The sequence below is a fragment of the Hibiscus syriacus genome, unplaced genomic scaffold (assembly GCF_006381635.1).
Source record: "Hibiscus syriacus cultivar Baekdansim isolate YM2019G1 unplaced genomic scaffold, ASM638163v2 tig00111128_pilon, whole genome shotgun sequence".
Lineage (NCBI taxonomy): Eukaryota > Viridiplantae > Streptophyta > Magnoliopsida > Malvales > Malvaceae > Hibiscus > Hibiscus syriacus.
In genome coordinates this window covers 717,687-789,775 of record NW_024062989.1, presented here as the reverse complement: position 1 = coordinate 789,775, position 72,089 = coordinate 717,687, and the positions used below count along the sequence as shown (strand labels likewise).

At 32.9% G+C, this 72,089-nt stretch overlaps 3 protein-coding genes across 4 annotated transcripts; 1 reads left to right on the top strand and 2 right to left on the bottom strand.

The window, feature by feature from the left end:
- Positions 1-47,653: 47,653 nt before the first annotated feature.
- Positions 47,654-49,843, top strand: LOC120154367 (trihelix transcription factor GT-2-like). The gene is made up of 2 exons (XM_039166143.1): positions 47,654-47,921; positions 48,390-49,843. Exons 1-2 carry the CDS (start codon positions 47,689-47,691, stop codon positions 49,729-49,731), a joined length of 1,575 nt encoding a protein of 524 aa, XP_039022074.1. The 5' UTR covers positions 47,654-47,688; the 3' UTR covers positions 49,732-49,843.
- A 6,713-nt stretch (positions 49,844-56,556) lies between these two features.
- LOC120154366 (trihelix transcription factor GT-2-like) lies at positions 56,557-58,978 on the bottom strand. Of its 2 annotated transcripts, XM_039166142.1 has the most exons (3): positions 58,479-58,972; positions 57,437-58,114; positions 56,557-57,394 (listed from the first exon to the last, which is right to left on the bottom strand). In XM_039166142.1, exons 1-3 carry the CDS (start codon positions 58,820-58,822, stop codon positions 56,782-56,784), a joined length of 1,635 nt encoding a protein of 544 aa, XP_039022073.1. In that variant the 5' UTR covers positions 58,823-58,972; the 3' UTR covers positions 56,557-56,781. The 2 variants fall into 2 exon arrangements, with proteins under 2 accessions (XP_039022073.1, XP_039022072.1); XM_039166141.1 differs by having other exon boundaries at positions 56,557-58,114; positions 58,479-58,978.
- A 5,516-nt stretch (positions 58,979-64,494) lies between these two features.
- Positions 64,495-65,586, bottom strand: LOC120154338 (transcription termination factor 4, mitochondrial-like). The gene is made up of 2 exons (XM_039166119.1): positions 65,259-65,586; positions 64,495-64,622 (listed from the first exon to the last, which is right to left on the bottom strand). Exons 1-2 carry the CDS (start codon positions 65,584-65,586, stop codon positions 64,495-64,497), a joined length of 456 nt encoding a protein of 151 aa, XP_039022050.1.
- Positions 65,587-72,089: the final 6,503 nt, after the last annotated feature.

Sequence of the window (72,089 nt, the reverse complement as noted above, 5' to 3'; positions counted from 1 at the left end):
AGTCATTCTCTCGTTGCGATTTTCATTTATCTCGTTGCGACTCTTCTGCAAATTGAAACTTGAATGGATTGCATTACTTCAACCAAAAGACAGAACAAAGACAAAGACAAATACTAACTTGAAAATCGCAACGAGAGAATAGCAACGCGAAATGAAAATCGCAACGACAGAATCGTAACGCGAAATGAAATCTAAGTGAAATGGTTAATCTATTATTGAAATGACCAGTAAACTTATCATCAGTTTCAATATGAAAAACCTACAATAATGCAAACATTTCAAAATAAAAATAATTAAAAAAACTAACCCTCGGAGGTTGATTTTCCATTTCTGAATATTGTGAGGGATTTCTGACCGTGAATGGTTGTGAGGGATTTCGCCGGAGATGGGGACGGAAATCTTCGGAGATGGGGACGGATTTCTTCGCCGTAGAGAGTGAGAGATGGAGATGGGACTGAGTTGTGATTTTAGGTTTTAGGTTATGAGTTGCGATTACGGGATTTTGTCTTAATATTCTTTTTGTAATTTGAAAATAAAATACGCGTAGCGATTATAATGGCGCTTTAAATATCGCGTTGCGATTTACGGATACGCGTTGCGATTTTATGTATTATCGTTGCGATTTACGGATACGCGTTGCGATATACGGATACGCATTGCGATTTACCCATACGCGTTGCGATTTACGGATACACGTTGCGATTTACGGATACGCGTTGCGATTTATGTGTTCGCGTTGCGATTTTCATATTCGCGTTGCGATTTTGGAAAATCGCAATGCGAATTTGTACTATCGCATCGCGATTTTCAAGAATCGCGTTGCGATTTTGGAAACTGATTTGCGATTCTGGAAACTGATTTGCGATTCTGGGGATCGCGTTGCGATATTTATTTCGCGTTGCGATTTTGTTGGTCATTTTGGCAAATCCAAAAAAAGTTGGTTAAAATCGTATATTATAACTTTTTTTTGGTCACTGAGGCGATTTTCTCTTTTTTTTTTTTGGGGTAAATATAATGTTCTATTAAAATTTATAAAATATCATTTAACTATTCATTATATTATAAATTTATTCTTTTTATTTTGAGTTAAAAGTTAATAGGTTGATTATTATATCTTAAACATCCAGTTATATAATAAATATTTAAGTGATTATTTTATAATTTTTAATACTCGAAGAACTTAAGAAAGCAACACTCTATAATTATATGATTATTTTATAACTTTTAATAGTTAAAGATTTAATAAAATAATACTTTATAGTCAAAGGATCATTTATATATTTTATCCTAATTTTTAAGGTAAATTACACTCTTGAATATTTAATTAGGATAAAATTTTAATTTGAGGATTGTTTTTTTTATTTCATCAAGTAGATCATTTAAGTATGATTAATAATCTAATAATTTTTGTGTTACAAAAAAAGCTAACAATTTTTTTTTATTATTTCAAAAAAAACTAATTATTTTTCCTGTCATTTCAATTGTTTAGTTACACGTGGATTATCATTTTGACATCATTCAATATCATGTTAAGATAATAATAATTATAGACAATTTTCATTAATTATAATTTTAATTATAATTTTAAGTTTAAAAAGTTCAATTGAATGTGTTTTTAGTAGATAATTTAATTGATTTTTTAAATTAAGATGTATATACTTTTAAAGTCAAATATAAAACAATATAATTTAAACTTTCTCATGGGCTTAAGTACTCTAAATCATTAATCAACATAATTATCCGAACTAGAGTATATTGTAATTATGTTGGAAGTGAAAATTATTATTATTTTTTAAATTTCAACAATAGTTATCAGTATAGAAATAATATATAAATTATTTTGAATACAGGTTCAATCTTTATATGGATGGCATCGAATTATATAAAAATATAAAACACTATTAATTATTATTCAAAAGAAAATTAATATTATTTTTTAATTAAATTAATTTTCTATTAACATGTGACCCGCGAACTAAGTTAAAAATTGTATAATAAAAGATTATATATATAAAAAAAAAGTTATTAAATTTGAGACCTTTATTCTTTTGGCAAGTGGCTGCTGTCGAAATCAAGCGATGAAAGTATGGGCAGACCCTGAAAGAGACTGAACCTACCAGCCTATATAAATATTTTTTGATAAAAACACAACAAAGTCACTAAACTATATCTATATGATTCTTTCAACCATCAAACTTTCAAAAGTTATAAAAAAATCAGTATATTTATCAACCTATTACATAATAAATTTAATGATTATTTTATAATGTTTCAAAAAAGCAATGACATTTGGTGTACTTTATCTTATAGTTTTTCATTTAAAACATAAAACTACTATTTTGGTTAATGTTGATTAGAATGGATAATTAATAAAAAAAATTAGAAGGGATAAGATTTTTCAAATTAATAAGTTGGAATATAAAAGAGCCACATGTACGTCTTCATTATTTGGAAATGGAAGACGGCAAGTTCCTTTCTGTCTTCTTCAGTTTAAAAAAGTTCGGTATTTATGATAAAAATGTTTAATTGTTTGGTGATTTGAATGCGATAGTTCAGCTTGATTTTATCTGTTAATTAAAATAATCAAAATATTTGGATATTGTTTGGTGCAAGGATTATGCCTTTAATTGTTTGCCTCAAAATTACAGTACACCCAACTCTCTTCTACCGTCTATCTTCTGCTTACAATTACTTCTTTCTAGGATGGATACGAAAGCATAATTGTATGTTAATAAATAAATTCATAAAATTTTAAGATAAAAATAGTTGATAAATAAATTAAAATTATATGACAATTTATCTTTAAATAAAACAAATGCTCCACCAACCCTAGATCCATCCCTTCCTACAACTTAACCACAAATCTCACACCGTGAATCAAGCGGAAATGTTTAAGTGATGACACTCTAATTTAAAGCCAAGTAACAATATAGAAGGGACATAAATAAAAATGTTATAAAAAATATAAATTTTTTTGTTAAACGCAAATTAAAAAATTAATTTTTTCATAATATTTTTTGGTTACATAATTTATTTATAACATTTTCAGTTGGTAACAAAAAATATTATGTTTTTTTTATTACTTTTGATTGTGCGCCCATCCTTTGTTGCCATACAACAAGACTTCCTCGCATCAAGCATATCCCTCCAGGGATATAGCTGCATTAATTACCATAAAGACTAGTTACATGACTCCCATCATAGCTAACACACTAGCTAGAAACAGTTTAAATCAATGAAAAACTAAGAAGAAAACAGTTTAAGGCGTGGATTGATATTTTAGTGCTTTTCCGTCGCACTAGTTGCGAAACCCGCTAGCTTTAGCTCGCTCTCATTGCCGTGGGGTCCTCGTGACAGGCGTGTGTGGCAGTGAAAGGGTCGAACACTCGTCGGGGAAGACTCGAATGGCGAGGGTCACGGTTGAACGACGTCGTTTGGCCATGGAGAGCCTCTGTCGCATGATGTCTTTCTCTGTCGCAGTCGTCGTCGGCAGTTTAAGGCTACAACAAGGCCGACCATGTCACTACCGACCCATGGGTACCACTGTCGGTGCACCCTTGACGTCGATACCCCTATTTTCGTTTTGACAAAATCACGAAGTTAAACCAAATCACTATCGTGTTTCGATTGAATCGGAAATATTTTTTAATCGTCTTTAACTATTATTTAGTGATCTGAAATATCAAAATCGGGGACTTATTTAGTCGTTGAAAATTTTACAAAGGAAGTCAAGCCGAGAATCGATTTACTGCCTCTGCCACCGTTACTCCCGAATTACGAACCAATCTGCGTAGTTCGTGTCCATTGTTAGTTGTAATTAACGAGTTTAATCTGTTAATCTTGTAATTGGTTTAGAATAAGTTATTTATTTAAATTCTTTGTCATATGCATTGATTAGGACCGACCTCTTGCTCGAGCTGACCGTGGGAGATGTGATTATCATCGTTAGTTTTGTTGAGGTGTGTTTCTATTCAGTAAACATAAGTTGTACATAGTTGTTGTTGACATGAAATACTGAATTATGAATTTGATTGCTATGTGGTATTGGTTGAATTTAATGTCATTTGAATTTGTCTGTGATAATGTTGGTATGTTGAATTCAGATTATATGTTATGCATTCAAAAATTATGTAACATCTTTACATTCAGACCAGATTAGAATTTATGTATGTATCTCATATTGCCTTGTCATATTGAGTTTGGATTTATAGGGTAAGTTCAGTATTTTCATCCGACGGGGTGAAACTCGCTTCAGATTCAGTGGCCTCTATCTTTGTGGCGGATCCCACTTCTGATGGTGTTAGTAGTTAGAGTGGTTCTGGGGAACTTACTCTTCGAATGTTGTAAGGTGATTGGGTGTATACTCATTACATACCTTATCAGACTTGTATATTTTGTTGAATCGGATTGTATGATGACGTGTGTTATATTAATTGTGATTGATGCTCTATAGAAACACACTAAGCTTATTACCTTACACCCCCTTAGATTCCCCTTTCAGATTCTCGAATTAGGACAATTGATACTTGGAGTTCGACATTATTTCATTTTTTTATTTTAGTAACTTCTCAGTATGACATTTATTCGATTTTCGGACATTATCTCTTATTATTTTATTTGGATAATGAATAATATGTTAAATACTTTAGATATTGGATTTAAACATTATTTGAACTTTGGGACTTGAATTTTGGATTTTATAAATGCTCGTATTATGTTTTAATATTTGTAAATTTATTTTGGTTGCTTTAAGTATTTAATTACAATAAATTCGAGGGTAATTTTAAATGTATTTTAAGTGATGTTTAGGGTTCGAATTAGGAAAACAAGATGGTGGGCTTCTTGGATCCGACTTTTTCCCTTTTGGTCGGGTAAAAGCGATCACATTTAGTGGTATCAGAGTCAGGTTAAACCCTTGGACTGTGAAACTCGACCCAAAGAACTTCCTAATTGAAAAAGGATTTTTGATAAATATAAAATATTTTATATTTAAAAATTGGATTTTCTAAAATAAATGTAGTGTCTACTTTTATTTTCTTATACTTCGTGGACTCCAAGTACCAACTCAAATTTTAGATGTTGACTTTTGTAGATAATATTCATGGCACTGCGTAGGAGTTCTCATTTAGTCGGTCGTACTACTCAGGCGGAGATTGGTCTTTCACCTTATGTGGGTCAAACTCAGAATCTGAATCAAGTTGATGAGAACGAGATTGGTGAGCAACCTACGAATCAGACGAAATCACCAGGCTGAGAATGAAAACTCACCATCAGTCCAGACTCAAAGTGAGAGATAATGAGAAACTGAGGACAGTGAGACTGTAGAGTTGAATAATATTGCAGTGAATTTAGAATTACTCTGTTACCTCCGCCAGACTGAGAGTGTCAAGAAGCCCATATCGACTGAGTTTTTAGCAACTGGGATAACTGAATTCGTGGGTAAAACCGGGACTGACCTTGCTAGTCTGCTAGTTAATTGGATGAGAATTATAAGCCAATTAAACAAAAAAAACGCAATAGCACAACATGTCATGATAAAAAACCCTCAAATCTCCTAGCTCTAGTTTGTAATTCGTGGTTTTAACCAAACTAATTTTCCTTAAGAGCACCAACCACACAACAGTCGTGTCCGTATGAAGAAAGAGATGCTCATCAAATGAACCCAGAGAGAAAGAAAAGAAAAGAAAGATGCTCTCGAGGCCATTGCTGAGAGGAAACGACTAAAGTGAAGATCAGAAATAACTGATCCATTTTCTAGCAGCTCTGGACAAAAACTTTAAAACAAAAAGAAGAGAGCGTAGTTTTCATGTTGGGAAATAAACGAGAACGAGTAGTTTCCCTATAACCATATTAGTGAGAATGTGAAATAAAAGCGGAAAAATAATACCCGAAATTTATAACGGAGTTCAGCCAATTATGACTACGTCTCCGGACTGCTGTAGATCTTTTACTAAAGAGAAAAAATTTACAGGTGTTTACAAAACACTCATTACTCACAAGAAAACTCTCTGAACTCTTTAGTATTGGGAGAAAAAAATGATTTGGGGTGATTTTGAAGCTAAATGGGTTAGGGTATTTATAGTTGAAGCTTAGGAACTAATCTTGTAAATACCCTAAAGTACAATGACAAAATTTATGATTTTACCATTTCCAAATTATCAACAATTTCTCCTGTAAACTTGCACCACCGAAAATCTGCTGAAATCCCACCGAAAATTGCTTTGACAAATACAATGTGCGATGCCTCTTTGTTTGATAAAAGCCATATGAAAATATGACTTTCAAGAATCTCCCAGTTGAAGACTAATTTTAATCTGTCTTCACACTTCGATTAATGCAACAGTATTTTTGTTCTTGTTATTCTAGCATGCCAACTGAAGCTGAACACAACTTCAGTTTGTCTGTAGTCACCGCCCTGTAAACCCACTTGTTATTGGGTAGTTTCTCTGTGGTTGCCTTGTCCCTCAATGTCTTGGCTCCCTTCGACTCTTGTCCACTAATCTTTAAAGGATTGTTCCTCACTTGAACATCCTCGGCAATCCCCTTCTTCGACCCTTCTCTTAAGATGGTCTCTGAAGCCATGTTCTCTACACGAACATGCTCGGCAAACTCTTTGGACATGAACAACTCCTCCTGCACTTGGCTTCTACTCGCCTTGGCAGAAATGAACCTTATTGAGCCAACTCTCAACGTATCTTCGATCTTGGGTTCATCATCTTCTCTGGACAACTTGATCTTGGACTCATCCATCACCTTGGATGCTCGGCTCCCCTAGGGTAATTTTGCAACACTTCTGGCATCTTAAGTCTGCGCCCATTCGTTTGCTCAACTCTTACCCTCGGCTTAGCATCTTTGACACTCGAACTTGTGCCAAGACTGCACACATCTTCCCCAGACTCACCATCTGATTCATCATTGAGTGGATTTTCTCTGCCACTCGAGGAACAATATTCCTCATCCTCTGACTTGCCTTCATCACTGAATTCCTTGCCGCCATCCTCGACTTTTGACTTTGCTTTGGAAGTCTTATTCTTCTTGACTCAAATTCTTTGATGGACTCAGCGGTTGTCAAGGCTTTAGACAACTCCTTGACTTCCCTTCGCTTCAACACTCTCTTCGCTCATGGCTTTAATCCGAACATGAAGGTGAAGAACCCATCTTCTTCAGTCAAACTTGGGACTTTGAGCATTAGTCTTCTGAATCGGCTCACATACTCCTTAAGTGTCCCTTTATGCCTTAGACTCCTCAACTTAGACCACGCCTCCATCCTGGCATACTATGAGCAGACTTGCTCACTCTGCACCCTCGACTTGACGAATTTATCTCTTGCTATCGCACCGGGTCCCTTCTTGTGCTCGACTGCTTTGACACCTACAGTTTCATCACGTTTTGATCCTGGGCTGACTACTTGAGAACTTGTAGTCGCACTATGCCTGCCCCTTGAATCGGCTACTTGATTCAGCTACTTTGGAATATGTAGCCTCACCAAGTCTTGCTCCTGAGTTGATTGCTTGGACACTCGCAATCATATCAGACTTTTTTCTGGGTTCGGTTGTTTTAACACCAACAACCTTGCCTCAACTCGTTCCTTGCTTGGCCGCATTGATCCCATCAATCGGACCAAGTCTTTTCCTTGGCTTGGTAGCTTTAACACTTGCAACCACACCAATTCCTACGACTTCTCCTTCTCCCTGTAACATCCTCAATACCGGGTTAGTGACCAAAGTGTGAAATTTTAAGAATTTAGTGACCAAATTAAATAAATTGAAAAGTTCAGGAATTAATTGAAATATTTTATATAGGATAGTTTAGTAAATGAAGAAAGAGTCAAATGGAAAATGGGTCTTTGAACAAAGAACTAATTAAATAATTATAATGGGTATTTTATAAACCAATGTGAATCATAATTTGGGAAATCAAGTTTCCATATTACTCTTCTCATCTTCTTCTCTTCTCCAACATAAAGCACCCAAGCTAAGGTAAGTTTGATTTCTTTTGGTTAATCTTTAAAATTGAAGTATGGTTTTGGTTAAGTAAGACTTAGGAAACATGATGGAAGGAAAAAAGGACTTAGAAACTCAAAGAGTTTTGAGTTATGTAGGATTAAAGATAAGAAGTGTCTAAGTGAAAATCTGAATATGAAGGTTTAAATGAATTTGAGGATGGAATTTGACTTGTCATATGTGTGAATAAGAAGTTATAAATGTTAAATCAAAGTTTGGATAACATGGAAAATGTGGTAAGATTCTTAGTTTTAAGAATTTGGATGAACTATGGGAGATTATATGGTGTTGGAATGCTAGGAATTAGTTATAATGGTTATAGATGAGTTTAATAGCATAATAAGGATTTTATACATGAAAATTTGGGTGAAGTATTGATGAATTTTGGGTGAAAAAGCATGTTTTGAGCAGAGTGTATCGGTACCCTATGTATGTGTACCGATACCCTCTTGAACGAAAATTCCAGAATGTAATAAGGGTATCGATACCTTAGGGAAGGTATCGATACCCCCTAAAGGAAAAATTGAATATTGATTCATTAAATTCGTTTAAGCTATTAGTATCAAGTTATAAGGTTTAGGCTTTTGATAATTGTATTGGAAATTATGTTTATGTAGATATCGAGCCTAAACAAGTTCCGAAACAAGTAACAAGTAAGATCGATCGAGGGAAATGCAAAAAGATATAGGTGAGTGCATATGCATATCATGATTATAGTGGTATATTCTACTTTAGACTTGTGATAAGTCTAGAGTCAATACAATAATACATGAGTACATTCCATGCTATAATACATGACATGAATTCATATTATATGCATTATATGACATTAATATGCAGGAAAAGTTATATGAGCTATGTGATAAAGGTATGGAAATAATATGTCTACGCGATATAAATTATATGAATTGTGAAAGCCCATGTTATGTAGATGAGAACTATAGGTATAGTTGGCATGCCAAGAGTAGAGGGTTTACGCGGTCCTTCGGGATAATTCTACGTGGTCCTTCGGGATATATATGTATTCTTTGGAACGTGTATGAGGTCTTTTGAGACACCTACTTGATCCTTGGTATATGTATATGATTCTTAAGGAATTTCTATGTGGTCTTTAAGGACAAATCTTATATGGCACTACGGTGCATTTCTACGCAGTCCTTCGGGATAAATTCTACGTGGCACTTCGGTGCGAATTTATATGAGCTGTGGTGACAGCATAGTGCACAACCTCACAGTACTCATATACCGCAGGTTCTCAGCATTGTATCATGGGCTATTGAACTTATTGATATGAATTCATGATGGATAATTTAATAAGATCATAGGTAAGATACATGGATTGAATATATGATTTCATTATATTGCATTTCGTTATGACATTTTCATTATATTTCATTGTTATTATTATTATTATGCCTCATTAAGTCTATGACTTAGCGTGTAAGTGTTTCACATGTAGGTATCGAAAAGCAGAAAGATCCAATATAAGCTCAGCATAACAACATATCTCCACTTGAAGATCAGATCAGAAGTAAATTAAAAAGTATGTATTATTATGTGATAAATAGGTTGGCATGTAAACAAAGTCTTTAAATTAAGTATGTGTGCTATGTTTAAGTTTTGGAATGTTTTAAACGTATTTATGTAAATAATAACTGTATAGTGATGAACGGTTTAAATTTTAATAGTTTATGTATGTTTTACGGAAGTACTGTAGCAATACTATAACAGGGTATCGGTACCCTGTAACAGGGTATCGATACCCCTCTAGCATTATGGAAAATTTTAGCATTTGATATTGTTCACGGTACTGTTCATACTGTATAATACTATTCATAAATACATTTTTGCCTTAAAATTTTATAACGAACATAATTTAATGTTATATTATTGTATTTTCTTAATATAAGTTCAAATGTTTTGATATTTTGCAAGAATATTGTTTTAAAAATTCATGTGACATCTCAGACTCGTATCCGGGTCGGGTACGGGTTGGAGGTGATACACTCCCATCCTCTTCATGATGGTTGTAAGGCGATGCTTCTCAGGACATCCTTTAATCAAATGAGGACCATCACAGAAGTAGTACTTAAGCTTTTCCTTGCTCACCTTCTTCTTCGCCCCGGACTTAGCCTTGCTATTCTTTCCCGATAGCATTCCTTGGTTACGTACAGTCGATGGCTCTTCTTGGCCATTCGAAGACTTTCTCTACCATCTCCCTACTGCACCATTTTCCCGGTCTCCCCCACTATTGTTATTATCCCTGGGCATGAGCCTGGACGACACATTGCTACTTGGCTTGACTCCTGCAAGCTCAGTCAGCTTTACGGCTACAGTTATGGCCTCGAAAGTCTCTGAGCATCTCTTTGCTCTCCCCCGAGCATCGTTCCTGATCTAAGTCCTTCCAAGAAGGTCTTGAGCGCATCCCATTCACTCATTGCTCCCTTGCATATGAGCAGCTCCCTCTTGAACTCATCCACTTCGTTTCTCAAAGTCATCGCTCCCACTCGAATCTGGCTTCTTTTGGATCGTTTCTGACAATTCTTGCGAACCACCTTGTATTAGAACACCTTCATCGACAAACTCGTATCGCCGATCAAATTTTACTATTCACGAAATTCACTATTCATATGAATAGTAACCTCGCATAAAAACTAACAAAATTCACAACCAAAAGCTCTTGATACCAGTTGTTGAGAAATAAACGAGTAATTTCTCTATAACCAGATTACTGAGAATGCGAAATAAAACGGAAAAATAATACCGAGATTATAATGGAGTTCAGCAAATTATGCCTACGTCTCCGGACTGCTGCAGATCTTTTACCAAAAGATAAATTACAGGTGTTTACAAAACACTCACTACTCACTACTCACAAGATTTCAATCATATGAAAATTGGAATTTAAAGTGGGCAGATCTTACACACGATGGCGAATCAAAAGCCGGAAAGAATAAAGAGAGTACTCACCATGAAACATAAATCCCCCGCTTGGAACGCAATATTGATCGTAGACAGAGACTGGACAACTCAAGAGGTATCTCGAATCCAGTTATAATACTATCAAAATTCTTATATTAAATCAGATTATTTGATATTTTTTAAAAAGAAACTTTTATCATTGACAACAGTCTCAATTCTGAATTCAAGGTTAAATTTCAAAGTAGATTATTTTTTGCTAACACGGCTACAATTTTATCGATCTATGTTAAATTTTAAAATACGTAACAGTACAAGGTTGAAAAACATAATTAGACCAATATATTTTATTTATATTTTACGACATAACGTAAAGACCTTGCTAATTTTTTAAGGACTACAACCTCATTATACAGTTTAAATGTTCAAAGTTGCAATGCCATAGAAATCTGGACACTTTCCCAAAAAAGTACATTCTTGAATTCGAAACCCACAGACAGCATTTACAAATTTAAAGTAATAACTGATAATTTAATCAATAACATAAATGGGTGAACAGCAACGCCATGGAAGACTTATGATGTTTTCTATTAGCTTTACAGCACTCCTGTGAAATCTGGACCCATCAACAATGCCATTAATCTGAGCAGAGTTTCTTATCATCGGTTACTGCAAGGTATATTTTCAGCATTGAGAGAAAAAAGTAGACAAAATTAAACAAAACTACACTACATAATAGTTTCTTCTCATCATTACACACAAGATATGCCAATATAGCAAAAAGGGTGAGAGTATGCATTGAGAATTGGTGATCATGCATTAATTTAAACAGAAAACAGCTCTATTCTTAGTCCAGGAAATCTCATCTTCAAATACTTCATACATTGAGACAACCTGAAATCCCCTCAGAGGTCAGAATTCAACAATACAATGTGATTCATCAATGAAATGCTATTTAATTGTATTCTAAAGGCTCTCCACATCCTTTACCACAACTGCCATCAATAGTCATAAGACCAACAAATATAATAATAATAACAACTGAAGCAGCTGCGCCAAGGAAGAGAAAAGATGAGAAAGAAGCCAAGACTAGTGACTACAAATAGTAGAAAGGATGGAAGCCAACAACAATGGAATAGCAACCTCCATGTACATATAGCATTCATCATCGGGGAGGCCAGGTTGATGTACAAACTGCTATCCAAAAACAGCTAAGAGAATGTGATATCAACTGGAAATACTATATTGAGAGTGACATAGTTCATAAGATCAATGTAGCTAGAGAAATATAGAACATATCTAATGAGACCACATTGCCATTCAGTACCATTCATCATACTGTAGTTACTAAGAAACCATATTAACAGCAAAAAAAAAAAACAATCCAATCATAGAAAACCACTATTAACCATACATTCACCTAAGGGTGTGAAAGGATATGGTTAAGATGTAAATCATATACAAACACAAAAAGATAAACTCAGAGATTCAAAAAGTTAAACAAAGCCCTTCATAGCTATATGTTGTTATTTGCAGTGTTAACAAACTGGCTTTCATTAAGAGAATTTACCAATCATCAGCCATGTCCTTGAAATATATAGATTAATGATAGGAATAACTGAGGAATCGGAGGGGGGGAGAGAGAGATTGAGAGAAAAAATTAAAGATAGAAACAAGGATAAAAAACAGAAATACAGAGAAAGAGCAATTGGAAAACAGATGATGATGGTAAACACTACATTAAAGGTAGTAAAAATATTACCATAATAATGAAATCCACGCAGAAAAGGGGGGGGAACCAGAATGAATTAATTGTATGTAGATTAAGATTACATTTTACTTTAATAAACAAATTTAAAAACTGTCTACAATAACATGATACAATAATAAAAATTTTAAATAAGCTCAGATAAATTAGTAATACAAGTATAACACATTTTTTCTTTAAAATCTACATTTCTGTGATGCCTTAATTAAAAAATTAAATGAGCTTCAATACATTTATAAAACGAATATAAGATATCACTAATAGTGCATGAAAAAGCATACACAGAAAGGAAAGTGAAAAATACGCATGCAAATGTAATATGTTAATAGTTTGGCACATTATATGGCATTAGTTGAAGCCAGAAGTCAAAACATAAACATCACAGACGGTTCTATTCAGACTACATTAGCAACTTCAAGAACTCTCTACAAGTGCAACTAAAAGAAGCCCCCAGATCTCATAGCTATGTCAAGATCATGTAAAGTTCACTATAAACCCATTCATCAATAGCTTTTCACACATCACCTGGCAGCAAAGATATATATATACACACATTGAAAACAAGAACCATCCAATAAAGTATGAGATTTCCAATTTTCCACCATTGGGCCAAAATCAGCAAAGTCTCAACGAATCTAAGAGACAGATTTCTAAATCCATACATAACATTAACAAAGAAGAAACTATGAACTACGAGAGGAAAAACACAATGATCGCAATGGATCTAATCCAGTTTAGCAGGACAATGTATTTCAAAGAAAGCAAAATAAACTCAGCAGCACAGTTCAATGACAGTAAAAAGCTCACAAGTTTCATTAAAATCAACATCCACAAAGGTCAGAGTAAAAAAAGTAAACAACAATAAAAAATAACTATCATAAATAACAAATTCATCACATTATCATCTACACGTCAAAGCCTTTAACGTTCATTAAGCATATCTTTAAAAAGTGAAATCAAGAGCAGTGAGATTTCTGAACTGGTGACCTAGCTTAGTCGGTTTAGCATAAGTTAGTGTTTTTTTTTTGAATGGTTTTGGGTGTTGTATGTTTTTCTGTTTTAGATGGGGGTGTTGTCCTGGATGTATCTTATGTATTTTATGTTGTTGAATGAAATCCTAAGGCACTCTTTTCCTCCTTCCAATGATTAAGGAGCTCTCTTCCAAGCTCCATTAATTAAGAAGGGGTTTTTTAAGGCAGGCCTTCAATTCTTATAAAAAAAAAGAGCAGTGAGATTGACTTGAACCAAAGTCAACCACTAAGGATATGACATACTCTATTCTAAGATAATGGACAGGAGAAATACTACCTAAGGTTAAACAAGAAAAGAGTTCAAAATTAATTTTATAATGCTTTCGAAGCAGCGCAATTGAAGTAGATGGTGGTACAATAATTGATGGAAATAGACATAAAAGCACATCAAGGAGGACATGATTAAAGTTCAATCAGACACTAACCAAGCAAATAAATTACGCATTTAAAATAGACATCTGCACCTTGGTTTACCACAGTTCTCAGTGACTTCAAAGATTTATCTTGCAACAGAAAAACTAATTGCATGTATGATATGGTAAGTGAGATTGACACAGTTTATAAGATTAATGAAGCTAGAGACTCATAGAACACATCTAATGATGCCATAGTAAGACCCAGTAGCATTACCTTTCCAAACTGTAATTTACTAATGTAAAATAACAGGAAAAAACTCCCCTTGTTGAAAACTGCTAATAAACACATTCAGCAAGTTACACTTAAAAGTATGATCAAGATGTAAATCATATGCACTAAAAAAGAGGATAATAAACTCAGATTCAAAAGGTTCAACAGTGCCCTCAGATCTCATAGCTATATTTGGTCATTTGCAGTATTAAGAATCTGGTTTTCATCGAGAGGATTTACCAACCATCAGCCGTGTCCATGAGAAGAAATATAGAATTTAGAAAGAATAGAGAGAGAGGGAAAGAAATATAGATAGAAAGTAGAAAAGATAGAGAAAGGGAAGCAGAAGAGAGGAAATTGAACAATAGATGATGATTGAAGACGCTCTAAAACGAAAATCAGAAAAACCGCTCCATTTAATGAGTTTTCCATCACTGGGCAAAATCCAAATAACCAAACTTTAAATTCGATACTATGTTTTCAACCCCAAACTAAAAACTGGTGAAATAGATAAAGCTTTCCAGCCTGCATGTACATCAAGATTACATTTTCTTTCACTGCACCTGCATCGTAAACTGAAAATTGATTTTAGGAATCAATACAAAAAGTGGGTATTTTGTATTAAAAAACATGTATATCAACCGAACACCACTATAAACGTCTATATGAATGTATGTATGAATCGAGTGAGTGGAATGAATCGTGGGAGTGGTGGAGGTAGGGGCGGCGAGAAAAAGACCCAAATTATACATCGTGAGTTTAACTAGAACAACTTCTTATTCTAAAAATACCAGGGACGGGGAAATTAGCTTACGGAGAACTGAGAAATAAAAAACGGAATTAGGGTTTAAGGGGAAAACGCAAAGGATGGAATTACCGAGTTGCCATTGGTTAGAGAGGGTAATATCCGGATCTACCTCTAATATTTGGGTGGTTCTTTGCGCGTTTGGGGTTGAGGCGATCTCGGTCAAAGTTTGGTAAGACCTGCCAGATCCAAAATATGACGTTTTTTTTTTGAAAATTACAGGTGATTTATTTAATTTTATTAATATTTTTTTAAATATATATAATGAAAGATAATCTACTTCGTTTGGATGAAAATCATATATCTCGACACTTTACTGATACGGTACATTTTAATGTTTTAATTTAATTTAAATTATTAGTATAATTAGTTGATTTATTTAATGCATGATTATTAGATTAAGAATTAATTTTTGTAATTATTTATTTTTAGGAGAAGGACCGTGTATTAGATCCTTTTATTAGGAATCTTAAGTTAGTGATACCTAGTCGTGTCTTACCGTATTTAGTAGAGGCTGGATTTGGTTACATAGGTAGATATCATGGTCACTGTAAGATAGAACCAGACCTTATTTCTGCCTTAGTAGAGCGGTGGAGGCCGGAGACCCACACATTCCATCTTCCGTGCGGAGAGTGCACGATCACGCTTGAGGATGTTTCTATGCACCTGGGGCTTCCGGTGGATGGACATGTGATATCAGGGATAGCTTCCGGTTCTTGGACTACTTTGAGCCGGGATAATCTAGGATGTGTCCCGGAAAGTTTTATTGGAGGTAGGATACCGTTAAATTGGTTAGATGCCAATTTTCGGGAGTTGAGCGCAGACGCCTCTGAGGATGAGGTTAAGATGTATGCACAGACATGCATATTGCACTTGATAGGAGGGTTGCTGATGCCGGACAAATCGCGCAACCTAGTTCACTGCATGTGGTTGCGACATGTTAGCGACTTTCGTCTCGCCGGATCATTCAGTTGGGGCTCGACAGTTTTGGCTTTGCTGTACAGGGAGATGTGTGGAGCCATTGACTACAGGCGTAATGCTATCAGCGGATGTCTCCTACTGCTGCAGTCTTGGGCATGGTATCGATTGCCCTTTTTATGTCCCGTTGTGAAGAACCCATTCGTATTTCCACTACTTCTGAGGTAATTATAAAACTAATTTTGTATATTAATAATTTTATACAACGTATAATACATTTTTTCCTTGAATAGGTGGTCTACTAATAGGAAAATATCAGGAGCTACCTGATGATTTAGAAAAAATTAGGGTGCTAATCGATCAGAAGGCTGCACACATGTATGAATTTTAATGTTTAAAAATGATTTTAGATTATAGTTATATAATTAGATTATTATTTTGATAAAATTATATATTATTTGTTTTAGTCTGAATGTGTGACATATTCTACTGATGATGTGAGGGCGGTGATCCCACCTGAGTTGATGGATCCATCAGATGTTTGGATGGCGATGATCCCTCTGATCTGTTATGCGACCGTCGAGTGGCACTACACTGATCGCGTGCTCTGACAGTGTGGTTGTTTTTAACCAATTCCGGAAGCACCTCGCAATATGGACGAGTAGCATAGCTTAGATAGACGCGGCAAGACAATACATATTGGCTGGTGAGGCATCATGAGTGGGTCGTGTTGTGGGAGGATTGACATCGGCTCTTCCCCGTAGAGAGCCCATTTTTACTGACTTCTTGATGGTTGCTGAGGGTTATTATGAGTGGTTCAACAGTAACGGAAACTATTTCTACTTCTCGAGGATGTACGAGGGCAGACCTTTCCACGACGTCGACAGAGACGTTCACCGACACAACACCATCGTCCCCTGACTCATGGGCGGAGAGCATGTATTTCCGGTTCATCCTCAACTGCACCAGCAGGACCTTCACAGCAGCCACCGCAGCCATTTATGATGCCGCAGTCATATATGATGCCGCCATCGCCTTTCCATTACCAGATGTCGCCGCCGCCGCCTTCACCTGGTTTTATAACCCCGTCGCCGCCACCGTCACAGATGACCCCTCTTGGAGGCTATTATGGGTTATGTTTATGTTCGACTTGGGGTTCATATACTGGATATTTGGCGGGTTCACCTCATCACCCATGGCCGCAACACAGACACCTCATGTACAGTTTTCACACTCAGCGATGTCTGGGTTTTCCCAGTTTTCGCAAGCCAGTGGGATAGACAGTCATACACCTCCAGGGTCCTTATTCTATGGAGGTGCTTCATCGTCATCAGCTCCTCATCAACCTAATGTATCTGCTCAGGACAACGACAACGACGATGATGACGACAATGGTGATAATGATGACAGCGAAGAGTCAGAACCAGTGATACGAAGAAATTCTCCTCGATATCGACAGCCACCGCCCTGCGGAACACATTCATGTCGCAAGCATCGATACATTTTTTTTATTATATTTGTATTTACTTTATTTTGTTAAATTGTAATTTTTTATTATTTCTCATTTAATACTTACTTTATTTTGTTAAATTTGTTGGACTTTTTTTAATGTATTTCAGTTAATTTTGTTTATTACCATTTAATATGAGTTATTGTAATTTGGTTATCATTTAATACTTATTGTAAGTTTGTTGTATTTAAAATTATATTCAAATACCAATTTGGTTATCATTAACTTGAAGTAAATGCAAATTAAAGTACAAGAATTATTATTTCATAAACAAATACATCATTTCCTCATCAATTGTTACTTGATGACAACAGAAGTGGACATGTTTTTCTCGTGTGTCCTGGGTTTCTACAATGCCCACATCTTTTGTCTTGTCTAGATCTTTCTCGAATATCCATATTGCAATGAATTCGATTGGATTTTGGACGACCACGCTCCCTCAATAAACTCGGATTTGGTACAATCGGAAGCCAATTTTGAACCTCATCAGGGTCTTTGTCATTACCTATTGGGGGAAACTCAAATTCATATACCTTAAAACTTCAGATGGTATGTATACGGATCCACAAAATGGTTATAGTATTGACTGTGTACGAGCAAGCTGCTATCACATGAGAGCATGATACTTCAGAGCTTGAAAAAACCCGCAATCGCACGTTATGTCCCTTAGATTTACTCTTAACGACACAACTTCAATCCCTTGAAGAGGTCGCGACAACTCTGTGACACGAAACATTTCATGCCTTCTAGAAAAGCTTGTTACATACATTCCATTTGATGCAACAATTTTTTTCTGTAGATCTGCAACTAATCTAGGGTGATAGACATGACCGCCTTGCATCCAGGTTTGAGCTTGTCCCCCGAGTTTCGCAAAAAGCGCCCCCAAACGAAAATATATAGTTTTTACCAAAGTCGCTACAGGTAAGTGACGTGCACCCTTTAAGGTTGAATTGATTGCCTCAGCCAAGTTGGTCGTCATGTGTCCATATCGATATCCACCATCATATGCGTTCGTCCACATTTCTTTATCGATGAGGCTGATGTAATCGTATCCTTCCTCGTTCTTCGCCCGCAAATCTTGAAGCATTGATTCAAACGTTAGAGGAAGTAGTTCATAACCTGATCAAAAAATGTATAACTTACTAACTTGCTTTCTTTGCAAAATTAAAATGATTAAAAAATGTATAACTTACTAACTTGCTTTCACTTACCCATGCACACAATTAATTGACGCTCATCATTCTTCTTGTACCTTCCATGATAGTTCGCAGTAATGTGTCGGAGATAATACCTATGTTGGACAAAGGGTGGTTGTCACATTGGACCCAAAGACTCCATTTCTGCTTTGATCCCAGCTCCGCGATCTGAAATGACACAGATGTTTTCCCTCGTGATAACATATGCACGTAAATTTCAGAGGAAAAAGCCCAAGAATATGTATCTTCTCCTTTGACAAGAACAAAAGCAACTGGAAGAATGTTGCGATTGTCATCTTGGACAACTGCCAATAATAAAACTTGCTTGTATTTTCCATACAAGAAAGTCTCATTGATCTGGACCACAGGCTTGCAGTATTTGGCAGCAGTAACGCACTGTGGGTAACTCCAAAAAAACCGGTAGAATTGGCTTCGATCGCGAAGAACTCGATCATTATGGTATGCATAGGAGGTTTCGAAGTCCACAATTGTCTCAGGATTCAACGTCTGCACCAGTCTAAACCAATCTGGAAGTTCGTTGTAAGATGTGGATGAATGTCTCCCCATTATGGCATTAAAATCATTACACATTATTGTAGTCGGGCTGTCAACTTGATCAACTTGTTCAGCCAGCCCATAGTGGGAGGTTAATGATTGACCCCGAACAGCACGCACTTGAACAAAATGTGCATACATCTCAATAGCGGCATCTGAATAATTACTTGAGATTCAACCATCATTTGAACATCATCATTGTTCGAAAGTTCGAACGCTGTATAAGTTAATGACAACATTGATGTTGGAAATCTGTACTGCAACGACGACATTCTTCTACTACTTCCAACATGAATCTTCCTCGAAATCTTCGTTATCAGCTCCTCAAGAGTTATGTTTCTCTTGAATGATATTTAACACAACGTCGGTTTCATCTTCTCGAATTTCACCATCATAATAAACAATAGCTGAAAGTCGCGTCATTCTTTGAGTTTAAAGTGCGGCAATATTATATCTGCAAAAAAAATAACTGAAACAAACCTGATTAAATAAATTATATATGAATGAAAATATAACACAATATATTTTTTACACATCAACGTAAATAATTTAATAATAATATTATATTATTACCTGCACCGCAAAACTATTTCGACGTATGCTCCCGCTTTTCAATTTTACAAGCATAAAAATTAATTGAAAATAATTAATATAATATTTTTCAAATAATGATAATAAACAATAAGTATAATTAAAAAATTATAACAAAATTACATTATAACGAAAAATCGCACGAACTTCTAAATCAAATATGAGAAGATTGCCTGAATTATTACTCGTTGACGAAATTGTTGTATTAATTTATAAGTTGAGAGGAGAGATGCGAGGAGATGTGAGAAACGTAACCGGCGGAGGAGTGTATTTATAACCTATAAGGCGCGGTACCTACACCGCGCTATATGTAATTATTCATAAAAGATATAGCGCGGACTAGAGACCGCGTTAAATATAATTCCAGTATAGCGCGGTCGCGCTATAGCCCTACGTGGCATATAGCGCGGATTAGGGAGCGTGCTATACACACATGTAACCCATGTCAGCGTATAGCGCGGTACAGGGGGCGCATTATACCCCACGTGGCGCCAATCAGCATATAGCGTGAGGTAGGGGGCGCTTTACTGCTACGGATGTTAGATCGAAATATAATCTGATCGATGTTAGATCGGTAATATACCGATCACCGGTGATTTTTCGGGAAAAACACCCCAAAATATTTTGGTGGGGATCGCCGATTTATCTAATTTGATTATTTTAATACTTAATTATTATTTATAGAAATTATTATTATTATTTAGATTTTTTGAGTTCAAACACTTAATTATTATTATTTAATGATTATCATTGTTTGATTCGGACTTTGATTAATATTGATTAATTCGGATTATATCATCACTTGTGTTGTTTTATGGTTTTTGTAGGTAGAGTATCGATACTATAGGGATAATATCAATATTTGTTCTTCGTTTCTGGGTAAATCTTGTTTTTTGAGTAGGAGTATCGAAACTTTTGGTTGTAGTTTTGAAACTCCTAGAAAGTATCGAAACCGGGCATTACAAATTGTTTAAAAGTATCGATACTTATATAAAGTATCAAAACTTTTGAAGGAATATCGATACTCTTGGGCCAATATCGATACTTTCAGTATGTTTTGGTCAAAAAGGTCAGTTTTTAAGGGAATTAGACTCGATGTACCCCAACACTTCATTATATCATCAAATAAAACTACAAGTGGAACGATATTCATAGTAAATCAAATGTAGAAACCAAATATTTAGGGTGCGTTTGGTTCACGAAATGTAAGATTACCAGTGGGAATAAAAGATTACCAGGGAATAGATTACTGAGAATGTTGTATTTTGTGTTTGATTGGTTTAGCAGGAATGTAAGATTACCGTGTTTGATTAAAGGAATAAAATTTATATAATTTTTTTACAAAATTGAAAATATAAAAAGGTTTAATGAAAGGGTAAAATTTTATTTTAACCCCTGAACTTCATAGAAAATTTTAATTATATACTTTTTTTGTAAATCTAAAATAGTTTAAGGATAAATTTGTAATTTAACCTTCGTAGAATTTTTATTATTCAATGACAGAATAAATATATTTTTGAAAGAAATTTTTTTAAGGGCATTTTAGTCCAAAACGATGGTAATCCAACAATACCTAAGGAAAGGGAGGTAATGACATTCCCGGTAATATACCCCAAAAAATCCACTATTGGTAATGTAAGATTACCGAGAATGACATTCCCGACCAACAAAATGGGGGAATGTGGATTCTATTCCCATGGGAATCTCACATTCCCCCAACCAACACACCCTTAGGGTGACGTAAAACAAGCCTTGTTTGATGCTCGGGAATTATTCGGACACCCGAGTTTCTTTAGAAAGCTAGTGGGGTCGAAAGTATAAATGTAGTGTAGATATATCCTTAGGAAGGGTACGAGTCCTTTAAAACTAACTAACTAGGGCGCAAGGTCCAAACACCCGCGAGAGGTGGGTTAGTCAGGGGTATGGTGTCCGATGCAGAGATTCCGGGGCAATATCTTTGGTAGACTAGAGGGGTATGAACTTCGAGATACAGAGATCCCTCAGCCGCACCATGATGTCTACCATTAGAGTAGAGAGTGAATATCACGAGGATATTCACTATTGATTAAGAATCTTGATGTAGTTCTATGATGTACTTTTAATATGACATAGTTGTTAGTGTGGTATTGAGCTAGTCAGCTCAGCCTTCGGATGTTTTCATTAGTAGGTTAGTAGGTTGACCGGTTCGAGGAGCCTTAGAGAGACCGAGGTCCAGACCCAGACCAGAGCAGAGTATGTCTCAACATTTTGAAGGTCATGCATATTTATAAACCCTAATATAAAGTTAAGTCATCAATTATAATTTAAGTGGTCTGTTTATTATTTTGATTTGTAAATGATTTATTTTGGGAGCTCCGATGTTAAATTTTTAATTATATTTTATCAATAATTTACTCATGCAAATAAACATAGTTCATGGTTATTTAAAAGTAAGAATATTGAGAAAATAATTGGTCAGCTACTTCGACGGTTCTGTGTGACATCCAATTCGGTCGACTGTGTGTTGTACTGGTCTAGGGTTTTACATTTTAGGCTCATTTCATGTTGTTTTGTGGTATATAAAACTATTACTAAGAACCTGGTTGATAGGTTAACTATTTTTCTGCCTGATTTGATCAATTGTAACCAAACTGCGTTTGTTAAGGGTATAAGTATTATGGATAATACTTTGCTAGCCCATGATGTAACTAGGGTTGTAAATGAGACGAGACAGATCCCGAGCTACTCGAGATCGACTCGATCAAGGCTCGATAAATACTTGGATTGAATGGACTCGACTCGGGCTCGAGCATGAGTCGAATTCTTAACGAGCCGAAACGAGCTACTCGATATTCGACTCGAAAAGCTCGTGAGCAGCTCGAAAATATTATATATTAAGATTTATTTTTTAAAAAATAAATTACTAATAATATTAATATTTATGTATTGATTTTTTTAATACAGTAAGATTTCATGTATTTAAGGTTCATGTTCGAGTTCGAGTTTGAGGCTTCAATCAAGTTAAGTTTAAGATTTTTTTTTCATTTCGAACCTTTTCAAGCTGCTCACGAGCTTCAGTTCAGGATTTTGAGTTCGAGTCGAGCTTGAAAATTTTAAGCTCGCGCGTTTTCGAGTCGAGTCGAGCTCCATTTTAGAGTTTTCGAGTCGAGTCGAGTTCAATAATACTCGAGCTCTAATGGACTCGTTTACACCCCTAGATGTAACACTCATAGCCCATATACATCTAAAAATACAAGTCATAGATGCCACATCAAACTGACTAATATTCACTAATCACAATTGCTTAAAATTTATTTCTTTTAAAACATTCACATTTTCAACTTTTAAAACTATTTATATCTACTTGAACTTATGTACCATTTAAAACATAAAATTATATATATATTATATATATATATATATATATATATATATATATTATGCATATCAAATACTGATAAACTAAACTAGTCAAATTAAACAGTCCTAATTTACTATTACAAACCATTTAGTCATAATTGATAAAGCATACTAACATCATAATTATACCTGACACTACTAGTCAAAAGAAACATCAATGATGTCTTATTGAGACTAATATTATAGATGATCTTCATAAGATGCTTGAGAGACTGCTCACAAAACGTCTATATCTCAATCAGACCCTACATATGAAAATCATCATGTGCTAAGTACAACTTAGTGAGATAGTATACTAAATGTGAGAATAAATAAATAAATTATTGAAATATATAAAATCATTTAAAATAAAACAGACATAACTTTCAGAATGTTCAAACCGAATATCTCATGATGTTTCTTTATCATAAACCTAAAAAGAATTATCTTATGATTTTTACAAAATCATAATAAGTCATATCAGATAGAATAATCAGTCAACATTCCTTTATAGTTAGACACTTTTCAGAACTCTCATATTTCATTTTTATAGCCCAAAGTATATTTAAGAGAATACAAGGTACGCGAGTCATACGAGTGTGCTCAATACATATCTCAGTGCTATCATCAGAATCGGAACAGATAGGCACACACAATGTTATCACATCGGTAATCACAATATGCACACAAAGTGCAATCACATTGAAATATACTAGTGTACCCATCAGTACACCACAAATATATCAAATTAGATTATATTCATTCCACTTCATGGCATATCAATTGTACCTTTGACTCTCAATATAATATACAGTAGGCTTTCAGCACAATTCGTAATCATTTGATAAAAATCATATCGAAATCAGAATTATATTTAAATCATATTTGTAAAACACAACATGGGTAGTTCATACCCAAAATCATTCATAAAACTTATTAAAATATTACAAATATAATTTCATATTCAAACCATATTTCATATCTTTGAAATAAACAAGATGAGGTTGACTTATCGCAAATCATCCTCTATCAAACAATTAAATAAATAAACTGCACTCACATTTCCCTTACTACAGAACTTGTGTACAATAATCCTAATCACGAGCTTTGTCCTTTTCTTTTGGATCGTTTGGACCGTTAGGTTTATCGTGGTCTGACAATACCAAATAATAACACGAAGTGTTTGAACTACATAATAGTATCATAAACATAAGCTGATTTTTTTAACATTATGAAAATCTATAAAATAAAAACGAGATTAAATCGATATCAAACGAAATCATATTTCTATTATAATTTCAAACTTCTCAAAATACTCATCCAAATCCATAAATATTTATTTTCATTCTTAACCCTTCGTCTTTTGCTAATTACACAAATAAGCCACAAATTATGATTTTTTAGAATTCACCTCAATATTTCCATTTAATTCATAATGGTCCCTCACCATTATGATCATTACACATAAATTACTAAAATTCCAGCACTTTAATAAAATACCCAAATCAATACTTCAACATTCAAAACATTATAATTTCGACCCAAACTTTCCTAAACTTTCTATTTTCAACTACCTAACTTTATAATTTGAAATTTAACCCCAAATCAATATTTAATTCAAAGTTCAACATACTAACAAATTTTACAACATTCAATAATTTACCCAAATGATACCTCTACATTTAATAAATTGCAAACAAATCCCCATTATCATATGACCTTTCGAATTCTGATTTCAAATTTTACCAAATTTGGAATTTGGTTCCAAACAACTTTCCAACTTAATTTCCAGCATTTCAAATATCAAAAATCAACATTGAACCTTCAAATATTACATTCTTACAGTAATTTCCACAATTCCAAAAACTTGTAAACTAGCCCTTTTACCCTTTTAAGGTTCCAAATTGATCCAAATCAATCTCCATATCACACAAAATACTTATAATATCATTTCTAATCTATAGGAAAATTTTCAACATTCCCCCCCCCCCAATTTCTTCCCTAAGGCCGAATGCTTCATGTCACCTAGGGGAACTTTTGTTCAATTTCAAGCATGAATTCAACCTCATATGATCAAATTCATACATTTTCAATCATCACAACATCAAATTGAATCAAAATCCCATCATTCTTGCAAACCCTAACATGACCAAACCTTATATACACATGTACAATTAATTTTAATAATTGTACATGCTTTAGAAATAATCACTAACATCAAGAACATAAAAATCCTTCATCAACTCTTTAAAATCACTAAGCTCTTCATAACCCTAATCATCAAATCTCATCACACAATCATCTTCACCATGAAATATTTATATCAATTGATAAAGAATTTCATGTAGATTAATTCTTTATATATATCTTAATACAAAAACTAATCATGTAACTTGAAAAATCAAAATAAAATTCTTACCTTAGGAGAACTTGTAGTTTCGGCCAAATGCAAGAATGAAGCTAAAAATATGCTAATTATCTTGATTATTCTAGTATTTAATGGATAGTACACATGGCATTTATAATTTAATTGAATTTAAAATTCAATAATGAGAAATTACAAAATACCATTAATGAATCTTGAAAATTACTAAATGACATTGTATTATATTAAATTAAAATATTCCTTGGTCAAATATTAATCAACTTGGCTTTGACTTTTCACTTTGGCCATGTAATTTTCAAAAATTGCATTTTAGTCACTAAAATTCCACTGTTCGGTCAAATCTGAAAAAATACTCTGTTCTAAGCCAAATTTCTCTATTCTAAATATGAAAATAATATTTCCAACCATTTTCTAACACCCTTCAAATTTTCATAAAATTTTGATTCGATCCGATTATCCGTTTTCAATATCGAACTTTATCGCTTTATAGCTTTTAACACAAATCCCGTACAAAAATATGATTTCACAAAAATCCTTGTTTTAATCCGAATTATTCATTTACGGGCTAAATATATAACCTTTTAAAATTTACATTTTTGATCCCTAAACTTTTCAAACTTTATAATTTAACCACTAAACTTCAAAATTATATTTTAGTTCTAGACAAAATTTGGGGTATTACACAGGAGCTAGTGAGGGGCTATTCTAGGAGGATTCTTTCCCTAGATGTTTACTTAAGGTGACCTATAAAAGCTTTTGATAACCTTTATTGGGATTTCATCATAGGGGTTTTAGAGGCTGTAGAGTTGCCTGAGGTGTTTAGGAAATGGATTAGAATCTTTTTGACTTCTATTAGGATCTTTATTGCTTTTAATGGGAATTCATTGGGATTCTTTAAGGGTGATAGGGGGATAAGGCAAGGGGATCCCATTTCCCCTTATTTATTTGTTCTGGCTATGAATGTGTTATCTTGTATTCTAGATTTGATTGCTACTAGAGGTTTGTTTTAGTATCATTTTGGATAAAATAAAAGCTAGATTGAATGGGTGGTCTTCAAGGAGTTTGAGTTACGCTGAGAGGTTGCAGCTGATTAGCTCTGTTTTATTTAGCATGGCTAATATTTGGTGTCGCCAGCTAATCCTGCCTAAGGATGTTCTAAAAAGATTGAGCAGGAGTGTGTGTTTCTTTTAGAAGGGTAAGGACACCTCTACTGCCAGTGCTAAGATGATTTGGAGGAATATTATCTTCTTAAGGTGGAGAGAGGACTTGGTTTGAAGGATATTGGTTGTTGAAATAAGGATAATAGTTTCAACTTATTAGGAGCATTCTTGTTGGAAGTGACTCCTTATGGGTGGCTTGGGTAGGGCTTAATCATTAAGGATTAAGATTTTTGGCAGATGAATTGTCAGGGCTCCATGAGGTGGAGCTTGAGAAAGCTTATTCAGATCCGGAGTGAGGTTACTGTTGTTTTTTTTAGTGGCTGACTAGCCCTCTGTTAAGACTAGATTAATATGTGAAGAGATTAGGGATAATAATGTAAGGGTTCCATGACATAAGTTGGTATGGTTCTCTAGGCATGTGCCTAGGCACTCAGTGATTGTCTAGCTAGCTATTATGGGTAGGTTGTCTACTAAGGATAGGCTTGTTAGGATAAGGATAGTTGATTTTGGGATCTGTTGTCTTTGCTGGGCTACTGATGAATCGAGGGGCCATTTGTTTTTTTGGTTGTGTCTGCTCTAAAGGCATTTGGGGGTTGCTATGAGATTGTGTGGGGTGTCCAGGGTGGTCTCTAGCTGGGAGGGGAGTTGAATTGGTGCTAGCTAGGCTTAAGGAGACATCAATGATGGTGTTCATCTTGAAAATTGTCTGGAATGCTTTAATTTATCTAACCTGGAAGGAGCTGAATAAAAGGGTGATGATTGGAGTTGATGCGGAGATGCTTGGGGTGATTTGTTAAGGAGTTTGTGCGAATTAAGTTCCTTGGGAGACCTGTAAATAGGGACATCATGTTAATTCTTGTCTTTGTAATACTTGGAGGATTGATTAGAGTATTTTTTTTTTTTTTACGGAGGATACTCATTTATTTTTTGTAGTAGTTTTATGTTTCTTGAGTAATAAAATACAAATTATAAAAAATGTATAGTTATCATAAATTTAATTCTATTAGGATATTTCTCTTTTATTTATTACTTGACTCATTTGATTTAATTTAGTTAATCCAAATTCCTCCTTTAATTCCTTTAATTTAGTTAATCAATTTACAATTAGTATACGTTTTTAATTATTTTTAATTTAAACGAAATTTCCTTGAGAGTACTAATTTGTCCTTGACGGTTAACTTTTCCAGATTTTGTAATTGTATATCTGACCAAAGAGTAAATTAAACGCGGCGTTTTGGCCATTAATGTAATGTAATGTATGTTTGATTGATTCCATAGGCTAGGCCCCATCCATTTTCCCAACTTCGCCACTTCCGTTGTCGCGAACACGTGGCGCACATTAGAAACAGTGGTGCGCACCATAATTTGTCATTTGCCCTTGTCCCTCTTCGTTTTTATATGCAAGATTTATTTACAAGTTATCTTATTTATTTGTAATATCTTTTTAGAGTAATTATAGTATACGTACTTAAATTATAACTTTTATTTTAAATTAAATTTTTAAAATTTTTGAATATTCTAAATTCACCCTTAAACTATGATTCTTATTATAAATCACTCTCTAAAATTTTAAACATTCTAAATACATCCTCAAACTATGGCTCTCATTTTATATCGATCCTCAAACTTTTGAATATTCTAATTTATCATCAAACTTTTGAATGATTCGGGGGGAAGTTATTGGAGTGTTCAAAATTTTAGAGAGTAATTTAGAACAATGGTCGTAGTTTGAGGATGAATTTGGAATGTTCAAAAGTTTAAAGATCAATTTAGAATGATATCCATAATTTATGGATGAATTTAAAATGTTTAAAAGTCCAATAATTAATTTAAAATGAGGGTCATAATTTAAAGACATATACTTCAATTAACTCATTTTTTAATTTCAAAAGGAATAAACATAATTGATTGAATCATATTTAACGGTTAACATTTGAACTTAACTTTTTTAATTCCTAATATTTATTTTATTTATTTATTATAATACTTGAATTTTATAAATATATACTCTTCACGTTTTATTTTTAAAAGTGTACGCCTCTCTCTATTTATTTTAGTTTTAACTTGGAAAAATAAAATTCATTTTCATAGACTCCATTAGTGAAAACATGTGAAACAGAGCTCGATCTTATCTGCCCCAATAATGTCTGTTTTTTCTACCATCATCAACATTTAATTAGTGATGTATATTATTCAAATAGATTGCTTCTCTCAACTTGTATTTTTCAACTTATTAATAAAATCTTTACAAGACATCTTATTGTGAAATAAGTACCTGTTTTTACTATTTTTATTTTATTTCTTAAATATATACATATCATTGTATTAACATTTCCCTGTATATATATTAAATTTTGTTGGTGAATATCATTCACTATCTCAATAGGAATGACAGCATTGAGGGCCCTCTCTTTTCTTTTCTACGTTTGTGCATTTTTTATAAAATAATTTACAGTTAACGATTATAAAAAAGAGTGAATTACATGTTTACTCATTGAATTTTACTTTCTTTTATTTCATTCATCGTACTTTTAATTTTTTTTTCAATTTATTCACTAAACTTTAGATATTGAAAAAAAAATTAGTCACTGACTGTTTAATTCTTAACTCAGTCATGACCTGACATTCTTTTTATTAATTTTTTTATCAATTATATTTTTTATTATTCTAAACCAGGTCCCTTTCCTCACCCTCACCTTCAAAACTCTCTCCATCATCTTATCTTCCTCATTCTAATCTTTCCACCATCTTCTCTTTCTCCTTATAATCTCTTCACCATCCTGCGTAAATGGCCAAACTGGTACATCGTTTTAAGAGAAAGAAGATAAACTCATGGTGGATTAAAGCAAGAAGAGGGAATGGGGCATGTTTTTCCTGTATTTAGATGGTTCTTGCTCTTTTTCTGAAAAATTTAGCTTTCAATTGCTTCACTGAGTTTGGATCAAATGCTAAGCTTTTGCCGAAATCTGAAAGTATGCAAACACCCGACAAACTTCTTAATTTTATCATTTGAATTTAGTTTTTAATGGGCACATTGAAATTAGGCACTGTATAAAAATAATTAGGATATAAAAATTGATAAAGAGGTGTAAGCATCAGGTTGACAGTTTTTTATTAAGTTTTTTTTAACCCTCCAAGCTTAAAAAAGAAGATTATTGTCCACTTGGATTGAAATGGGGATGCAGAACAGAAGATGAAAGAGAGAGAGTCATTTGCTTAAAACCCAAAGTAATAATAATGAAATCATCATAGCTGTAGCTGTTTTGAATATTACAAGTTTGGCTTCAATATTATATGAAAAATAAGTTTGATTTGCTTGGCAGGTACGCCACAAAGATGATGTTCAAATTATTACTATAAATACAAATGGGTAGGGCAAAAGCAGCCATGATTCCTGCAATGAAATGCTATTTCCCATACACTCGCTTTATAAATTAAACAATGAAAATTCCAATGTCAGATTCCATACATCTGCCGCTTTCCTAGATTTTCAGATGGTTCAATACAACATGGCCTCTGTTAGGCTGCATGTACACAGATGGTTAAGCAGTGTATCTAAGACAAGGCGTGCTTCATCTCCTCCCTTGCCTTGGCGGTGCGTGGGTTGTTTGTTGTTAGGGTTTAGTGGGTTGGGCTCTTTGACATCAGTCCTTCTTGCTGCTCAATGCTTCGAATATAAAAGGAAGTTTGGTACAAGAAAATATGTGGATATTTGACATAAAAGTGTGGGGCAAAGAAAAGTTCATAGTACTTGTCCAATGTAGCAGCTTATTTGGACAGCACAAGATCTCCCCAAAAGTAAAACATTTTATGTGGCGTCTTGTTGAAGAGATGCACTCATCTTTAATGCTGAACATGTCTTTTTTCTTTCGATGTGATCTCAGTGATGTTAGATACTCGTTTATTTATTTTGATTAACCATATCATATGAGTCGACCTCTCCTCAACATCTTACGCCTATCAGTCCCCGTCACCATAGCACTTTTTGTTGGCTTTAGCGGATCTTTTGTTAATTGGTGTGGGATCACATCATACACACATTTTTGCTCAATGATTCATGCTTGCAGGTTGCAATTGGACATAAAATTGCTCTATAAACAGCATTGGCCTATGTACTAGTGGGCATGCTTGGTTAAATTGGTGGGGCTTAAAGTTCTCTCTATTTCAATTATAAAATTCCATATTTTAATGTTATTTAAGATATCTAATATTAACAATTGTAACTATAAATATTTATAATTTATTATAGAGTTGATTGCATCACATATCCTCAAAGTATGACCTTTATTTTAAATCAGTCCCTAAACTTTTAAATGTTCCAATTGAATCCATAAATTATGATTATAATTCTAAATCAGTCCTTGACCTTTTAAACATTTTAATTTCATCCCCAAACTGTAAGCCATTCTAAATTGGTCCAACTTTATTTTGAACGTATTTGTACCGATATGCTTTCTGTCCTGAAATATTCGAATTAGTTCCATTCAGCTAGTGAAAGAGACCTTTAAAACATATTCTTTCCGCCTTTTGTAAAATACCTTAAGCAAACAGCAAGGATTTAGGTAAGAACAGGAATAGTGTTGGTTGTGGCAGCAGCAAATGTTGCAGTTGTGTATTTGATTGCAACAGAGTAGAGATTTAAACTCAAGGCAAGCCTGGCATTTTCATTATATGAGTACTATTAGAAAATAATGAATTATAGGTTGATATTGGATTATAACATCGAATGAGACCGTGTTCGTACCCAAATAACGAAATCAAGAAGATGTTCCAGGTTAAATTGTATGATAGAGAAGCCTGCTTACTGCATATTATAAGTTCCCCAAACTAAAAAAATGAGGAAAAAATGGGATAGACTCGAGGGTTAATTCAAACTAGAAATATTATGTACACCGAAAGAAACCTAAGCAAACGGAGCTAACATGATCGTGGCAAAGGCTTTCAGGCACACCACGAACACATAAGGGTTCATTCCTTTGGAAATCGCTGCTTTGGCATACAAGGCCATGCCTGCATATATAAAGTGTACAAAGAGCATTGCAATGTAAGGCTTATGGTTCGCCACAAGCACTGCATACTTAAGTGAACTCTTCATGTTGTGGTGATGCCTCTTAGCTTCCTTTTGTCAGTCTTCGATTGATAAGATCTTCAATATATAGAAAAAAATCAAGCACTCAATAGTCGCCTTTGACACTTTTTCTTTAAAAAAAAAGCTTGAAAACAATCATATGAGCCTTGTCATAGTGGTATGGTGGACCACTAGAAAAAAACACTTCTTACATTTCATGACTCAAGAGGAGGCAGAAGCATGGATTGGCGAACAGTAGAGTCAAGAAAACAAAAACTTTTACTGCACATCTTCCATAAGCAAATTCAGCATCTGCATATGTAGGCTATGCTATGGTTTGCTTATGGAATGCCACTCAGAAATAACCGATTGTGATGTCGAGAGAAACAAAACTATTCCAGTGGACTTCAGGGATCTATTTTTTCGGTACGACAGATTGAGAGGTGAAGGACAACGCTTTATGCATATGCTTTTTTTAGGACAATGCGTGCAGACATCGACCAATACCGAGGTCCTTGGTTGCAGATCAAGTTCAGACTTTCATTTGCCTTCTCACAAAAATAGAGCATGTTGCACTTTCATATGTATAAAACTGAGATGAATCATAGCGGTATTCATGTGAGTTAATGGCCAGTGATCCGATTCACCATCGCAATCTTTGTCCAAGGTTTCGATTTCCCGCTTTATGATGTTGCAGGTTGCACATATTGTGTGAGTTTTGAGTACATCTTATATCACCAACATGAATCATTGCATAAGTCAACCGAAGAATCGTTGAACGAATGCTCCACTCTTATCCTCAAAAGCACGTGAGCTTATTGGCTCTACTGCAAAGAATGGAAGCTGCTTGCATGTCCTTTTCCAGGAATTTGGACATGTTTTATTTTGATTTCGCAACAGTTGACATATAGAACCAAGTGTTTGACAGACGAGAACTCTTTGATGTTGTTGTTCGTTAACAGTGTCATCCATTTCACCAATTTCAAACAATTTTTCTATGCTTGACATCGCAAATGTATGTTTGATAACGGTAGACATCGGCGGGTGGAGAGAACTGAAACGCTCTAATTAATAGCCCATACTGAAATCCAGGAGACAAAAAATCTTAATATCTAATTCAACTTTACTAAAATAACCTCTAAAATTCTAATGATTAGATGGCTGATTTGGCTGTAGAGTAGCCTTCAAGTCTAATTAAACTATTAGTGTATTTTTTATATAGATTTATAGATCTGTACTTTGTACTTAACGTATCTCACAATTAACCGCATAATTAAATAATTAATGCTTTATTATACAAATACTTAACTTTTAACATCCGACTTTACTTGGGCCTTGTGATTGTTAGTTCATTACATATTTACATACAACTTTTTAAAATATTTGAACTTCAATTTTTCTTCTTGATGATACTGAAAGAAAAGCGGGACTAGTTCTGGGAGCTTGATCCTTTTCCTCCAAACTAGCCACCTCTGCAGGGGTTCTTGATGTAGAACAGCACCAATCGGACAGCCCTTCGCCATGGTCGCCAACATGTCAGCTACAGTGTTAGCTTCTCGGCATATATGCCCGATCTTTGCTTCCCAATCTCTGTCAATTATCTTCCGGATCAGCAAGACAATTGCATTGTCCTCTATCACTCGCCTGGCTCCATTAACAGCATTCACTGCCATTACACAATCAGATTCCAATTCTAAACCAAACCTTTGCCTAAACAACCTCTAAACCAAACCCTTGCCTAAATAATAGTATTTTAATTTTTTTTTATATTTTCTATCAATAATCTATTTTCGATCCTCTTAAAATTTTAAAAGATCATCTTTCTTAAAATTTTAAAAGTTCGTCCCCTAACATAAAATTATGTGTTTATCCATGCCAAAACCAACATCCACCGATAACCCTAGCTCCTACATGAAACGAGCCTTCAACAACATTACCACCATCACCCTCATCCTGACTTATTATGTAATATCCTTACTCGATTTAGTTGTAAATCATTTTGAACATATCATATTGGTTGATTAAAACTTATCTTTATTTGAAACACAACTGAATCACACTAATGAACATTCATTCAATCAAAATCGAAATGCACACGCATGAAAATAACCTGTCAAAGAAATATTGAAGAGATAATTTGAGACTCAAGTAAATCATTTAACTTACAAAAGAAAAAAACATATGATCAACATCACTTTTAATGTATCGTTGTCAATTTTACATTCGAAAATCATAAAAATGAATATAAAATTCATAATAATGATATTTTCACTTAGATATCGATACTATCATTATAGTAATTAACACTCGTATATAAATATCGACACTAAAATAGAATTCAAAATAAAACATATATTTATTAGATACCTAATATGGACACCTTACAATTAGATATCAATATTTAATACCATGTGACATGTAATCATTTTTAAAGCTACTTGGAGGGTTCCAAACTTAATCGGATGAATTTTAAATTTACATTAAAATCTCATCATGCAAATCACGTACAAGTAGGTGCCATTTTCTTTCAGCTTCATATCTTTCGTTGCCACTTAAACATTAAAGGTAAAATTCATTTGAGTAATTTATCGGTAAAATCTATTCATTTTAGTAATTTACCAAAGTTTATACATTAATGACATCATCACTTTTACATCAACAATGTAACATTGTCATGCATAAAAACATACCATAAACTTCATATTCATGTCTTTAACATAAGTATTATATAAAAATAGTCATCACGATCCTAAATCATTGATGAATTTAAAATATTTTTTTAAGATGAACACATATATTAATAAATATATATATATATATATGGACATAATCAATAAAATGAATAACCAATAGAAGAAAATATAAATTTCCGGATAACACTTGTCAACCCTGAACTATAATTGAATCCACCATCATCTCAAATACATGTCACAATTCATAGGAAGGACAAAGAAGATTATACAAAAATTTCTCAGAGCTTAACTTGTAAACTTTTAAAATATAATCTATAAATAATTCACATAATACAACTTCTTATAAATACGATAATTGGAGTAGAAATAACTTGTATACTTGTAAATTTAATGATATTCATGACAATAAAATTACAAGTTTGGTTTCAACTTTGTAAAGATGCAATAATTGGAGTAGAAATAACTTGATAAATCTTCTCCAACTATCATTCATGTTTTTTCCCTTTACTTTTGCATGGTACATTGTATTTTTTTTATAATGTCTATTAAAGTATTATTTGTTATTCCAATTATCCACACTTTTTCATAAAATTGTACTATTTTCCCCCTAAATTGTATCTCTCTGAACTTTACATTACTTGCAAGAAAATAAAACTATCAGTTTCTTCCCGCCATGTGAGGTGTAAATACATCCAGAAAGTGAAAGGCACCTCATTAATGGTGGAAAAGTGTTAATCCACCCGCTCCACAAAAGTTTGACCAAACAAAATGCCAATGGATAAATGAATATATTAAAATCTATATTACCCAATTGTTAGTCTCAAAATTATATTAATGAATAGAGTAAATTGCATGTTTAGTATCTCAATTATCATTTTATTCTGTTTAGTCATCCAACTATTTTTTTTAAATCATACTCAACGTTTAGTTTTGGTTTCATTTTGGTCACCCGCCGTTAAAAATAACAAAGGGGTTGATGTGTCATTATAAGATAATATCACATCATTATCGAAAAAATAAAAAATGGCACGTCAACAATTTTGTTAATTTTTAGTCGTGGGTGACCAAAATGAAACCAAAGTATGATTTTGAAAAACAAAATAATTGAATGATTAAAACAGAAAAAAGTGATAATTGAGGTATTAGACCTGTAGTTTTCCCTATATATAATACTCCGTCTTCAAACATAGGTCTTGTCCCGTGCTAAAGTTACTAAATTACATTTTTGGCCCTTAAAAAATTGATCATTTTAATTTAGTTTTTTCAATACAAAAGTTTAATTTTAGCCTAATTTTTTAATTTCATATTGGCTTCTTCAAAACGAAATTTCTTATTAGGTATCTCATGATTATACAAAAAAAATAATTATTATAAATACACGTGTAACAATAATAATTTTTCGAACCAAGTTGGGTTGTAAAATAACTACTTGCATTGATCCCGGCCGTACCATACTAATAGCGATAACAGAGGTGCCCTATTTCATCTTGTGCCTTACCTACCTTACTTGACATCTTCCATTTAATTGTATTATTGTTAAAATTAGATTGGACCAATCAGTTAAATTAAAAAAAAATCATTTTTATTTTATGACTAAACCGAGAATCCGTTATCAATCAGTTGGTCGCGACTCTGAGGTGGCGTTTGGTTGGATGAAATCTCTTGGAATTGGGGGGAATTGGAATCTAATTCCACCACTTTCCCATGTTTGGTTCAAGTTTTCTAACGGAATTGGAATCCCTCATGGTTTCAACTTTTCATCAAATGAGAGAAAGTGAATTCCATCCAAGAATGGATTGAATTCAATTCCCTTGTTGGAGGAAATTGAAATTTGATCATACTACCCTCATCAATCTTTTGGTAACTTATTCATATATTGAATAAAAATATTTTTTTTTTATTTCGGGTCGGGTCGGGTTTCTAATTCATATATTCGGGTCGGGTCGGGTCGGTTTTTTAAGTGTGATATTTGGGTAGGGTCGAGTTCGGGTTTAGGGTGAAAAATACCAGACCCAAAAATATATATAATTTTACTTTATATATTTAGGAATGATTACAATAATACCCCTATATATATATATATATATTTTTCAATTAAGTCACTGTTTTTATTGAATAAAAATAATTTTTTTATTATTTCGGGTCGGGTCGGGTGAAACTTTATTTTGTTCGGGTCGAGTTGAGTTTTTTAAGTGTGATATTCGGGTCGGGTCGGGTTCGGGTTTAGGGTGAAAAAAACCAGACCGACCCGAACAAAATATATAATTTTACCTTATATATTTAGGAATAATTACAATAATACCCCTCTATATATATTTTTTTTCAATTAAGTCAATGTTTTTATTGAATAAAAATATTTTTTTATTATTTGTGTCGTGTCGGGTCGAGTTTCTAATTCATATATTGAATAAAAATAGTTTTTGGTATATTTTTTGGTAACTAATTAACATACTCCGATTGGAATGTATCGAAATATTGCTCTATCTTTTGGTAACTTATTAACATATTTTGATTGCGATGATTTTAACTTATAATGTTTATTAGCATGATTTTATAATTTATTGAAATGAATAATCAATCAATAAAATGAAAATTTAATATTTTTTTATTTTTTATAATATATTACAACATGTAAGTTGTAAAACAAATTAAAAAAACAAAAAAATAAGAAGGGCAATTCTATCATTTTACATTACTGAAATCAAATTCATCTGACATGTCTGCGAACCAAACAGAATACGAATTGGAATTCAATTCCATTTCCTGCCAACCAAACAGAATATAGAATTGGATTCCAATTCCTGACAGATTCCAATTCCTGACAGATTCCAATTCCTTCACTGATTCCAATTCCTTCACATATTTCAATTCTCTCATAAATATTCTAGCGAACCAAACACCACCTGATTATTACTATATTGCATTTATTTTTCTTTGCGTGTATGTATTAAACATTAATAATACAACATATAATATTGATTAATGGGGTCCCCATTTCTTGCATTATATATACAAGAGTGTCCTCCTCGCCTTCTTTATCCTCTTAATTTTTATCTATCGATAGATTTATTGAGTTGTTTATATGATAAAAAACTATTTTATTCATAAAATACTTATTGAAATAATTATGTTTAAAAATGTGTAAGTATTATAATGATTAAAAAAATCTAAATAAATAATATTTTATAATCAACTTAAAATATTCAAAAAAAAATTATTCTATCAATAAATGAGTTGAAAACTTGGAATATGACATTACCAAAAACTTAAAATATTCTATGGTATAAAAAAACCCTAGCCGCGTTATTCTTCTTATTCTCTCTTTTTTTTTTATAATTTGTGTCAATTTTATTGATTAATCTAATTTTTTTCTTTAATTTTGTTTAACCGACGACGACATCGATTTTGATGTTGATTGTCGTCCGCCGGTTATATTTTTTCTTTTTTTAATAAGAATAATTATGTATTTGTAACATGTTCTCTGCCTTTATGACACGTTTATCTATGCCTTTATGACAATTTTTTCTCTGTCTTTTGGTAGCTTACAATTTTTTGTCCTTTTTTTCGTTTATCTTTTTTTCACAGGGTTGGATTTGACATCGCCACGACTGATCAAGATGTCGTTTATTTGTTATCTAGTTGATATTCCCTTCTTTGGACCCTCGGATTGATCTGGATACGCATTTTGTGCTCGTGGATTGTTTTTCCACGTCGCTTGACTCTGATTTATGATTTATCGGTGGTCTTTTAGTAGTTTCATCCTATTTTGTGGTTCGTTTGTCAATGTTTGCCAATGCAGTCAGATTTATTCGTATCTTTTATTTTATTCGAGCATTGGTTAGATTTTTTTACATTTTCTTTTTATAGTATTTATGTGATCTAGGTGGCTAGTTTTTGTGTTAATGGTTATAGGAAAATGTCCTAATTATAATTTAGTTTACGGTTATGCTCGTAAATTTTCATTGTAATTATATATATATTTTATTTTTAATAAAACTAGTGGCTTTTTATCCGGAAAAAATATGACATTATCATTCCAACTCTCCTATGTTCAACTTAACAAATCATTTAATTTCTTCCCTTAATAAAATTTGGTCCTTCAACATCATTGAACCTATTCGTGAATTGTGGGGGTCGTTTCAAGCCACAGAAAAATATTAGTTCAAAAAGGATATCATTCTCTCACAATTAATGCGTTGATGGAAGTCAAAATTATATGCCTGAAAAAGTATATATATGCAACATTTATTGCTTAAGAAATTAGATTGGGGGATGAATTCGTATGATCTAACGTCATTTATGTAATTGATCAGTCAAATTATCAGATTTTAGAGTTAATATACACATTCATCGATGTTAACATTAAAATTTATCAATATACATTTTTGACGGTCTAAATCTCGCTTGGTCATAATGGTTGTGAAAGATTCATGGTTCAAATTGACAGTGCTGATGTCTTCTTAGTCCGCCTCCGTCCCCCTCAAGTCCGTATTCCCTTGTTCGTTCGATTTCTCATCTTGTTATCAGGTCTTGGAGTGTCGATTCTCAGTTGATAAAAAGAGAAGCTAACCATGGTGTGGATTTCATGGCAAAACTTGCTATAGCTCCCGATGACACCTTCTTAATCCTTGATGATCCTCCGGATGCATTGACCCCTATATTGGATAGAGATATTTATGGTCCTCCTTACAGTCGTTTAAGGCGTTAATGGTTTCGGTCTCCTTTTCAATTCAAAGAATTTGCCAATATTCGATTATTTTTATCTCTGTTATTTTTTTAATTTAAAGACAAAAACTTAGCAAAACAAAAAAGAAAAAGATTTTAAATATATTATTTTAATAGTTAATTGCAAAGTAATATCATATTAAAATTTAGAAATTAATTTTTTTTAAATTCGCTAGTGTTATTAAAAATAAACAGTATCCAGAATTATAAGCATAACCCGTAAATGTAAACTAATATATAATTTGGACATTTTTCAATAATCATTAACACAAAAACTTGTCATCTAGATCACACTAGGACCAAAGAAGGAAAATGTTGAAAAATCTAACCAAAAAGCTCAAACAAAATAAAGATACGAACAAATCTGACTGCATCGAGAACGAATCACAAAGGGGATGAAGCTATTGAAAGACCATCGACAAATCACAAATCATAGTCAAGTGACGTGAGAAAAATATCAACGAACACAAAACGTGTATCCAAATCAGTCCGAGAGTCCAAAGCATGGAATATCAACATGATAACAAATAAGTGTCATCTTGATCAGTCGTGACGATTTCAAAACCAACCTTGAGATAAAAGATAAACAATAACATTTAAACAATCGAAAACTACTAAAAGACAGAGAAAAACGTGTCACAAAGACAAATATAAGCGTGTCTCGATCTCCTACGTGCGAAATCTGAGGTACTAGTGCCTATGGCGATTCCTCTTGGTCTAATTCCACGCCTTATGACGAAAGGGGAGTCGGCGTGGCATAAAGTGAAGATTGAGGAAAGTAGAGAAAATTTTCCTTGAGGGGTATTTCGAAGGTGCAACATAGGCAACGAAAAAGGGGCCCGATACTTCAACTAGAGGAGTGACCAATTGGTTCACCAAACCCCGAACCAACATCACACATTCTCCAAGTTCGAAGGGATCCAGTGCCCAACTACCGATTCATCCCGAAATTGCGTTATCGGAGCCGAGCCAGGAATAACCATTAGTGGACACCCACCACTTTTCACTGGTTATAGTGGCCCTCTTTACTACATTAAGAAAAGATATTCACATGGGCCAAAAAGACTCGATCATATGACCTTCGACCACCTACGCGCTGGTAAACGAAAACCACCTCGACCAGATCAGAGAAAACAACAATGTCGAATCAGGTTTCCCCTTGCCTTGAAAGAATTCACACGCGACCACCAACTTTCCCAAAATAAGGGGGATCCACTGCTTACTACTCAAGAAACATTCGACCTATATTATAGTAAAATTATCCACGTATCTTTCTGATCTCTTTTCCTTCTATGCATTAGATTTTTGGCTTTGACCCATTCAAGGTGAAAAATGGTGTTGGCTAAAAAAGGGACACCCTAGTTAGTTTTATTAAAAATAGAAAATATTCATAATTACAATAAAGATTTACAAGTATCGATGTAAACGTAAACTAAATTATAATTAGGACATTTTTTATAACAATTGACACAAAAACTAGTCACCTAGATCACACAATGAAAAAAAGGGAAAAGGTTGGAAAAGCTAACCAATGCTCGAACAAAATAAAGATACGAACAAATTCGATTACATTGATAAATGAACCACAAAAGGGGATAAAACTACTAAAAATTCACCGAAAAATAGTAAATAAGAGTCAAACAACATGAAAAAACTATCCATGAAAGCAAAACACGTATCCAAATCAATCCGGATGTCCAAAGCCATGCAGTTTTAACAGCTTGCAACTAACTCCTCTAACATCATCCTATCATCCTGCAACTAACTCTTATTCTCTCACACATACAATCACATACACTCGTTAACATTCTAACATTATCCCCGCTTCTTCGACTTCTTCTTCTCATTGACAAGGTAATACATGCAATTGATCTCTAAGCACTTCAAATGCTCCCTTTGTCAATGATTTTGTAAGTCCATCTGCCACCTGATGAAAAGCTGGAACATAGTTTACTTGAAGTTGTTTGGCTGCAACTTTCTCGCGAATAAAATGAACATCCATGTCTACATTCTTTGATTGTGCATGATATATAGGATTTGTACTTAAAGAAACAACACTCGTATTATCACACCAAATAACAGGTGTGTTGCGATTTTCTACTCCAAGCTCACCTAACAAGGAGATTATCTATGTAACTTCAGCAGCAACTTCAGCAACACTTCGATATTCAGCCTCCATTGTAGACCTGGAGACTGTTTTCTGTTTCCTGGAGCACTACACTATAGGACATGTACCAAGGAACACCACATGTCCATACACTGACCTCCTGTCATCAAGGTTTCCTCCCCAATCAGCATCAGCAAATGCCACAATTGCAAGTGATTTGCCAGCACATGAAAATGTGAGACCATAGTTTAACATTCAAACTAAGTATCGAAGCATCCTTTTCACTGCCATCATCATCATCATCATCATCAGTTTGTAGGAAACTGAGGTAGTAATTGTGGACTTATCGTTGATAATAACCAGGATGCCAGAGCACTGTCCTGCGCAACAAATTCCTCATATTGCTCATTCGCCACATCTTCACCAGCTTCATTAAGCACAGTCTGCGATGGAGGAGATACTGAGCCTGTAAGTAGCCTTTCTAATCTATGACTACGAACGGTGAGCAACACTTGTTGCTTCCACAGTAGAAAGTTTGCTTCATCAAGGATGACATTGACCTTCTTATTAGAGAATGTTTTTGTATTTCTCGATACATTCTCCATTGAAGAAGCCAATCGATCAGTGTTCATGATGATGACCTTCCTTCCTTGCTTTTAAGCAGCGAAAACACACAAAAACTACCCGAATCGTTTGGCGAAAGATACCATGTTGAAATTGCAAGCAATGTATTTAAACCAGAAAAACGATGATTATATTTACAATGCATCAGCTGTTGTTATATACACACTTGAATTGTTGAGTTGGCTGTAACCGCCATGTTGTTTTAACAGCATGCAACTAACTCCTCTAACAACATCCTAACATCCTACAACTAACTCTCATTCTCTCACACATATAATCACATACACTCGTTAACATTCTAACAGCAACCAGCATCAAAACCAGTGCCATCGTAATAAGATCAAAGAAGAAAAAATTGTTTTCATATATAGAAATTGACACAAATTGTTAAGGAAAAAAAACAAAATCCAATTATTCAAATATATTGATTTTTGTTAATAAATGATGCAGATAGAATATTTATCATATAAAATAATACCTCTTTCTAATTGGACATAATATTATTATATATCAATATTATCAGAATTGATATTTAATTCATATATATCGTTATTAACGAGTGACGCTTCTCTATCAATAACATCATGATCAATATAATCAACAATGCCAAATTATTAATTTTCAGTTTGAAGTTTGTGGTGAGATTTAAGGTTATAAATAATTTATAAAACCAATATTTAGAAATAATGAATTCTGAAAATGCAAACATAAAAGAGGGTAAGGCTGAGTGAACTGTCGGCAGGTATTTTATATATTTTAGGATATCATAATTTTTTTAAAGTAATGGATTTGGACTAGAGGCAAGGTTTGATTTTTAAATTAATGGGTTTGGATGAAATTATTGAATACGAAATGATTTTACCTAAAAAATCATTCAAAAAATTATTATAGTATCATTTCTTTAATATTTATCAAAATGTTATACTATGTGATAATGAGACATATTTTATAAGACGCGTTTGTACACATGGTATTTGACTCAACAAAAGTATGTTCTACAAGAAGCGTCTTATACTAATTTGACAGGCCACATGAAAGACATATATAATATAATACAAAAGACTAAATATTCATAAAAATTTATATATAACATACTATAAAAACTAAATATATATAATATTCAATTAAAACATAATATTAAGTTAAAAATATAACATTCAATTAAACAACATAAAAAATATAATATAAAAATTAATGTTGTCTTCTAGTAAATGCGTTCTACGGGGCGGTGGTTGTTTATTTCGAGCACGATTTCTTCATCTAGGTTACTCTTTCTCTTTAGTCTCATCATCTTCATCGACATTAACTTCATCTTGTTGGGTCAGAGCCGATGTCGAAAAAAGGCCTCCATGGAAGAACGAATGTGGAGGTGTATGATCAACAATCTCACCGCTTACTGAGAACTGCAAAAATTGTGAAAAGAATGACATCAGTGACAAACGGTGGTGATGGTGGTGGAGGAGCAAACATCATATCTATAAGCGTATAATATCCTCTCTGAGGGTAAACCAAAGGGCTTGAAATATAATCCTGCATGCTCGACATGTAAACCGACAGGTTTGAGATGTAACCTGAAGGACTCAAAAATCAGTCTGGATGGTGGATGTAGTTGTGTTTAATAGAGTTGTTGAAGACAGGCCGGAAGTGTATACTCCTCGTCCACGATTAGTTAGGGGACGATGATATTGTGTCAGTTGATATTTTCCAATGATGATGAATATACCGTTTCTCGTGCGTCATTAAAAAGTATGAACGACTTCTTATTTTTGTTGAATCGTGAAATATATTCAGGTGAAACTATGAAGCCAATTTTCAAAATATAATGGCGAATGAAAATATGTTCATACCAGTACTTTCACATCACTATCCACCTGTTGTACTTCTCATTCTAATCAACGCCATTGTCTTGTCTGTCAAGTTTATGCATATTATTGAGATTTACGGGTACTTCCAGAATAAACTGTGTGAAACCAAACTGACGAAGCACACGATCACTTGGATGTCACTCGACAATAACATAGCAAATAAGAGACATAATCACAAGTCATACGTCCAATGGACCACCCAAGTCAGGTAAGATGCAAGTCCTCATTTCTTCATTCATATAGGGCATTTATTGAAACTCCAAAAAATATATTTATGATCAAAATTCAAATGAAATTCTAATTATAACGACAATTAAATAAAAAATTTAATAATTAAAAGTGTATCTTTGAACTTGATTTTTGCTCGATTAATAATATGATATTTTGTAATTCATCATAAATATCACAATGGATTTTTTATTGATGGACACCTATTTAATATAAAAAATTGTTTTAATTAAGTATATAATAAAAAATTATTTATAAATAAATTAAGTATTGAAATTATCTTTAAAAGAATGGGAAGATGAATGACTCGTTCTGGATCGGATATAAAAAAACATGTGATACTACACACAAGATTACAAAAAGAAAGAGAGCCACCAATACTATTTTTGATATATTTTGTTACTCGACACATTTGTCTAAAGAGAATGCTAAAATTGTCGATCTCCAACTGAACATGTCCGCTTCTTTAAAAGTAACGAAATGATGCAACCATATGGCATGCACTTAGTTACGAGATTTATAAGGTATAAAGATCCCTCTAATGATTTGTAAAATATATACCCGAACAAATGCTTTTATCTCCTCTTCAAAATAATTTTCGTCTAACTCAAGAAAATTGATTTAAAGTCACTTTGACAAGATTTGACCATCATTAAACAAATTCAGGGACATTCTTATACACTCAAGGCACAAACCTTTCAAATCATCACTCGTCAAATCAGTAAGAACACAACCATCTATCGAGAGTCTCAACTGCATTGAAACATCCTCTAAAGTAATGGTGCATCCCTTACACGGAAGATGTAATGTGTATGTCTTTGGTCTCCACCTTTCGATTAGTTTATAAATGAGTTTGGGTTTAAGTTTATAACCTCCAATTATTTGCAATATGTTTCCAAATCTAGCATCAGTCAAATACCTCCAAATACGAGTCAAAGTGGTTATCTTAATGTTATAAATAAACCCTGATTGATAAAAAAATTAATATATTAAATTTAAAATATTCAATAAAACATAAAAATAAATATAATTAATTATTTTTTCCATATTCGTTATATGAGATGAAATGTGACTTTCATCTAATTGTAACATGTTTTCTATTTTTTAATCCGCACACTTTTTAAAAAATAATAATAACTAAAATTATGTAGAAATTTAAATACATTTATTAAACAAACACTTACACTATGAATCGAACATTATGAATCCAATAGAAAAAAAATAAGAGAGAAAGTAACTATTTTTTATTTGGTGTGATTAATAAGGGGGAATGGGTGCATACAAGGGTTGGGGGATGGGAAAAGGTGAGGAACGGGAAAAGTGGGAACTGAGAGGGCGAGAGAGAAAAACCCTAACGAAGGCACATTTTGTAAGAAGTACCTTTACCAGGTTAGCTTAAAGCGCGTTCTAGAGGAAGCGCTTTCCAAGTGGTCAGCTAGATCAACATAAGGTGTGTCTTGTACAAAACATATTTGTTGAGTGGGATTGCCACATCGGTAAAAAAACATTCTATAAAACGCATCTTATTATCATGTTGTACGAAAAGAATGAATTTTGATAAATATTATTTAAAGATGTTATTTTGATAAATAATAATTTTTTTGAATGATTTTGAGATAAAATTACCAAATGATTTCGTTATTTGCAAGTGATAAATATAAGGCTTACTCAAATTGAAAATTGAATTTAAAACTCTGGAATATTACTTTAATCGCATAAGCTAGTTGACAATTCCAGAAATAATTGTTCATCATACAAAAATATCAATTAAAAATATTAGTATTAAAAGCATACAAAAACGATGTAATTATAAAAATTTAATAAATTTTTGGAACACAAACTATTATATTGAAAAATTATATAATCTACAAAATAAGAAAAGAATGACAAATATAATATAAAAAAATTCACAAATACACGAAAAGACATTTAACAACTAACAAGGTATACATGTAAGGAGTTATTGGTAATTTCGGTAATAGGTGTAGCAACGGCCACTTAATTCCAAAACGTCCCAAAAAACAAAGCTGACCTACATGCCTTTTCCCCAACTTATTTTCCCCATTGTCACTATCTACAGCAGTAGTCATTATTGTTAATATATTTCCCGTTACTATTTCTAATATTTAAAGTTAATACAAATGTATTTTCCTATTTTTTTTATAATTTCACTCTCTCTCTCTCTCCCTCTCCCTCTCCCTCTCCCTCTCTTTCCCTCTCTCTCTCCCTCTCTTTCCCTCTCCCTCTCTCTCCCTCTCTCTCCTTCTCTCTCCCTCTCTCTCTCTCCCTCTCTCTCCGTCCCTCCGTCCCTCTCTCTCCCTCTCCCTCCCTCCTTCTCTTTTTTTTTTCTCTCTCTCTCTCTCTCTCCTCCCCCTCCCTCCCTCCCTCCCTCTCTCTCTCTCTCTCTCTCTCTCTCTCTCTCTCTCTCTCTCTCTCTCATCTTTTTGCCATAAAACCCCAAGTAACCATTAGAGTATACGAGTATAAGATCAATTTGAGTTTATTAAAATTAATAAATTCAATTTTATCAGTATTATCTTTTATTTAAATTTATTTAAAATTTTAAAATTGAGTTAAATTTATAGAATTTTAATCTAGTCAGATTAAATATGTTTATTTTCAATTTTTTTGTTCAAATTTAAATAGAAATTTATAATAATAAAATACTAACCGGTTCTAAGTTAAATATTTTCCTCTAATCATAGACGGCGTATAAATATTTATATTCCTTTTTACATGTATAAGTATTAATTAGTATGTCATTTAAAAATTAAAGGTCTTTTAAAATTATATAATATATTTATAAATTTTCCCTAAAAAATAAATTTAAAGATAAAATTTTAATGAAAGTATGAAAAGATCAAAAAATTGATGAGAAGAAGGAATTTAGAAAAAATATTATAATTAAATGATCAAATTAAATAAGATATAAAATTATGTGACTATATTAAGAAAAAAGAACTTATTGTTAAAAATAAAATTAAAAATTAAAAAAGCATTGTACATTGATTAAAAACCTATTGTTTAAATTTGACTTAGAGATGAATTGAAGAAACATTAAAACTAAACGTCGAATCATAAAATAATCAAATTATACGGTTAAAGATTGAAATTATTTTATTTTATTTTAAAAATATTTATATATTTAAATTTGATTCGAACTTAAAATTTAAATAAAAATAAATGAACTTATATAATTTAAATTTTAAATAAAAATTAAAATAATCACATCATCTTTTGAATTATTTTCACCAGCAGAAGAGAGAGAAAACATAAGTTAAACATTAGAACAGAAAAGAAAAGAAAAAGGTTGTGGTTTGCAAATTGCTTTTAATTTTAATTTTATTTTTATTTATTGAGGGGTTGAGAATGACAGATCAACACCCAAAAAAAATTAAAAGAAATAAATTCACCGTACATCTATCTTACATAAAACCCTTTGATAATATTCACCTAGCGCTTCTTGTACCATTTCCTTCATTTATTTTCTTTCCTTTTTTGGTGCTGTATTTGCTAAGGGAGAGTCCTGTGATGGGGGATTCGAGTATGGTACTAGGTTCCGCCGAAGCGGCGAAGGTGGCCGTAATCCATGACGGAAGTGAAGGTGAAGAATATAAAGGTAGGGTTGATGAAGGTGACCGGAGTTTCGGAGGAAATCGATGGCCGAGGCCAGAGACTTTAGCTTTGTTGAAGATACGTTCCGACATGGATTCCGTTTTCCGGGACTCTACTCTCAAAGGTCCATTGTGGGAAGAGATTTCCAGGTGAGCTTTGATTCTTTTTTCTTCTATTGGATGTAGAATTTAAGCTATCCGTTGGCATGCAGATCACTTGATTTTGATTTTCAAGCTGAGTTTAGGTTTCTCTTTTAAGATAATATTTACAGTTCATAGCTTCATCTGAAGTATTGATCATATTCCTCGGAATCCGAGAAAGCGTAATTCAGTTTCGTGGAATTCAGTGTTTTACAAACTGGGAATTGAATTCTGCATTTCAAACTTAACATAAAAAAAGCCCAGATGGTGATAATTATGGTTTATTTTAGCTTTTTGTCCAATTCAGCCTAATAAATGTCTACACATACTTCCAACATGGGTTGTGAGTTTCCCATGTGAGCTTAGCTGCTTAGGTTTTTACTTTCTTGTGGTGTTGTTTTTCTCTTTTATTAATGCCGCATATTCTATTCCATTGCCGAATTTGCGAAAATAGTAAACAGAAGCTGTTGTTAACAGGAAACTAGCTGAGCTTGGATATAATCGAAGTGCCAAGAAATGCAAAGAGAAATTCGAGAATGTTTACAAGTACCACAAGAGGACCAAAGATGGCCGAACAAGCAAGGCGGATGGCAAGACCAAGACTTATCGTTTCTTCGATCAATTAGAAGCCTTTCAAAATAGTAATAATATTCATTCACTCCAATCATTATCACCTTCCAAGCCCATGGTGAATGCACCTCAAACCAACAACACCACTGCACCATCGATGGCGGTTCCTATGCACTCTACGAATCCTTGTGTTTTTAATCTGTCGTCGAATATTTTCTCGACTTCGACCTCGTCTTCGACCACGTCCCACGACGATTCGTATCAGGGAAGCGGCGGGAAGAAGAGGAAATGGAAGGAGTTTTTCAAGAGGCTGACTAAGGAGGTGATCGTGAAACAAGAGGAGTTGCAGAACAAGTTCTTGCAGGCCGTTGAGAAGTGCGAGCAGCAAAGGATGGCTCGAGAAGAAGCTTGGAGGATTCAAGAAATGACACGGATCAATAAAGAACATGAGATTTTAGTCCAGGAAAGATCCAAGGCCGCGGCCAAAGATGCTGCAGTGCTTGCATTCTTGCAAAAGATATCGGCACAGCAAGTACCGAATACGGTGCAAGTGCAATCTCAACTCCAACAAGAGAATCCTCCATCCCAACCACCTCTTCCGACGGCGCCGATATCAACACCATTGCTGCCGCCTCCTTTGCATCAGCCGAAACCACAAGCCTTAAATTTCCATAATGGTGGGAGTGATAATCATAATAACGTGGTTCCAGTTTCACTTTCACCAAGTCCTTCACGATGGCCAAAAGCTGAAATCGAGGCTCTTATAAAGCTTAGAACCAATCTGGACACTAAGTATCAAGAAAACGGGCCAAAGGGTCCTCTGTGGGAAGAGATCTCATCCGCCATGAGAAATCTGGGATATAATCGGAGCGCAAAGAGATGCAAAGAGAAATGGGAAAACATCAACAAATACTACAAGAAAGTAAAAGAAAACAACAAGGCGAGGCCTGAAGATTCCAAGACATGCCCATATTTCCACCAGCTGGATGCACTTTACAAAGAGAAGTTAGGTAAGCCAGACAGCAGCACGATGGCACCACTAATGGTACGACCGGAACAGCAATGGCCGCCGCAGCAAGAATTTAGCCGCCAGGCGGCGGCGGCGGCGCTGATGGAAGAAGAAGCTGACAAGGAAACCCCGGATCAGATTCAAGATAACGATGACGACGGGGATTCCGAGGATGAATACGAAGGGAATGATTTCGAGTTAGTAGCGAAAACTGCTCGAATCGGCAGTGGCGGCGAGTGAGAGACAACAAAGGAAACTAATCAAAGATGACATCAACTGGAGGCATCATCACTGACAAAGGTTGTTTTACTATAGTACTATATTTACTGTGGTAATAAATATATAAATACATGATCATTAAAACATGATTTGTTTTGACTGAGAAGTGAAAATCCAGTTGGTCTGAAGAGGGGGAAAAGTGAGTTTATATTCAGCAGGAACTGGTGGGGATGACTTGGATCGACAGCACATGCACATGGGGTGTAATTTTTAATTTTATATGTTGTGGGGCTAAATTGTTTTCCTTTTTTTCTTTTATAATTTATTATTTGTTAGCGAAATAAATATATTAATGGGAAAAGAGTATACGGTGGGGTAGGGGAGCTTATACACTGTATAAAAAAGAATAAAAGCCAATCGGTTGTTTGTAATGTGATAGTGGAATAGAATTTTCTTTATAATATTATTAATTTATTTAAAGGAGAAAAGGAAGTGAGTGCTGTATCTTTCTTTCTGTTATAATTGCTGCAAATGAGGCTTTTACTGCTTTGTTCTCCAGTTTCCACAGAAAAAGAAATTAAAATAATCCATGAGAAGTGGAATAACATTTGCCAAAATATGTATTGCTATAAAAGCTTCTAATTATTTTCTTTGTTTTGCTACAGCTTTTTCATTTGCATGTGTGACTAATTATTGCAATAATTAATGGCTTATGTCATCCTTTCATTCAACAAATTAAAGCTTCGGAAAAAAACTTTCACAAACATTTTCTATTTTCCCTTTGGCTAATTGTAATTTTATTATCCGATGAAGGCAGGCTACAATTAGGGATGGGAATGCGACCCGAATCCGACATGTTCCGATCTGATTCGATCGGGTTTTATTTTTTTTAATGATCGGGTTTGAGTTTGGGTCGGGTCTGGTCAGATTTTTTAAAGGTGATGTTCGGACTGGGTTTGGGTCGGATTTGGATTTAGGGTAAAAAATACCCGACCCGACCCGAAAAAAATAATTTTACCTTATATATTTAGGTAATTACAATAATACCCCTCTATATATTATTTTTTTCAATAATATTTTTTATTATCTCGGGTCGGATCAAGTTCGGATTTTATCTCAAAAAATCGGGTCGGGTGGAGGGCATATATTTTTTCGGTCGGGTCGGTCAGGTGAATGATCGATGTAAAATTTTCTAGTCAGGTCGGATTGACTGAAACCCGACCCATGCCCATCCTAGCTACAATAGAGACAATTTCTTTTTGAGTTTTTAAACTTGAATTATATGTGATTTTCATCTATTTGTTTAATAATTTAAATATTTTTTTGATATTAAAATTATTACAAAATAATATTTATTTTAAATACTCTAGTATATTTCACTCTCATCAAATCTATACAACTATGAATGTAGTAAAACTATGTCATAAAATACTATGAAATAATCATGTGCTCAATGAGATAGACGGATTTTAAATCATCCTGTATGGGATATCCAAAATTAACGCATCCGACGATAAAATTAGAGATGGCACAACACCTTAACTCGACTGGTTTTGATTCGATCAAATTTGATTGGATCAAATTTTTAAAAGGTTTCGGGTTTGGATTGGGTTTTTAGGGAATAGGTTCGGGTTTATAATGAAAAAAATCTGACTCGACCCAACTCTAAAATTAATATAAAAATACAATATATATTTGGAGATAATTGTAGGAATACCTCTCTTTATATTAGTTTTTCAATTAAATCTCTATTTATTAAATAAAATTAATAATTTTATATTATTTCGGGTCGATTCGGAATCGAGTTTTTTTAAAAAATTGGGGCGGGGTTCAAGTCGAGTGGAATTACTCTAAACTCGCATCGAGTCAGGTTTCAGATAGAAATATAAAATTTTTGGACCGAGTTGACCGAAAACCCGACCAATATTCATCCCTAGATAAAGTACTGTAAAAAAATGTAGAAGAAAAGCGATGCAAGAAAACAGAGCAAGAAACTAGGATTTTTCATTTGTAATTATTGGTATTTCTTTATATAAAGGAAAACATCCATCTAAAAAAATATATATAAAAAATTAAATTCTATGATTAGTTCTTTTATTATGTATAAATTATAGGTTCAATTTATGTTCTTAAATTTGATAAAAAAAAACATTTATGTTCTTTTTAAAATTTGAAATCGTAATCGTAATTCAAAAGTTAATTCTGAAGTTTGTTAAAATAAATCATGCCATTAATCTCTAATTATAGTTGATTATAAATTTAATTGACATTTTTATTTCTCTAGTAATTTTGAACCATACAATTTGATTACATTATGTTTGCATTCACCGACTATAATAGAAAAGGGGGAGCGCTGTAATAACTAGCTTGTCAGGGGTCTAGAGCCCTTGGCAGAGGGACCCCTGTATAACATGGCTAAACCCTAAACCTAATTTGGGCCCTACACTAGGATCGTCAATAATAATGTATGACATAATTGCCATTGTATTGATTTCAACTAATAATAAAACTATATCCACAAACTCAATCAAATGTCTCATTATCCCCCTTAGAAAAGTTGAAACATTTACATAATTCTAAATCCCCATCCTTCACTCTAATTAATTCTCACGCCGTTTTATAGGCAATCAATGATGGATTAAAGGATTCGAAGATAATTATATTATCTTCTAACATAAAATTTTACATTGATTCTTATATAAATTTCATTCTCTTACTTATAATAAAATTATCCGTGTGCTCATTAAATATTGTTGAATAAATTATTTTTTAATTATATTATAATTAATAAATTCTATTGAATTACGTATAATTAAAGCACATCAATTATGTGTATGAATCATACCATCTTATTGGCTAAAGAGATGATTGTTATTTTTAAGGATTATAGGTTTGAGCACCAAAGGTTGTAAAAAATTTGAGCTTCTATTGTCAAGTGGTTAAGGAGGGACGGAGCTAGAAAGATTATTTTAGGTGTCAAATTTAAAGAAAATTCATTGAGGTGTCAAATTTAGAAATTACATGAAGAATTTTTTTAAGTGGATGAAAATGATTAATGGATGTGAATTTTTGTCTAAAGATGTTAATATTATTTTAAAAAGATGTTAATTTAATCTTTTAAAAATTATTTTTATATTAAATTTTAAAAAATAAAAAAAATTGGACCCTTGCCGGTATTGATAAAGTGTATATAGAATATATATTACCACTTATAATTATCATAGATCAGTAAAAAACATATAAATTATATTTTGTAATTCTTAATGACAAAATGATAAGTAATTGTATTTTTTAAAAAAGAATTTTCTGTGTTAAAACATAACAGGACATCATACTTAATACATAAAAGAGAATTTACTAAAATAAAAGAAAAATGGATGGTTTGTTTTTAATGCATTTTTAAAATGTCAGTTGTCTTAAATTTATTAAAAGAAATATTATTTTTTAAATATTTTGAGTTTAAATAATGATATCTTTAAATTAAGTACACATTATTAATAATTTAAAAAATTATAAATATATATTATCGTACCATTACTTTAAATTATTTAAAAAAGAAAACTACCAGTTGTGTTTCCAAGCATAAACCAAGAGATTCAAGCATGGATGATGGAACCATGATTTTTGTTCAGTTCATGAATCACAACTGCAAGCAAACAACCTGAACCTATGAAATCTTTATGAAATTAAATATTGTTTTGACTAAATTAAGTGTTTAGTACTTAAACTACTAGTTTTTATCTATTTTAGTATCTAAACTTTTAATGTTTTCAAAATCATACCTAATATTTAGTTTTCATTTCGCTTTAGTACCTTACCGTTAAAAATTTAACGGATGATTTGTAAGGGACAACTTTTTTAATGAGTAAATTACATAATTTGTCACTAAACTATCTTCTCAATCCTATTTTAGTCACTAAAGTTTAATTTTTTTAAAATTTAGTTACTTAATTTTCAAATCACTACTAATTTAATCAGTCTAACTTTCAATTTTTTTAATTTTTAATTATATATTCATAAAATAATAATAAAAATGTCATGTCATAAAAAATTTAATAAAATAAATTACAGTGATTAAAATAGGAGCAATTTGAAAGTTGAGTAGTTAAATTGAAAATTTTTAAACTTTAGTACGAAAATAGAAGTGATAAGATAGTTGAGGAATGAATGATATAATTTACTCATAAAAATGGAGTACCATTAAGTTTTAACGGGATGTATTAAAATGAAACAAAAACAAAATATTATGATAGTTTAAAAATTTAAAGTTTAATTATTAAAATAGACCAAAATTAATAGTTTAATAAATGTGTATTATTTTTAGGAAAAAACATTGAAGGGAGATTATTCCGAAACGATATAAAGAATACCACAAACTAAAAAAATAACATTGGTTTTATTAGGGTAAAATATATAAATTAGTCCCTGATTATAGGTACGGCTTGATTAAATCTCTCGATTATTAAAAATTACAAAATGATCTTTCAACTATAAAGTAGTATCTTGTTGAGTCATTTGACTATTAAAGTTATAAAATGATTACGTGACTATTCATTATATTCTAAACTTGTCCTTTTTAAATAAAAAATTGAAGATATTCTGAGCTGAATGTTAACTTGTTGACCGCGATGTGATAAAATTTTATCTCAAAATCTCAAACGACTATTATATCTAGCCATCATGTTAATGTTCATCTTTGACAATCGTTAATTTTTAATGGAAAATGACGAGTTTGAATATAATGAATAGTTTGATGACCATTTTATAACTTTCAATAGTTAAAGGACTTAACAAAATAACATTCTATAATCGAAGAAGTGTTTTATAACTTTTAATAATTAAAATTTTTAATAAAACAAAATTTTATAATTGAGAGATGATTCATTCATGTACTTTACCTTATTTATTATGAATTTACCGGTCAACTTTAGTTTTAATTTAAAAAAATGATCAAATAAAGTAATAGTTTATTAGGTGTTTGGGTTAACAAGGACGGAAGATTCCACTTCAAGTGGAAAGAGGTTCCATGACACTGCATGTGATATTCTGTGAAAATAGTCACTGCAAAAAGGTTGTGATTGTGCTCCATGTCTGAGTGTTTTTTTTTTAATTATCTTATATACTTAGAAAATAGTATGCTTAAATATTTTTTTAACTTATTAAAAATTCAAGATCTCCAAAGAAAATAATTATTCGTTTGATTATGAAAAATATTTTTGGGTTTTTATTTTTGTTTTCAGAAAATAGTTTTCATTTTCATTTTTATTTTTTTTGAAAATTAAAACCATGTTCGGTTAATATAAATGAAAAGTTGAATTTAAAAATAAAAATAGTAAAAATATATTTGGTATCTAATTTTTAAAAATAGAGGTGACAAATAGTTATTAAATAATTAAATTAAAATATAATTATTAAATATTTTCATTACATAAGTTGAACACGTGTTATACAAATATAAAATAATAAAATTGATAAATAATTTCATAAAAAATATTTTAGTTTATAACAAGAATATAATGTTAATACATATTGGACATTAATTAATTTAAAAAATACACAAAAATATTATTATCAACAAAACATACAAAAGTGTCATTAAAATAAAAATATATATTTAATTAAAATTTAAGGCTCTTAAAGTTTTGAAGAAAAACTAATGTAGTCTTTGATTTTTTTTGCACAAATGTGACCCTTAATCTGAGAAAAATCAATCTAACCTTTGATCAACAGGATCAAACATTGATTGTCACGACGCTTATATAACAGTTCACAAAGTTTATATGGTAATCTATAATATTAATGTGATCATTCGTGACGTTGTTGTGACAATATACGATGGATGCTGGTGTGATATATCGATTTAATTGATTTTTTTTGGCTAAATGCAAGGGTATTATTTATTTTCTAGAAAATTTGAGAACTTATTTAATTTTTTTAAAAATAAGAAATTATTAAAATATAAAATATAAATAATTATTAAGATATTCAATACATAAATATAAAAATATTACAAAATTGAATTATTAAAAAATTCAATTTAAGGACCATATTGAGTATAAAAAAAGTTTGAGGGTTTTTGATACCATTAAGTCAAAAAAATATTGTTAGAAGGATCTGAATCCATGTAAGATAAGTTAAATATCTAGATACAGTGTTTCCTATTTTTTGAATTTTCAAAACAATTTTAATGAAAATAGTGAAAACATTGTTTCCATATTTTCATTTTTCAGAAATCATTTTTTTCATTTTACAGCCAAACACATTTTCTTTAACGTTTTCTATATTCTAAGAAAATAAAAATAGTTTATATTTTTTATAAGCAAACATACCCTAATATTTTCCTTTTATTATTGAGATTATGCAATGAATTGTTGTCTAAACTTTATTTATATCAGAATCAAATCATAGGACCAAACTATTCATTGTTTTGGGAGCCCCTTAATTGTTTTATCATTAAAAAATATATAAGAATAAATATTCATTTAGACCTTTAAATTTTAATTTATTTTGATTTTTTTATTTATTTTTTATTGTTAATTATATTTTGTCTCATTGAACTAGAATTCTGACTTTATTTCTATCAAGTCATCATTTTTTAATTACAGAGATAAACATAATTTTATGTTAAAAGACAAAAGAAAAACTTATAAATTTGTATTATCATAAAAGTAAATGGTCAGTAAAATATTGAGAAACGCCTCCACCTAACCCGCTTCTATCCATCCCTGTTATGCACCACCACCATTTGCATTGAAAACCCTTCTTAAGTGTGAAAACTGGAAAGCGGAATAACAAATATGGTAGAGAACAAGTATCATTTCTAACATTTACAAACAAAAACACAGCACAGGTCCCTTTCTTTTCCATGTGGAATGAGATTTTGAACCTCTATTCCGGTGATGTACATCTCCTCTCAACCTATTTATTTAGCCCCAAAAATAAATAATAATGAAAACGAACATGTAAAATTCCACTGTCTATATCTATATGCTACAACCCCACCAATGAGTGTACTCGCCTTTAAACATGCGCCGTTTCGTATGACAATTGGTTTTGCTTTTGACATTGACATCATTCACACGAGCCCATGGAAACCGGTCCGCCGGCTACCATTTCATACTCACCCACTTCATCTTCGCCCTCTTCCTCGTCTTGGTGCTGATCGCTTTCCAAGTCTTCCATTGTGTGATCACGAGGAGGAGGAGGGGGCCATTGCTGCTCGGGGCGTACTCTCAAAGGGACTGAGTTATCGGGTTTTGATTGATTGGAGGAGCTGTCGTGTTTGTTCTTTTCTCTGTATAAGGCATCAAGTTGGTGAAAGTAGGGACATGTTTTGGAATCCTCCACCCTTTTCTTCTGGTTATCTTTTACCTTCTTGAAGTACTTGTTTATGTTCTCCCATTTCTCTTTGCATCGTTTGGCGTTGCGATTGTAACCCAGCCTTTTCATCGCACCTGATATCTCCTCCCATAATGGTCCTTTTGGACCACTGTCGTGGTATTTATTGTCCAGCGTACTCCTTACCTCAATCAATGCTTGAACCTCCTCTTTAGGCCATCTCGATGATGAGCTGATCCGTGTGTAACTTTGATCCCCATTTTCCGCCTTTGGTATCTCTTGCGGTGGTAGTGGTGCAGGCTGTGGAGCAGGTGCTGCTGCTGGTGCCGCCGCTGTTACAGGTGGTTGCGGTTGCTGAGGCGGCGGGGAATTGTTTTGTGTCTGCCCCGGATTTTGTTGGTCGGATAATTTTTGCAAGAACGCCATTAGAGCTGCATCCTTTGCTGCTGCTATTGATCTTTCTTGGGCTAACAATTCGCGTTCTCTGTTGATTCTGGCTATCTCTTGGGTTCGCCTAGCATCTTCACGGACCATTCTTTCTTGCTCGCGTTTCTCTAATGCTTCCAAGAATTTCTTCTGCATCTCCTCCTGCTCTTGGACCACCTGCTTCATTAGCCTCTCGAAAAAGGCCGTCCACTTCCGCTTCCTCTTCCTCCTCCGACCTTCCGATTCTAAATCCGACGAGGTGGATGAGGAGGTTGAATCCAACATCAGATCTGAGGAGACGTTAGGGTTTGCACTTGTCGGTACAATGTTTTGAGTCAAACTGGGGAGTAATGTTGTTGCTGATGGAACAGTGACATTATTAGGCTGAGTCGCAGGATTATTAGCCACTGCCATTGTCGTCAGAGGCTGAGCTTGAGGCTTCAGTTGCGGCGGCGCTTTTGCTGGGGACTGAACGGAAAATTGGGTTTCGAGGGCTAGAAGTTGATCAGAGAAACGATAAGCCTTGCCATCTGATTTACCAGTTCGGCCATCTTTGGTTCTCTTGTGATACTTGAAAAGGTTCTCGAATTTCTCCTTGCATTTTTTGGCACTTCGATGATACCTAAGCTCTGCTAGTTTCCTGATATCGACATTAGAGAAAAACTATATAACCCAATAAAACAAACCCAAACACTGATTTGCACATAAAATAAACCATGAAATGAAATTTAAATCTAATTCAGAAAATAAAATTTTAATAGAAGATGCTTAATTTATGAGCAAAATCCAGCTTAAGATTCCCTGAGAAAATATTGGGAGAAGCAAAATGTCAGAATCGATAACAAATCCCATACCCCCAAGTATCCAAATATCTTAATCATATGGGCATTGAAGATGCTTAAATTCTCTCAACTTCAAAAGAATATAATTCGACAACACAGATCTCCGCTCGTTATACTTTAACCAACTTCAAATTTCCTTTAAATTATCAAAATAATAATCACCTGGAAACCTCTTCCCATAATGGACCCTTGACGCTGGCGTCACGAAAAGTAACATCCATGTCCGACCTTATCTTCAAGAGTGCCAAAGTTTCTTGCCTCGGCCACCGGTTGCCGCCGAAAAAACTCTCACCTTCCTGAACCCTAACTCTCTCATCATCGCCCGAATAGCTATTATTGCCGTTGGAGCCAAACATGTTGCCCGCTACCCCAAAACCTCTGCCTTCACTGCTTCCATCACGAGCTCCACCGCTGCTAACCACGGAAACCGCGGCGGGGACGTTTCCATCAGTGTTTTCGCCGCCGCTCCCAATAACAGTAGCAATTGTCTCTCCACCACCCAGCATATATGATCTTGTAGATACGACAACTTTCTTCCTTTCCTTCACTTCTTTGGCACCCCCGTTGGCAAGAGCTTGCGATTTACTTGCAGCTTTCAATGAATAAATGGAAAAAAATAAAAATTTAAATATTTTTAACTTTGTATGTCTCTATTCCAATGATCCTATCTCTATGAACAGAGAAGAGAAATTGGCGAATTATTTTATTCAAAGAAGATGGGTTTGTAATTTGTATATGGTTAATTTATTAGTAATTTATTTTTGTTTGTGGGATCTTATTGTCAATCTCAATATTTTTTATTTTATTTTTTAAACGTCAGTTTGTAAAAGAAAAAAAGTACAGAGTGGCATGGGTATTAAACATTTTACATATATTTTTTAAAGTATACATCATATATTAAATTATCATTTTTTTAATTTGTTTCTCTAGTAATTATTGTGTTTTTTGACACACAAAAAATCAACCTATTAAAAAAATACTACCTATCAAACACTCTTTCTTAATTATTTTCTGATCTAACACATTTTTCAGGAGAAAGGAGGAGGCGCACGACAAGAGATGTGCCTCACCCGAATGGAGGGAAGGCGTGTCGCATGAAACACACCTTCCATGGGTTTTATGAATGGCGTATCCTAGGGAACGCGACTCCCTTGAATGGCGCATTGTAGGGAACAAACCTCCCATGCCCATCGGTTTTATGTTTAGGATTTTATGTTAAAGTAATTTTAGGGTTTTGTAATTGTTTTTAAGAGTTTTTAGTGGTTTAGGGTGTTATATTTGTATGATTTAAGGTTTTTAAAGAAGTTTAAGGTTAAAATAGATTGTATGTTAGAATGTTTGTGTTTTTAAAGTAGGGTATAGGGTTTTTAAAGAAGTTTAAGGCTAAAATTGATTGTATGTTAGAATATTTGTGTTTTTAAAGTAGGGTTTAGGGTTAAAGTTGATTGCATGTTAGATTGTAAGAAATAAACGTTAAACATTTAATTGGAAAAAATATATAGATATACGAAAGGGTCATCTTGTAAAATAAACAAGCTGAAAATCACATTAATTGAAACTAAAATAAAATGAAATAACATAAGTTGAAACATTAGAGAATATGATTACATGAGTGGTGGTTAACGATTACGTGATGATGAAAGAGATAAATAATTTCTCCTATTGTGGTCAGGGTTTCTGCAATGGTTACATCTTAAGTTTTTTCTTGATGTCTCTCGAATATCCATATCACAATGAATTCGAGTGGATTTTAGACGACTTGACTCCTTTAATAAGTCTATATCTGGTATAATTAAAAGCTAAGTCTGAACCTCATTTGGGTTTTTGTCATTACCTATGGGGGAAACTCATATTCTTATACCTTGAATACTTGTGAAAGTTGGTATACGGGATCCACAAAACGCTTATAGTCTTGACTAGAAAATGAGAAAACTGATATGACATGAGAGCATGGATACTTCAAAGCTTGAAAAAACCCACAATCATAACATCTATCTCATAGATTAACTATGAAAGAGTTAGATTCAATCCCTTGCATAGGTCGTGGCATTCTGTGACAAAAATAATTATTAGGTGCGAGAAAAACTTATTACAGATGTGTTGTTTGATGCTGCAACCTTTTGTTGCAGGTCTGCTACTAATCGTGGGTGATAAACATAACCATTTTGTATTCCAAATAAGATCTTGTCCCTCGAGCTTGGAAAAATTGACCCAAACGATAATACTTCATTTTAGCAAAAACAATTACTGGTAAATGACGGGCCCCCTTTAAGGTTGAATTGATTATCTCAACCAAATTGGTTATCATATATCCATATCGATATCCATTATCGTATGTGTATGTCCACTTTTCTTTGTTGATTTCACTAATGTAATCATGTCCATGTTCATATTTCCTCACAGTTCTTGAATCATAAACTCAAATGTTTGAGGTGAGAGTTCGTAACCTAAGCGAAATGAAGTAGTTAGTATAAAATAATGAAAATGAGTGAAAAATAAAATTGTGAAAATTGTAACATACCCATGCGTATAATTAATTGTCGTTCATCATTCTTCTTATATCTTCCATGATAGTTTGCATCAATATGTCGGATACAGAGATGATGTTAGACCTATGGGGGTTTCCATATTGGATCCAAAGAGTCCATTGTTACTTTGATCCCAGCTCCTCATTCAGAAATGATATAAATATGTTGCCTTGTGATAACATGTAACTGTAGATTTCTCAAGAAAGTAGCCCAAGACTCTGTATCTTCTCCTTAACTAGGGAGAAAACAACAAGAAGAATGTTGTGATTACTATTTTGGAAAACTGTCAATAATAAAACTTGCTTGTATTTTCTATACAAGAATGTACCATCAATTTGGACAACTTGTTTACACCATTTCATTGCATTAATGCATTATGGGTAAGTCCAAAAAATGCGGTAGAACGATCTCAAAGAAATCGATCATTATGGTAGGCATGGCGAGTTTCAAGCTCAACTACTATCCTAGGATTCAGTCGTTGAACCAGGTTAAACCAACTGGGTAGTTCATTGTAAGATGAATCCCATTCGCAGTGTAGTTTTATAATGGCATTTTGTTTAGCCTTCCATTTTTTTTGTAGGAGACAGTGTACCCATATTGAGATTGTATTGCAGAAATCAACAATGCAATATGTATGTGAGAGATTGCTCTGACTAAGGGCATGATGGCTTGGTAAATCACGTTGGAGTCCAAGTTTGGATGATCCTAGTTGATCCCCTGTGCACATGTATGGGGATCACTGTATTTTGTTAGTTCCCATATATTGATCTTCTTTTTCTTTGAAACATGAACAATCCATTTGCAATCGTTATCACGTTGGACAAAATAACAAACATACTTTTCGGTGGTAGATCAGTCGACTCTAGACTAAACTGAATTACGAATATTGTAATTCTTAATTGCCATCATTGTTTCTTCTTTAGATGTGAACTTCATTCCACGTTATAAATCACCATAATTAACTGATGAATGTCTCTCATAGTCTTCAAAATGATGCATATTAGGAAATTATGCCCCGTACATCGCATCATAGTCAGCTTCATACATGTGTGCTGGAGGTTCGTATTATACTATATTTGTAGGAACTTCATCCGCATCATCAACAGAGTTCATGCTAAACTCCATTCTATGATATAAATCACCATCATTAACTGATGAATGTCTCCCATAGTCTCTAAGATGAGGCATATTAGGAAATTATGCCCTATACATCGAATCATAGTCAACTTCATACATGTGTGCTAGAGGTTCGTATTGTACCATATTTGTAGGAACTTCATCCGCATCATCATCAAAGTTCATGCTGAATTGTAGTGATTCGGGTTCAATAAATAATCCAATTTCAGCACCTGACTCACGAAGAGGTTATTCTGTGACTCTGATGTTTAATTCGAACAAGTTCACAAATGAATATATTCATTTGGAACTTGAAGGAATGCCACCATATGAGTTATGAATTGAGTGTTGTGTGGAAGAAATTTCCATATTGGGGTCGAAGGTGTTAGCACATGAATGTTTCCTCCTGGAACTGGAAGGAATATCCATATTGAGGTAAAAAAAAATGGCAGATGAATGCCTTTCCCCTGGAACTTGATGGTATGCTAACAGGAGGTGGGTTAGCCATTAATGACGTAAAATCAATACAAATTGTTTGAGTTGGACTGTCAACTTGATCAACTAGTTCAGACAAGCCATAGTAGAAGGATAAGGACATACCCCGAACTAAATACATGTCAACAAACGTGGCATACATTTTTGTAATATAGTTTAAATTTTAACTAGAAGCACCAACTATCATAGTAACATCATTGTCATTTAAGAGATTGAACGATGTATATGTTAACGAAAAAATTTCAGTAAGAAATTTGTACTGAAGTGTAACTAGTCTTCTACTGTTTTCAACACGAGCCTTTATTGATATTTTTGTGATTAAATCATGAAGAGTGATATTTCTCCTAAAGGAAAGAAGGATATAATCATCTGATCGGAAAAAAACTCCGTATTCATCTTCCCCAATTTCTTCATCATAGTAAACAACAACTAAAATATGAGTCATTTTCTTAGTTTGAGAGTTTCAAAGTTTGAACGTTTGAATGTTTGAGATTTCAAAGATACATATTTTTAGAATTTAAGAGTTTAAGATATTGAGGGTCAGGGAACAATTCATGTCAATTATGTCAAATGGAAGAAATTCTTTGAATAATAATGGAAAACGCTTCCCCTGGAACGCACCTTTCATTTCGGATATGATGAAACACTATGACATAACAGAGATTCTCTTAATAATCATGGAAAACACTTCCCATGGAACACACCTTTCATTTTGGATGAGATTGAACATTATGACATGGTAGAGATTCTCTGAATAATAATGGAAAATGCTCCACTGGAAAGCATCTTTTATTTTGGATGGGATTGAACACTATGACATGGTAGAGATTCTCTGAATAATAATAGAAAATGCTTCCCGTGGAATGCGCCTTTCATTTCGAATGGGATGGAACACTATGATATGACAGAGATTCTCTGAATAATAATGGAAAATGCTTCCCTAGAATGCATCTTTCATTTCGGATGGGATGAAACACTATGACATGACAGAGATTCTCTAAAAATGGGGAAAACACTTCCATTGAAACACACATTTCTTTTTCTTTAGATTTTATCTTATCCAGCTTCAAGCACTATATATATGAGAGATGAAGCAAGTGGTCCTCAGTACTTTTCCTTCTGTGTATCTTTCTGATTATGTTATCTATCATTTTCATAGACTTTTCCATCGTTTTTAATGACAACTAAATATTCATTATATTATCTCCCAAATGATATATTAGCTGAGATTTTACGTTGTACTTATTCTAATTCTATTAAGGACTTTATCCACCTTCGTTTAACTTGCTGAGATTTTTGCTTGGCATCAAATTACATATTCATATTTGCAAATGTTCAACTTTATTGGTATGCCTTGAAACCTTTGGATCGTTCTAAATGGCTACTCGTACGAAAGACTTATGTTTCCAAAAATATAGATGCATTGTTCAAGGAAGATATAGTTGAGTGTTTTTCTAAATATTGTGCCAATGTTGAAATTGGTTGTCATATCTTGAAGCAAGCCTCTACCATGGGTGTCATCGAAGCAATTTACACTTTAGGCATATAATTGCTTCACATAAAAGAGCCTACAAGAAGGATATCAAGTGTTGTCCAACTTAAACCCAATGCATATAATGATGAAGCAAAAAGATTTTTTCCACTATAGAAGCATGACTATCTCAACTATTGCCAAAATTTTCTCGGTTTCGTACATTGAAAAGATTTCACAAACATATTGCTTATGTGATGACACATTTAGAGGTTGTTTTTATTGTTTTTGGGATCGTGAAAGCAATATTGTAATGGGTTTTTTTCTTAGTAGGACTAACTAAATTCAATATGATATTTGTTATAAACATGAACTATAAAAACAACAACCATAAACATTATATTAAACAACAAACTATTAAACATGTCATGAAGCATATCAAACCAACGAACCAGAAATACCACACATCTTTCAGAGTCCTTAAACAATAAATAAAAGCATACACATACACCTAAAATAGTAAATAAAAGCATACACATACACCTAAAATAGACTTTTCTTAATGATGTTACGATTCCCAATTGTCTTTGAAACATGCTTCTGGGTGTTCATCATCTATCTCTGTGTTCCCAAACTCATTATGTTTAATTTGTTGGGTAGTCAAACTCGAAGCATCATCATCAATATCCTCAAACTCTACAAACAAATCCACATGAGATACAAAATGAGAGTAGTATGTCTCAATCATACCACAAAGCTCGACATCATCACTTAAAAGAAACATCTTAAATGATACTGACAATCTACAATATAGAAAAGAGATTCTTTTTTTTTCACCCAAGTTTAATTTTTCTTTATATTTTAAGCTTCAACTCCTCAAGTGAATTTTTGTTGTTGAAAGACATGCTTAAATATTTGCAATAAAAAACATTTGCCCGAATATTAGCCATCATAACTAAATAACTAAAGCTTTTGTCTGAATAGATTAAAATTAGCTTTCACCTCGCATATACACACACATATATATATAGGCCTTAGGAAGTGGTCCTATAAAATGAGCCTACCCAAATATTTGTGTCTTGTTTGTCATTTTTCGCAAAAAGACATTAAACATCATATAAAAACTTACTTTATATAAATACATAATAATAAAACAAAATAAGATGCAAAAACTAGTTAAAAGGAAAAATATTACTTCATATAAATACACAATAAAAAAACAAAATAAGAGGAAAATACATAATATACACATAATAAATAAAAAATATTGTCATGGTTGTTAGATTCATCGATGTCTCTTGGAATGTGTTCCATAGGGTGGTGGTCGTCTACTTCTAGAAGGGTTTCTTCTTATATACTGCTCCTCGTCGTCCTCATTGTCGTCATTCTTATCATCCTCGTCGTCATCATCATCGTCCTCATTTTTCTCCTCATCCTCATCCTCGTCCTCATCTTCATCATCACTCTCTACAACATTGTCTCGAAAAGGGCTGAATGCCGATATATAACCTTTGTAGAATAAGGACCTTGGAGATGTATGACTGACGATCCCACTGCTTGCTGAAAATTGTGAAAATTGTGACAAATCAGACATCGATATCCGTGATGCATACTGCGGTTGAGATGTTTGTGGTAGAGGACCACCCACAACATAATTCATGTATGAGCTAAATGTTGGATCCGTAAGCATAGTAAAAAAATATTTGCTAGTGGGTGTCATAAAACCTTGCGAGCTCTGTGCGTAACGAAACGGTGGTGCATATGAACCGATGAATATGGCATCTGAACTGGATGTGGTGGAATTTGAAAGTTAAGCGGTGTCCTCATATGAATTGGAGGACTAGGGATGTAAATCAGTGTTGCTGGTATGATGGTTCTGGTGGCATAACTGATGATAACCCGGAAGCACATGCTCTTTATCCAATAGTGGGGGAACGATAATGTTGTGATGTTGGATGTTTTTGTGGTGACGATGAATTACTACCCCTCGTGCTTCCGTTGAAAGTAAGAATAGATTCCCGTTTGCGTTGAACCATTTAATATAGCCATCTAAAACCATCAAACCAATTTCTATTATATATTATCAATGAGGCAAGTGTTGATGTCGATTCTCCCATATTGCCAACCACTCTCTATGCTTCACCAACCAATTCACGTATTTATTGCCCCGTATATCGATGTTATGCATATTGTCGAGATTCTTTGGTGCTTTTGAAATAAATTGTGTAAACCCAAACTGACGATGCACACGACCAGTCGAATGCCACTCAACAATAACATAACAATTAAGGGGCATAACTGCAACCCATACATCCAATATCCCACTCAAGTTAGGTGGGATGCAAACCCTCAATTCGTCATCCAAATATGACAACCATTTGAACTAAAACAAAAATATAGGCTTCTTATCAAAGTTAAAATGAGATTCAAATTATATAAATACAACTAAATAAAAAATTAAAATAAAAAATGTACTTCTACACCAGCTTTCTGGTCAATGAGTAATTAGATATCTTGTAATTCTTGTGGGATATCACTATGATTTTTCCTATTATTTGACCACTATTTAATATAAATATATATATATATATATATATGTCATTCTATAATAATTGAAAAAATTATTTAAAAATAAATTTACTATTGATACCTTGAAAATAACGGAAAGACATATGACTCATTCACGATCGGACACAAAAAAGGCATGAGTATCATACCCACGATTAGAGAAGCATGAGAAAACCACCAATAACAGTCTTTTTATAATTTGTAGCCTGACACATTTCTCTAAAAAAAAATGCCAACACCGCAGATCCCCAACTCAATGTGTCAGCTACTTCAAAATCGATCAGGTTCCTCAACCACATACAATGAACCTAATTCCGAGATTTGTCAGACATCAATATACCTCCAATGAGTTATAGTATGCATGCTTTGGGAAAATACTTTTGCCTCTCCCTAAGAACATGCGCAACTCTTTAAATTCACTTTTCAGCCACACTAATGTTATTCGGTCACCATTGAAACTGGACGGACAACTTCCAAGATACTCCCTGCATAAACCCCCAATCATCATCTGCCACACCATAAACGACAATTCCATCGACCGGGAGCCCCAGTTGCATTGAAACATCCTCTAGCGTAATGATACACTCCTCACATGATAGATGGATCGCGTGTGTCTCTGGCCTCTATCTCTCAATTAGTGCAGAAATCAGGACGAGTTCAAGTTTACAACCTCATTCAATTTTTACTAAGTAATCGAATCCAACCATATACAAATATGGTCAGATACCCCTCGATGTTTCCATGTTCTTATTGCGAATAAAAACTTCTAACATACGATTATTTTCCTAACAAATAAATTCTAACCATTAAAATTTAAACTACTATTTCAAAATTATTTAAATAAATTCAAATAAATAAATTCTAATAATTTAAAAAGAATATAGTTTTGTATTCTTACCGTATAGGCAAAATGACTCGAAATATATTCAGTATCCAATTGCAACAACGCGCCTTCCATTTTTCAAATTGCAATTAATAAATAATAACTAATTAAATAAGTCAAATAATAAATAAAAAATAAATACTAATAAAATAATTCATTACTTAAATAATAAAAATTTTAATGAATAAAAAAATAAATTATAAAAACAATTATACCATACTAGATTGAAAATAGATAAGAATAAAAGATATTTAGGTTTGATTTATTTGAATTGGGGAAGGGGTTTATATAGGCAGCCGATTAGGAAAAATAAGCGGAAGAATTTGGGGTGGGAAGGGAAAGGCGCGCCCCATGGATTGCGCCTTCCAGGGTGGTCAGAAAATCCCGATAGAGTGTGCCCTTGGGGATGCACCTTCCAGGGGTATCATCGTTGCCATGCGATTTTCAACTAAGACGTTTCCCACCAACCACGCCTTACCCTCTGATCTTACTAAAGCGTGTTTCATCGAAGGCGTCTTTTTCTTTCAGATGTTAGATCGAGCAATAATAAGAAACGATTACTGACAAGTAATATTTTATTTACATGATAATTTTTTTTGGTAAAAAACCTAATGGTTGCACTGAAAGACATGATATAATAATAGAGAAAATAACAAAGAATAAATAAATTCCAAAATTTAATCTTACAGCTGCGCAAACAGACGAGTGTGATTATTACTTGTTTTTCTGTCTGTGTTCCTATATTTAGCCAAACGCCGACCCGTTTTCTTCGACTTTTCTTTTACATTCTTTTTTTATATTTTTTTGTTATATATTTAAAATTATGTTTTCTTATATTAAAGAACAATTAAAAAATACAAATTAATTTATCTTAATGATTAAAAGAATCATTAATTTTCTTATAGGTCATATATTTGAATACCAACAATAACAAAAAAAAAAATTAAATATTTATTATCAAATAAAAAAAATATGTAGAACAAATAAACAATACTATTTCTAATCACTTTAAGTAATAAAAAAAATCAACAAATTGAAGTTAAAAATTCTTTTTGGGGGATTTCCCATACTTTCAATGACCTTCAGCAAACATTTTCCTTAATTGACTAATATACCCTATGAAACCTTTAATCATTGAAGCACATAGTTTAAAAACATATATTATTGAAAATTTGTACTTTTGGGTAAATAATCTTTTCACTACTAATAATTTTTAAAATACTTAAACTATATTCTAATTGAACCATGTAATTATATTATAATTCGTTAATCACTTTAGAACGATTTTTATATATATTAAAAAATTATTCAATCAATCGAACATTAACATATTATATATATATCTTTTAAGAAAAATCATTTATCTCATGATAACTCCAATGTTCAATGATAATTTTTCACTCTTTGACGTATTATTCGATCGTGAAATCAAAATATGTTCTTCAACAACAATAATTCATATACAAATAAACTTTTTATATTTTAAAACATGAGACATTTGCATGTTGTAATGGGATCCATTTTTGAGATAAACATGTAGTGTAGGTCATGTTATTGGCCAAGCCATTTATGAATTGAAGTGAATTGGTGGCCATTTTCTGTTAGGTTGAAACCTACCCTTATTATTATTATTATTATTTGAGATTTCATATTTTCAGTGCTATAAATTCATTTTAAGCCCTATCGATTGATCCGTTCTTTGCAAAAAAATTAAAAATAATAATCACAATATAATTAATTTATTGTGAATTTTGGGACCATTTAACTAGGTTGGGTCGATTGGAGTGTTTCACTAATTCTATCTTAGGAGAGGTGACTTGTGCCATACAATTAGTGTGGGATGTGACTCCATTGCCTACCCATCCAAATCAATAAGTTTTTGAGTGATATATGGATGAACCATCATAAGAGAGTAAATATTGCTAATCAAAATATGGTTGAACCAACGAATTAAAATTACTAATCCGATTGAGGTTGAACCATTATATATTTCCTCATGTACAAATCCACCCAAAACAACATAATAGACATAACATGCTTGATGTGATTTAAAATTTCTTGTAGAAAGAGGGGCATTCAAACCTTTAGTTTTTACACTTGAAGGTGTATTACTTGTAAGATATGAATGAGTTTTTATGAGGAAAAGAAATGAAAAACTTATCAGATATAAAACGTAATAAATGTTCACAAAAACTCAATATTTTTTTTGTTGTCCTTCCGGTTCCAAGGCTTCGTCTTGACTAATCTAGATCGACCAGCATCGTACACCTGATTTTTGTACTCAATAATTTTTTGGTTGCCCTTCCAGTTCGATCGACTCTCGTCGAATACCTGGTTTTGGTACTCAATATTTTTTTTGGTTGTCCTTTCAGTTTCTTCTCATTGACTAATTCGGACCGACCCATATCGAACATCTGATTTTGGTGGGTGACTCCCCCAACAGAGATTTTTTACATACACAATAACTCAAACTCAAGACTTTGCTTAAGAGATATCAAGTTGCTTACCACTAGAACCAACCTCTGTCGTTTAATAAAAAACTCAATATTAATTTTGAAGAAACATATTCTTTTATGTTAAATACGATTACATAATTTTTTTAAATATTGACAATAAAAGAAGCTTGATTTTTGCATAATAAGTGTGTAGTTATAATTTACTTGTATGGTCCTCTTGATAATGACATACATTAAACTCTCAAAAAAAAATTAAAATTATCGAAAGTAGTTAATTTAAAATTTCAAAACTATTTCTCAATCAAATCAAACATATTTCTTTATTGGTTGAAGTAATTTAAATATATGTGGTATAATCATCTTAATAAATACTATTGAATAAATGCTATAAGAATGGTCACATTTCATGGTCTATTTTTATAAAATGGTTTCAATAAGGATTTGTTAATTTGACCCTTTATGGGTAATTATATTTTTAAAATACTGAAACTTTTGTGATCTTTAAACTGGAAAGCAGAATGGTAAGCACACTGTGCCCTTTTTAAAGTACGGATATGGAAAATGAAATGAAGTGGCTGAGACTCATGGCGCATTATTAGTCTCATCATTAATTTTGTAAAGTCTAAAAGCAAAAACAGTGTTTTAAAGATACCACTATAGCAGTACTGCATAAAATGATTTCTCAGCCAGATTAAAGAATATTAGAAAACGTGAAGAGAGAGTATAAGATTGAAACTCATATTGAATAAGCATTTTTCGTTAATCACAAGCATCGGCTTTTACGTACACACACATACACCACAACTGCTTCATAACAATCTAATAACAACTTACGTTGATAACAACTTCTAATAACCTTAACTCGATGATATGGCGATGATTTCTTTCAACCACACCATTCTGTTAAGACGCGTGAGGGCAAGATTGTTTAGTCATTGAACCAATGAAATAGCCCAAAGGGAGTAAATTGATAATTAAAAATAATAATAGAAGCTTTTTACAAAAAAATAAAAGATTTGACATAAGCAATTTTAGAGTGGTTTAACTTCTTTAATGAAGTCTACATCAACTACCTTAGCTTCCATATTAAGGATTTCAACAAATTCACTAATTTGTTCAAACCTTTTAGAACAAGGTGTACACTTATAACACACTTAGACTTATACCTCAAAGTCTCTAGTTTACAACCTAAGAAGAAATTACAAATAGAAAACTTAGAAAACCTCACGGGGAATATGTTTGCACAATTCAAGAACAAAGAAGAATACTTAACAAATGAAACAAATGAGTACAAAAGTGTTCTTTGAAAGCAAAAAGAATATTAAAGAATATTGACTTGATTTTTGGCTCAATATGATTCCTTTGACTTTCTCTATATTTTCTTGTCTTCACATATGATTTGGAATCTTGTTTTTACACCCATTTATTCAATTCTAGTCGTTTGAGTTGTTGTGGGAGTTAATAGAATCATTGGGATAAAATTGTACGTAATAAATAATGCCTAGATGCCTTGAGTACCGATACTCAAGCTTTGAGTATTAGTACTAGCCTACATTAAATACAAAAATCTAGTCGTTGGTGAGAGGGGATTATTGGTACTCCAACATGAGTATTGATAATAGTATCGTTACTTGAGTAGTATCAGTATGAAATTGGCTATTGGAATTTGTTTTCACCAAAATGACAAAGGGAGTATCGGTACTAGTATCGATACCACATGAACAGTATCGGTACTGTTCTTGTAGTATCAGTACTGCAGGGTTAAAAATTGATTTTTGACTCGATTAAAATTCGAAATCCTTTGTAAAAATGTTTGAAAATTAATTCTAGTATATGGCTTGAATTTTCAAAAGAGTAAGGAGTAAAAATGGAGTTTTTGACTTTAAGAAGAATTACTATATTCGAACGATTGAATCAAATTAAACTTATTTTTTTTTAAATATTTACTTTTAGTATATCAAAATCTCAAAGTATGGTTCAACAATATCCCTTTTTTGATATAACAAAACCTTTGCAAAATTTTAAGATTTTTAAGATTTTCTTGAAAATAAATAAAATAAATACTCACTCTTACTCTAGCATTTCTCACATTTTTTGTTAAATCAAAAAGTTTAAACAAGAGATAAATACAAGCTGTAAAGAACATAAATAATATTATTTAGCAATAAGCATGGCCTTAAAGAAAATCATGTCTAAAATATCAAATATTATAAACCATAACAAGCATCCAAATAACATAAATATCAAATAAAAACA

Bases quoted from the DNA above. Each gene is read 5' to 3' on its own strand.
- LOC120154367 (XM_039166143.1), top strand. From the start codon at position 47,689: ATGGGGGATTCGAGTATGGTACTAGGTTCCGCCGAAGCGGCGAAGGTG. The intron at 47,922-48,389 runs GTGAGCTTTGAT...TGTTGTTAACAG, and splicing joins TTGTGGGAAGAGATTTCCAG to GAAACTAGCTGAGCTTGGAT.
- LOC120154366 (XM_039166141.1), bottom strand. From the start codon at position 58,822: ATGCTGGGTGGTGGAGAGACAATTGCTACTGTTATTGGGAGCGGCGGC. The intron at 58,115-58,478 runs GTGATTATTATT...TGTCGATATCAG, and splicing joins TTATGGGAAGAGGTTTCCAG to GAAACTAGCAGAGCTTAGGT.
- LOC120154338 (XM_039166119.1), bottom strand. From the start codon at position 65,586: ATGAATTATGTTGTGGGTGGTCCTCTACCACAAACATCTCAACCGCAG. The intron at 64,623-65,258 runs GTAGACGACCAC...ATTTGTTTGTAG, and splicing joins AAGAAGAAACCCTTCTAGAA to AGTTTGAGGATATTGATGAT.